The sequence below is a fragment of the Malaclemys terrapin genome, chromosome 23 (assembly GCF_027887155.1).
Source record: "Malaclemys terrapin pileata isolate rMalTer1 chromosome 23, rMalTer1.hap1, whole genome shotgun sequence".
NCBI lineage: Eukaryota > Metazoa > Chordata > Testudines > Emydidae > Malaclemys > Malaclemys terrapin.
The window spans coordinates 6561131-6630537 of NC_071527.1; the positions used below are offsets into that span (position 1 = coordinate 6561131).

Sequence of the window (69407 nt, forward strand, 5' to 3'; positions counted from 1 at the left end):
CCGTCAGTTCCTCCCGCTGCCCTCCCTCATTGGGCGGAGCCGCGAAGGGGGCGTATCCTAGAGCCGGGGCTTTTCGTGGACTGCTACCACTCCCTCTTAGGATCCGCCTGGTTTACCATTAGCCATGCAATCTGTCATCCGCCATTAGTCCCGCCCACACGGTGCCTCCTGGCCTCCTGATTGGGCGGGGCCGAGTCGGGAGGCGTGTCTCAGGGCCGGGGCCGTGTCGCACAGCTCCCCCAGTCCCTCCCTCGCCAGCCCTTTGGCGGTCACCGGCGGGGTTAGGCTGCCTCGTCAGCGAGTCGGACTCCCCCGCCCCTCCCCCCGCCCCGAGAGCGACTTGGGCTCGCCCCCCGCAGCGACCATGAGCGGTAAGGACGGCACCACCCCGGCCCCAGGGGACGCGAGTCCGGCCGACTCCGGCCGGTCGGCCCCGCCCCAGCCAGCCCCCACCCCCGGGCCGAGGGGGCCTGGGAGGGGGAGGGACTCGGGGGAGGGGGGAACCCTCGGGGGTGGGACCCGGGGGGAGGGGGCTCGAGACGGGGGAGGATCCCGGGGGAGGGGGCCTGGGAGGGCCAGGATCCCCGGAGGGAGGGGAACTCTCGTGGGGGCGGTCCCGGGAGGGATTGGTACCTGAGCCCGGGGGGAGGGGAGAAACCTCGCGCGGGAGGTCACGAGGGGAGGGGGCTGGAGATGGGGGAAGATCCCAGGGGAGGGGGGACCTTTGTCCCCTCGTGGGGTGGGTCACCGGGGGAGGGGGTAAACATCCGGGGGGGGCATCCTTCGTGGGGGTGGATCTCGCAGGGACTGGGAGCCCTCGTGGGGGAGGATCCTGGGGGAGGGCATCCCTCGTGGGGGGTGGATCTCGCAGGGACTGGGAGCCCTCGTGGGGGAGGATCCTGGGGGAGGGCATCCCTCGTGGGGGGTGGATCTCGCAGGGAGCCCTCAAGGGGGAAGGACCTCAGGGGAAGCGGAGTCCTTAAGGGGTGAATCCCTGGGGGAGGAGGTAAGGATCCACGGGGGAGGGGCTTTTGAGGGAGGACCTGGGCTGGGGGGGGGACTCTCGTGGGGGGGATCCCTTGGTGGGGGGAAGCTGTCATGGGGGCGGATCCCAGTGGGAAGGGGAAGCCCTCGTGGGGAGGGTTGCCAGGAGCCTTTGTGGAGGGGGGGTTGCCAGAGAGGAGAGATCTCCAGGAGGGCAGGAGTGAATCTTGGGGGTGGATCTTCTGAGGAACCCTGTTGGGGGAGGTTCCGGACAGAGGAGGAGTTTTTGTGTGGTGGCTCCCATAGGGAAAGGAACCAGGATCCCGGGGAAGAGCCCTCATGGGGAGGGAGCCTGGGTGGAGATGGCCAGGAATCCTGGTGGGAATAATCCTGGGGGAAGGCACCTGGAAGTGGGGAGGGAGGATCTCAGGGAAGGGAGTGGAACCTGCGTGAGGATGAATCTCACATGGAGCCTTTGTGGAACAGACCTGAAGGAGAGGAGGAGAGGCAAGATTCTAGGGGTGAGGGGGGGATCCCTTGTGTGATGGATCCTATGAAGAAAGGGGCTGGGATCCTGTTCCTGGGGGCATGGTGGGGAGGAGAGGGGAACTGGGGAATCCTCATGGGGTAGTCCTGGCAGGAGGGGTAGCCCTTGTGGAGGATCTAGGGGGAGGGGAGAATCATTGTGGGATGGATTCTGGGGGGGGAGGGGAAGGAACTTGGGGGAGGAGAGAGGCCTAGTGGGGCAGGATCCTAGGGCAGTGGTTCTGAATCTTTCCAGACTACTGTACCCCTTTCAGGAGTCTGATTTGTCTTGCATACCCACAAGTTCACCTCATTTAAAAACTACTTGCTTACAAAATCAGACATAAAAATACAGAAATGGCACAGCCCACTATTACTGAAAAATTGCTTATGTTTTAATTTTTACCATATTTATAAAATAAATCAATTGGAATATAAATATTATACTTACATTCCAGTGTATAGTATATAGAGCAGTAGAAACAAGTTATTGACTGTATGAAATTTTAGTTTGTACTAACTTTGCTAGTGCTTTTTACATAGCCTGTTGTAAAACTAGGCAAATATCTAGGTGAGTTGATGTATGTACCCCCTGGAAGACCTCTGAATACCCCCAGGGGTACATGTACCCCTGGTTGAGAATCACTGTCCTCAGGTGTAGGGGGAACCTTTGTAGGAGTGGAATCTGGGGGGAGGGAGGTTGGGAAGGTCTGTGGGAGGGGGAACACTCAGGGGAGGAAGGGAGCAGGTGCAGTGGGGACTTGAGAAAGGGAGGGCATGGGGATAGAGGGGAGAGCCCAGGGGGTGAAGAAGGGAGCAGAAGAAGGGACTTGCAAGAGTGGAATGGGGAGGAACCTGAGAGAGGCAAGGGAGTGTGTTCCTCCCACTTCCTCCTCATTGAGTTTCTGTGCTAACCCCACATTTGTCAGTTTCTTCCCCATTCTCTTTTCTCTCCAGCTTGCCAGTCCCCCTCCCCTCTTCTGCTTTCCCTTTCTAGCTCCTTCACCATCCTCTCAAGCCTTCCCTTTACCTCTCCCGCCACCCTTTACCTCTCTCTGTCCGGTTGAGTGCCTAGATACTAGGGGGGTGGTTAGTGCCCTTTAAATACTTAGAAAGACCCTCCTTCCCCTTTCTAGTCCCACCTCCCTTCTTTCTGTTTTTACCCGCCTGGGTGTTCTCTGTTCCCTTAACTTTCCTGTTTTTAAACTGTTCTCATCACCCTTCTCAGCCCTTCCCTGTACTCTGCTTCTCGTAAACCTTTTACAATTTGATTGTAACCGTATTTATCATTTTCCTCCTCATGCAGACCAAGAGAGTCCAGAAGAAATGGCTGTTGTGAAGTCTGAGAAGGAAGAAGAAAGTGCTTGTAGTAGAAGCAGTAGTATTGGAGGCAACTGTGAGGGTCAGGTGAGTGGAGTCCCTGTATGGTGTCGGTGGGGAGTGGGATCGAGATCTTGGGGGATCGCATGCATACTAGTGAATAGCTAAATGGGACAGCCTCTTACACCTTATTGCTGTTGAAAGGAGGCAGGTTGGTGGTACCCTGGCGGTCCTCATGCACACTGTGAGACTGCAAAAACCTATGACTTCTGTTTGGCGAGGCTCCCTGCGGTGGCACCTATAGTAAAGGGTAGGGGCTAGCTTTGGGATAGAGAGAGGAGAGTTTTAAGACTGGGGATATCAGTCACTTCTTTGACCTTGCATAACATATAGCGTGCGTGTAATTTCAAAACAAACACTTCACTGCACACATGTCTCCCCCTGGGGGGAGGAGGCGAGAACAGGCATGTGACATGTTAGTCATGTTGCTTAATGCCCACCTAGAAGGTGCTCGGATGCTATGCTGATGAGCACGGTACGAGAACCTATAGAGAATGGAATGTGGCTGTTCATATACAAAACCTCTGCCAATGTTAAAATGTCTGTACCTCCTCCAAGAAATAGTGGTGGTAGCTCCTTCCTTAAACCTCTTTTCTTTCTAGGGCAGGCGCGGTCTCAAGGCCCATAGATGTCTAGTAGCAATAGTACTGCCTCTTAGGATCTCTCCTCTGGAGATGTGCCAAATACCACGGCAGAGGGAAACTTCCTGGTCTTGGGCTGAACTATGAAGGCAATTTCTAATGTCTCTCCTTGTGTTCATTGAAATCCTTCCTCCTTTGATGTTCCTCCACTTGCTTGTGCCTGATGTTTGCCAGTTGTATTTTCCAGCTGTGTGTGTGTGTCACTACGGGGTGTTTCCCTGGTTTTTAGCTGAACGCTCCTCCTTGTTTTTGCTTATTTTGCACTGCCAACTGGGCTGGCTAATGGATACTTAACTCCTCCTCCTTGTGTGTCTTTAGGAATCCCAGCCTTCACCCCTGGCTCTGCTGGCAGCCACATGCAGCAGGATTGAGTCTCCCAATGAGAACTCCAACAGCTCCCAGAGCCAGCAGGGGGGCTCAGGTGAGCTGGACCTCACAGCTGCTGCCGCTCAGCTTGCCCAGACGACAAATGGTTGGCAAATCATTTCCACTGTCCCTGGGACATCCACCTCCTCCAAGGAGCAAGGGAGCAATGGCAGCGAGTCGTCACCAAAAAACCGACCGGTGACAGCTGGGCAGTATGTGGTTGCTGCTGCCCCCAATTTGCAGAATCAGCAGGTGCTGACCAGTTTGCCTGGTGTTATACCTAATATTCAGTACCAGGTGATCCCACAGTTTCAAACTGTTGATGGGCAGCAGCTGCAGTTTGCCACCACCCCAGCCCAAGTCAATGTCCAGCAGGATGCCTCTGGCCAACTTCAGATCATCCCTGGGACAAATCAACAGATCATTACAAACAGAGGCGGGACAGGCAATATCATAGCCGCCATGCCAAATCTGCTGCAGCAGGCTGTCCCAATCCAGGGGGTTGGCTTGGCCAATAACGCCCTCTCGGGACAAACTCAATATGTGGCAAATGTCCCAGTGGCTTTAAATGGTAATATCACCTTGCTGCCTGTCAGCAGTGTTGCCGCCAGTCTGGCGCCCACTTCTCAGACCGTCACTTTAAGTAGCTCTGGCTCTCAAGACAGCAGCTCTCAAATAGCGACTTCTGGTGCTGCAATCAGCTCTTCCAACATAGTGACGTCCCTGGCCAGCTCTGGTGCTTTTTTCACCAATGCCAACAGCTACTCTACCACGACCACCAGCAGTAACATGGGCGTCATGAATTTTTCCAGCAGTGGGACCATGGGGACAAACGTTCAGGTCCAGACACCCCAGAGGGTTAGCGGCATTCAGAATTCGGACTCTCTACAGAACCAGGTTTCTGGCGTGGCACTTCAGCAAGGTCAGCAGAAGGATGCCGATCAAAATCAACAGTCCCAGCAGCAGATCCTAGTACAGCCTCAGCTTGTCCAAGGGGGGCAAACCATTCAGGCCCTCCAAGCTGCTCCACTCTCTGGCCAGACCTTTACCACCCAAGCCATCTCCCAAGATGCTTTGCAGAACCTTCAGCTTCAAGCACTCCCCAACTCTGGGCCAATCATTATTCGAACACCTACTGTGGGGCCAAACGGGCAGGTCAGCTGGCAGACTATTCAGCTGCAGAATCTTCAGGTGCAGAATCCCCAAGCTCAGACAATCACCTTGGCCCCAATGCAGGGAGTATCTCTGGGGCAGACGGGGCACACCAACACGCTCACACCAATAGCCTCTGCCTCGCTCCCCAGTGGCACTGTCACTGTGAACGCCGCTCAGCTGTCTTCTATGCCAGGCCTTCAGACCATTAACCTCAGTGCCTTGGGAGCATCTGGAATCCAGGTACATCAGCTACAAGGGCTGCCGCTGGCTATAGCAAATGCCACTGGTAAGTTGGCCGTTTTATTGAAATGGCTTCTGAATTTTTCTTTCTGTTTCTGATCTCGCTTCCTATAAGGCAGTGTGTCCCAACCGTTCTGTGCTTATGACCCTCTTTGGACTTAAAAAAAAAAAAAAAAATTGTGACCCCTCCCCTCCCTGCTAGAAAAAATTCCGAGCCCCCCATCTTAAGCCCGGGGCAGTGGGGCTGAACCATGTGAATTAGCTTTGCAAGGCCCCTTGACAATTGCCCTGGTTCCTACCCCCTAATGCTGGTCCTGCTTCTGACCCCCCTCAAACCTGTCCTGTGACCCCCTGAGGGTCATGCTCCCCCGGGTTGAGAAACACTGCTATCAGGAGAGGAACCCAAAGACGTGGAGTGTCCAGACAACACAGCCAGCTGGGGGAGAGGTGTCAAACACCCAGTCTGCAAGCCAGATCTGACCATTTTTGTTTGTGGGCCATGTGACCGGTTCAGATTCAGCAGACTCTAAGCTTCCATTTTAAAAGGTTTCTACCCTTCATAGTTGTGAAGATGAAGTCCCGCAATAGGAACAAAGTATTACAGAGGCAATGTTGGCTCCCTGAATCTTCAGACAACCTGAAATGAACTCTGAAGAGGTGTGAACTAACTGCCCACCCTCCCTTAATCTGGAGTTTACACCAAAATCCAATTATGACAGTTAACACCTTCATTGCTGATCATTTTAACAAATGAAATGGAGGGAAGTGATTGTGGCAGGCATGTCTTGTGTTTCAGCTTTGGGGTTTCAGCAAGTCACCCACAGGGGTTAAGATAGAAAAGGATTCCCCCTGCTTCTCTCCCCAAATGCATTTCTGGAAGGTGTTATTTTAATCTCCTCCTTCTGAAGCTTCAGGTATGGCCACGGCAGGGTGGGTCAGGACTGGGTGGCACCAAGCATCCTGTGTTTGGCTGGCTGGGTCTTGCTCACATGCTCAGTGTCTAACTGATTACTACATGTGGGGTCGGGAAGGAGTTTTCCACAGGTCAAACTGGCAGCGACCTTGGAGGTTTTTCACCTTCCTCTGCAGCCTGTGAGTCACTTGCTGGGATTATCTGGGTATACCTCATTTAATCCTTTCCCTGACACGGCAGGAGCTGCAAGCACTGGTGCATCTCAGTCCCTCTGCCTGTAACACATGGTTGTCTAATCCGTTGGTCTCATATATTTTGGTCTCACTTCCGTTGTTGAGTTTAGTGTGCGGGTGGTGTTGGTGGCCTGTGATATTCAGGAGGTCAGGCTAGATGATCTGTGATCCCTTCTGGCCTTAAACTCTGAAGTGTGGGAGTGAAGCCCAGGGAAGGAGGGAATTGGGAGAGATCTCAGCCAGATAGGGAAGAGGGAGAGAGATAGAGAGGAGGATGAGGCAAGAAGAGAACCAAAAGGCAGAAATAGCCATGATTCTAAAAGGGAAGATGTTCTCCCACTAAGTAATGCTGAGTGCAACAATGAAGCCCTAAACAAATTATGGACAAGTAAAATTCAGTTGCTAAATCAAGCCTATATTCTACTCCTGATCTTTGCCCAAACCCCTTATTGACATGAGTAAGAGATCCATTGTATGTTGGAGGCAGTATATGGTCATTATGGAGGCCTAAGCAAATACAGAGCATAATTAAAAGTGGAATTCAGTATGAGTTTGACGCCCTTGACCCAGGGGATAAGCCAGACAGTGTTGCAAACTACAAGGCAAGAGTCAAATTAGGGGAACATTATAATATTTCTTCCTCATCTTAAATTAGGAATTTCCATACAGTGACTTGAAGTGTGTGGTCAGAAGAAAGTGTTGGTGGGTATAAGATGCTATGATCTCATTACTTGGAGATGTTCAAACGTTGAGACTGGCACAAAGAACCCTGATTGTTTCCATTGAATCACTGTTGTCTTCTCACAAATGGTCCCTCTCAACAATTGATAGTTGGTATAGCCTTATGGTGTCATAGTGCAATGTGCATTTATGGTCTTGCTAGTCTTGACGCTCGGATATTTTGTTCCTGCTTTTGAGACAGAGCATTTCTTAAGTTCACTCAGTGAAAGAAATTAATGCTGAAAAGTAATTTTTTTAAACTCTCGTCTCTGCTTGGTAATAGCTTCTTAGGATGTTGCATGTCACATCATTTTGTATCTTACTTAAAAATGCAGCCACTCAAGTGAGTCACGTAATTTAGAAGCAATTTAAATGTTGCGCAATTCAACTTCAGTTTCCTTCATGAAAGAGAATAAAGCCACTTCCTTGGAATTGTTTTGCAGTGTTTTGTGACCTGTTGAACTGCTGATAAATTGATTTGGGTTTTGTATTATCTGATTAACTGTAATTGTTGCTTTTCCACTGTATAAAGTCAAGGAAATAACATGAATGTGTATCTCTCTCATAAGCAGTTTGTGTGCGTGGTATAGGGCCTGTTTTTGTCATTTCATTTGTCTGATTTCTGTGTTCAGTGGATTCACTAGTATTGTCTAGTACTCTAACGTCGTGATCCTCCCAAGTACATCCTGTGCTGCCTGCTCTGAGCCTATTCAGCTTGCTCAGTTTTAAACACGCTATGGTACAGAACATGCTTTGAAGCATATAGGCAACTCTTAGTTCCTGTATTTGTGAGATGGTTTTGCCCTTGATGGGTGGATCAGGGAGGAACTGTCTTGGAGATGACCCATCAGATCAGGGGTGGGAAAACTTTTTGGCCCAAGGGAATAGAAATTTTATGGAGGGTCATGAATGCTCTCAAAATTGGGGTTGGTGGGCAGAAGGGGATGAGGGCTCTGGGGGGGCGGAGTCTTGGGGGGCCAGAAATGAGTTCAGAGTGTGGGAGGGGGCTCCGGGCTGGGGTGCGGGAGTGGGGGGGTGAGGGTTCTGGGGTGGGGCTGGGATAAGGAGTTTGAGGTGTAAGAGGGGGATCAAGGCTGGGACAGGGGGTTGGGGCATGGGGAGAGCCTCAGGGGCGCAGGCTCTGGGTGGCGCTTACCTCAGGCGGCTCCCGGAAGCAGTGGCATGTCCCCTGGCTCCTATACGGAAGCGCAGCCAGGCGGCTCTGCGCGCTGCCCCTGCAACTCCCGTTGGAATGCTGGAGGGGGGTCATTGGAGCGCGTAAGAGGGCCATGCCACTGCTCCTGGGAGCCTTGTAGAGCGGCCCCCGAGCCTGCTCCCCGGCTGGAGCCCCAGAGCCCGCTTCCCAGTGGGAGTTTGAGAGCTGGCTTAAAACAGCTGGCGGGCCGTAGTTTGCCCACCCCTGCCTTAAATGGCTTATTGCTGAGCAGCCATGTTCCCTTTTTCTGTTTTTAACCCTGACAGCCAGAAAGAGGGCTGCTTTTAGTGGAAAGCCCCTCATTTGTGATGACCCGTTTGCTGCCTTACATTTTAATTGTCTGACCTAATGAATTCTGCAGCAGAGATGGCCAGAGGCCTTTGTCCTCACCTTGGAGGATATGATGTTCAGGTGACATTTTGATTTCGTTTAGTTTGGTGTGTTTGATGGATATTGTGGTGCAGGCTTCAAGGGACATATGGGAACCTACTTTGGCCAAGCTCTCATGTGGTGAGATATAAATAGGCGGAGCTGGAAGTGATGCCTATTGTTAAAGTTGCCTGACGTTTTCTATTCTGAGCCCCTGTTGCTTATCACTCTGCCAAACTTTAACAGTTTGTGCTGGGACTTTCCATGTTTGCACTCTGCGTAAGAACTGATTTTTTTTTTTTAAATGTTTTGGCACAAACTGTTAATGCGCTTCAGAGAGTGAGGTGAAGGGAAAAGTGAAATTGAAATTTTGTCAGGAGATAGCCGTATATAATCAGTAGTGTGCCGGCCCTTATTGTCCGCATCAAAACCTAACCGGATCTTGCCAAATTATGCGACTCTGAACATCATAATTTGTATATGCTCAGCAGAGATTGCTCGAGGTTTGCTGCTAAAATCGCTGAGCATTTCACCTGCACTAAGAATACTCACTGACCCATCCTGTACGCTGTGCCTGCTCCTGGACCCCACAGAGATCAGATGGGGAGCAGCAAAAGCTGCCCCCCTGTCCTCAGGGAAGCAGTGGGAGCCAGGAGAGCAGAGCTGTCAGCTTGGTTCTTCCACTAACACTGAGCACTTCCTGGCTTTTGGCTGTATTATTGAGTAAGAATATTGTTTTCCTCCTTGAACAGAAGTAACTGAGCGGTTGCACAAGCTCACTTACAGAGAGCTGAGGGATAGAAACCTGGTCTCTAATATTAGAGATTCGAATCTTCTCCGCAGCCATTCTGAATGAGTTTGCTAAGTGTGTGTGTGTGTGTGTGTGTATATATTGGTGCTGTCTGTAACCACCAGATCTCATTCCCTCCAGAGCCAGGAAATAAAACTGTGGAATCCCGACTTCCAGTGTTTCAAATAGTTGTGTAAGCCATTGGCGAGGTGTGTGTTGTACGTACCTTTAATGGCTAGTCCATGCAGAAAAGATAACAGTCTACTACTGCTATTAGTTATACTCCTGTAGCTCAAGTGATAATGGTTTGTACTGTGGATCTAATGGTTCTGGTTTCCAACCCTGCTGATCATCTATGCAGGGAATCAGTGTGGCTCCACGTGATACAATTTTTGCCTTTCAGTTTTCTCTTAAAATCCAAGGGAATTAAAAAAAATTAAAAGAACCAAGGTTCAAAGTCAAGTGCTAAAGAGTTGGCAGGTACCAGAAATAAGGGTGCCAGTGCAATATTAATTCTGCTCCTGTGTGCTATGCAGTTTCACGTAGTACTTGTTCTATAGGAATTCTGCTTCTTTCATTGTTGTGGATGAATAGTAAATGGGGCAGAGGGTTATAAGAAGAGAAAGGATGTTCTCTTGTGGCAAAAGCACTGGATTGGGACCCAGGAGAGCTGGATTCTTAATTGGCTCTGTTATAGACACTCCCTGTATGATCTTGGGCAAGACTTTTGTGTATGCCAGAGTGGGTAGAATTAAATTTGCACAGACTACTTTAATTCTAGAATTCCCTAACTCTTGTGTGGCTAAATAAAGTACTCAGCTGAGGCTCTTTTTGTGATGCAAAACAGCTGAGTACAAAAGAGGAGGATGCCACTAGGCATGCCCATGCAGCCAGGGGGTGGAGAGTGGAGCTTACAGGGTTTTCCACCTTCCAAACAGAGCGGGCTAGTGGCTGGAACAAGGCTGCATTTTTAAATTCGCAAAGCATTGTTTACCTTTGTGATCTGGAAGGAAGCATTCTGTGTGAACCGCTGGAGAGCCCAAGCTCAGAATGGCTCCTTCTTGGGTCAGGGCCCTTGTTTCCTAATCGGGGAGTCCCGCAAAAGGGAGCAGGAAAACAGAATTATTGGAATGTGTTTGTTTACAAAATCTGCACCAAGGAAATACCCTGACATGCGTCTGACGAAGTGGGTATTCACCCACCAAAGCTTATGCTCCAATACATCTGTTAGTCTTAAAGGTGCCACAGGACTCTGTTGCTTTTTACAGATCCAGACTAACACGGCTACCCCTCTGATACTTGACACCCTGACTCTGTGTCACCAGTTTCTCCTCCTACACTCAGTTTGGCTGTCATTCGACCACGGGCAACTTGGGCCCCAATCCTGTAGAGCAGTGGTGCCCAACCTCTTTCGTCTGGCAGGTGCCAGACGAGCCACTGAGGAGCATGGCGGCGGATGAGCATCCGTCGAAATGCCGCCAACAAGCGGCAACATTAATAGGCGGTGGAGCCGAAATGCCACCGACAAGCAGCGTCATCCAGAAGCGGCACTGCCAAAATGCCGCTGAAAATCACTGGCAGTTCGGCGGTAACGCCTCTGTATGACGATGCTGGTTGGTGGCATTTCGGCAGATGTTCGTCCGCCGGCCAGTACGCGGGCGCACTTAGACGCCCCGGCAGGCGCCATGGCGCCCACGGTCACCGCATTGGGGACCCCTGCTGTATTGGGATCTGTGCAGGCAGACCCTTATACTCACACTGTCCTTATACTCACACTAGCTTTGAGCTTATGACATCCGTTATAGTGGGAGTTCCTGCTAAGGATGGTGTAAAATTTTCACCACTTTAGTTTTCTCTGCCATTCTCTGACTATTTGTACCTCAATCCCTCGTGATTAGTTTTGCAGAGTTTGTTTCCTCTGGCTTCAAATAGTGAGTGTTTTAGCTTCCTGTGAAGCAGTTAGCAGAGATGGTGCTTTTGCACCATATTTTGGTGAAGGCTAGAAATAGTGCATCATTCATGTTTCAGCCATGTTTAAGAATGTGAACCAGTTTCTTCTCCTCTTTCCTTCAGAAGGAACTTGGCTTCAGGGTTCAGTAAAGTATTTGAATAGCTGCATGTTAAGCTATTGAATGTAGGAGAGGAACACAGCAAAAATGTTATTTTTAAAGGCCCATGTCAAAGAAGTAACAGAGGGGTAGCCGTGTTAGTTTGAATCTGTAAAAAGCAACAGAAGGTCCTGTGGCACCTTTAAGACTAACAGAAGTATTGGAGCATAAGCTTTCGTGGGTGAATGCCCACTTCATCAGACGCAAGACATGTCAAAGAAATAACCCTTTGAAACCTGTTTCCTTGTTGTTACCAAATGCATCCCTAACTTGCCCAACTTTGTGTCATAATTCTGTTCTTGTGGGGTTTCCCATAGCTGGTGGGCTGCTGGCACAAATACATGATTTTTTTTTATTATTATTATTTTTTAAAGAGACCTTGCATCTGGGGGAGATGAGACCTCCACATGGTACATACTCCTGGGGATGGGAAGAGGGGTAAATTAGTTTCCACTTTAGGGTAAGGAGCCTTGACAAGATCCTTTTTAACTTACTGTAATAGTTTAATTGATCACATCAAATTACACAACTTGTGTAATTTTATTCCACATACCTCAGCTGCGGCAGGACTTAACGTTCAGTATCTCAGCTTCTTGTAGATGGTTCTTTTCTCTCCCCTCGCTCCCCACAAAAGATAGTTTCATTTTAATACTGGTGATCTGAGAAGTCAAGTCACCACCCTGTATGATTCAATAAGAGGAAATCAGTTTGTTTGGGAGTTTTTCCCCTGAAACTCTGTCGAAACAAAAACTTGGTACTGGGCTGCTGGCTTCAGCCAAGTTTGAACTCTGTTCAGCTTCAAACCCTTGATAATAGGAAGTGTATACTGGAAATACTCAGAACATCTTGCTCATATTACAGCATGGTATTTGCATTGGCTTTTATACTGTCTTTAAGTCAGAAGCACGTATAAAGTAAAGCCATTAATTAGTGAAAATGCTCATGTCTTTCATATAACAGTGTTCTGGAAATGTTCATTCCATCCATTGCATTGTTCAGGTTTTGCCAATTTTAAAGTCACTCTCCCTTCTGGAACCAGAGCGAAGTTTCTGAGAACTGTAACTGAACTGATTTAGCAGACAGATACCACAAGGCTGCTGCAAACTAGTCTGTTCAGAGACCTGTTCCTTAACTTGCACCTTGCTTCAGAACTTTGACTTGTGCAGCTTACGATTCAGGAAAGTATTGGCAGCTATACTGGTTTGACAGGTTTGGTATTATTCTGTGTAAGTGTCCTGCATTGTTTACGTCAGTTCTGACTGTACCTAGCATCTATTAACCAGGGGTTAGAATGGGGGACAGGAGATGTTTATTCCCTCTGGGGCACCTGGCATTGGCCACTGTCAGAAGACAGGATACTGGGCTAGGTGGACCTTTGGTCTGACCCAGTACGGCTGTTCTTACGTATTACTCAGTTGCCACTGTGAAACCGAACTTGTTCTCTTACAGCAGGAAAAAGTGGTTAAAGTTTTGTGTTAGACCAAATAACTTCATTTTTTTCGCCCAGAAGGAATTCAATTTAATTTAACTTGCAGCATAAAAACCTCTAACAATTAAAGGATATCTTAGAACTTGCTGAGTAGCTTCAAGTCATTAAACACCAAACGAAAATACAATTACTCAATATGCTTTAGTATAGCTTCGAAGCAGCACGCTCTTCTCCAAGGAGTACCATGTGTTCCCCACTCAGCTGTCCATAACTCAAAAGAATTAACATAGAGCCTCACCGGTTTACACAAATGACTATGATTGCAGATTAATGAATTTTGCAAATTAGCAAGTTAAGCAAACAAGATAAAAATCAAGGGTACTGCATTGCAAAGTGTCACTTTACTTCTTTATGTGGCTAGTGTAGTTTAATTTTATTTGATCCTCTATAGTATCTGTAGTGCAATATATTTTAGAGAAATTACAAATACTGGATAGTGTAGGATCTTGCTGTCGTTCTGGGCTATAAAATTTCCAGAGAAATGGGAAGGAATGGGGTCTTGGGAGAATTATTGGGTTTGTGAGCTAGAAAGCTTCTTTTAATGTTTTTCTGAAGCTACCAACTACCACAGACCAAAAATAAACTTTCGTACACAGAACTATTGCGTGTATAAGAAATATTTTGGGTGCGTTTGGATTGGTCACATTAGATCCTCTTTGCTTTATTTGTACTTGGCAGTGTCCCTTTAATTAAAAAAATCTTGTGGCTTTTTTGGTCTCTTTGTAATATCCCTTAAATTTCAGAGTTAAAATTTATGTTCTCATTTAGTGATTATTTATTTTGCTTTCCTCTTTATCCAGGATGGGTTTAACTGTTGTCGCAAACAGTGCAGGGTTTGCATAAGACACAGTTGTGTTCGGATCCTACATAAAGGTGAATATTGTGGGCATTTTTTTCAAGGTCAACAGTGGTGGATCTAAAAATATTCTGTCTAGAATCCAGAGGGCATTCCTCACCCAGTTTTAGAACATTTAAAAAAAAAAAAAATCCCAACCTATCATTTTGCTCAGACCAGTGGCTTGAAAAACAAGAAACCACTTTGTCTGTAAAACCGTCTGCCAAGATGCTCTCGTTTTTGGGTCTTCCGTCTTTAACATGAGACTGATGCAGAATTAGCATCATGCTTACAGCATTTTGAACTCCACTCCAAAGGCAATGGTAGGCCCCACGTCCATTTTCACACACCGTTACCTACAGGATGTAGTTTGTCTGTTTCTTCCTGACTGTTTTACTACATTTGTGTCATCCTCGCTCTTCTTCCTTGCTTGTATCTTTCATTTGTACTTCATCCCGTTGGATTAGTAATGGCCACCTACATTGTGCTGTGGCACATTTGGTTACACTTTAATGCCTGCTTTGCTACCACTTCACCATTTATTTTTAAGCACCGGTTTCCCGTTTGACATTTACAATGCCGGTGTTAAGGTGCTCCAGTGCCTCTTGACCAGGCCTGTCAGTGAACTGACACCTGCTTGGTATTTCAGCACCAGAAAGGGGTGGGTGTACCCTGGGTGTACTTTGTCTGCAGGTATGTCTGTGCAGAAGGGAGGAAGACTGCTTAGCGTGTTCAAACTGTGTCCATACAGCAGGATTATGTCCATGATGGGCAATCCTGTTTCACCCCGGCTTTTGCCATGTCAGCTGAAGGAGCAACAGATACATATGGCCAAAGCCGGGGTGAAACTGCTGCAAAATTAAAGGGACTGTATTAGAATTGGGTCAGCTTCATTTTGAAGATGCTGGAGCTGTACATCCATGGAAACTCATTCATCAGTCTTATCTGAAAAAATATTCCTTATTGTTTGGAACCCAGAGCATTGAAACATATACTTGCATAATTATTAATACACATCAGTAGTTCTCAACATATTTACTGTTGTAGGCCACATATGCAGCGCTCTGTGTTACGTAGGCCGCATTCCCACAATATATATACTACTTGTATGACCCTGAGGATGTCACATGGGCTGCAGCTGTATGCTGATCCTGCCATGGGGTTGATAGCCACTGATATTCATTCAATGCTTCTGTAACCTGGGAATGGTCTGTGATCTGGACAGTAACCATGACAGCTTTGGGCAGAATGATTTGACAAGCGATCTGTATTAATGAAGATAATAAAAGTAAATTGTCGGCTTTATTCCTTCTCCATAAAATACTGCTGTATTCTGGTGACTTCAGAACATTCTGATATGTGAAGAATGAAGAATGCATGTCTTCCCTTTTTTTTAGTGGTCTTTTTTTCCCCTCTTGCAAGAATTTGTTTATACCGTGGTTAGAATCAAATAATTGCTTGCCAGAATGAACCCTTCCCCCGCCCTCCCCCCCATTTATGAAATGCCAACAGAAGATGGAGTAGAATGTAGTTTTTTGCATGTTTGAAGATTGGAATGAGGCTAGGAGCCCAGTAATGACGGGAAGTTGGGGTTTTTTTCAGGCCCATTGTTGTGTTTGTACATCTCTTTTGTGCACATTTTTACTTATGTAACAGCAGTTCCTCAGAGGCAGCACATAAACGATAGAGCGCATACACAGTGCTAGACAGGCTGTTGTTAATTTATGAAGTTAAAAAAAAAAATCCTTGTTTCCCTCCGCTCTGTTGTCAGAGTGTAAACATGTTGCAAGAACTTGAGTCATGAAAATGTTCTGTCCTAAAATTGCTAAACTTTGTCGGGAGCCTGGAATGCTGCCGCTGACTAGGTACAGGAGCTCCAAGCCAAGACTTTCAAAAGTGCCTGGAAAGCTTGTGTGGGTTTTTTTGTTTGTTTGGGGCTCTTTTTTGGGGGGCGGGGGTGGAGCTTATCTTGAGACATCAGCCCTCTTTAAAGGGTTACAGAAAGTGCCATGCTGCCTATAGTGGCAAACCTAGTGTATGTGCTTCTGCTAATGTGTCTTATACCTGGTTCCCAAACTAAACAAGCAGCAAAAGCATTTTTACAGTGGTATAACGGCATAGGGCTTTTGCCAGTATAGAAATACCATTAACAAATGACACTCTCTAAGTGACATTACTGTACCAGCAAAAATTCCTAGTGGAAACCTGTCCTGAATCACTAGCCACTTAAAAAAAATCATACCTCAGTTCATGGCGGTAGCTGTTTTAAATAATCTAGCAAGTGTTTTCTGGGGCAAGAGATTGTATTTGTGTCTAAAAATTGTAACATTGTGTTTAACCACGGAAGCCAATGCCAGTACGGCCTGAAAAGGATGACCGCACTGTCCTAAGAACTTGAATTTAATTGTGTGAATGGGCTAGTCACATGGATTTTATTTGCAGTTTTTTCAGTTGCTTCTAACCTTGTCAGTCAGCCTAAGCAGTGTTTGTCGTTTCCTTTCCCTTCATCCTTCTCAATGGCATTTGTATCATGCCGTTTGTTTACATATGTTCGTAGAAGGAAGTATGCAGCATTGAAGAATTTGGAGTTGATTGTGTATGTTCAGATACCAAGTGACCAGATCAGATAATGAATTGTACTGCGCTTCAAAAATATCAGAGGGAAGCGTTGTGCAATGCATGGTTGCTTCTGAGAGCTCCCATGAGGGACGCTTGTTCTAGGACTGATATTTTGTTGGGTTAGTTGCTGCTAACTTGTGTAACTGTTAACAGAAGCGGTAGGGGCCACTTGAATGCAAGCAAATGGCTGAAGAAGGCAGAGGGTCTTGCATGGATTCATGACTTGTGGACCATCTGGATTTCCTCTTGTGGCAGTGGGACTACAGAATGATAATTTGCTTTCCCAACTTGTAAAAGTACGATTACCTTTACATAGCTGCATAGAGTTGTATCTTGCATCCACATTTGGGCTGAAGTGTTGATTTGACTGTCACTGTTCTTTCTAGCTTGTTATTCTGAGCTTTCACCGACATAAGGACTGATTCCAGCAGGCAGGGACTGGGCAACTCGTAATCTCTCCTCTAACCTGTATTCCCAAAGTAGTCACTGATGATGACCAATCTTCTGAGGGGTTGTGGTGGCTCCGTAGTGTGTGTGTGTGTGTGTGTGTGTGTCCCCTCCCCCCCATCCCGGTATCCATTAACTCTTTCCCTGTAAGGTAATCAGGCAAGAAAGTCTGATCCTCCCTCCCCCCCCCCCCCCCCGTTTGTTTTGACTGGTGCTCCTGGCCATATACTGGTTCTCACAGCCTAAGGGCCTCATCTAGGGGCTTCACTCTGATTACAGCTATGAGTGCAAGCGCTTAGTGCTGGCAGGCAAAACCACCAGTTTCACTAGTGGCACTTTGCCTACTTTCAAACAGTGGTCAGCTGCCTTGGTGCAAATAGTGGCTTTGCCTGCAGCCAGTAGGGGTTGTATTGATGCTGGTGGCTGTAAGCAGGGTAAATCCCTTGCTTGTACAAGGCCCAATTTTGGAGGTGGGGGAGGAAGAGAAAACTTGTCATGTTTAAAAGTGTGTATATATAGTAATATTATACATATTCTCTTGCCCACAGTCAAATATGTAGCTTTTCATGCACTTCACAGGCTCTGTAGCCCTTAACACATGTTAGATGGTCACTAACATCTGAAATTAGCCATTCATTCATATAGATATATATTGTTCGGAGCTTGGCTCTTGGGCCTCCTGCCATGTCTTTATTCTGACAGCTTTAGGACTATAGTGACACCTGCTGGTGAAAGCAGACTTATTAATCAATTACGAATAGTCGGTTAGGCAAATTTTTTGTGAACCTTTTACCCAATCGGTATTACTCAAAACCTGACGCTGTTCTTCAGCTGCAGGAATATCAGGGTTGGAAGGGACCTCAGGAGGTCATCTAGTCCAACCCCCTGCTCAAAGTAGGACCAATCCCCAGACAGATCCCTAAATGGCTCCCTCAAGGATTGAACTCACAACCCTGGGTTTAATAGAGTATGATCCTGCTCGATAAGTGCTGTGCCCGGCTGGAGAGTCTCAATATTTAAACTCTGTGTGACTGTAACATCTCGTATCTCAATGAAGATGTTTTCATGTTTGAAGTATCTTAGAGTGAAAATTTCACAGTGGTCTGGGTTTAAATCTAATAATCTTTCCTGTTCTGCAAAGATAGATGTGACCTTTTCACTTCACACCGAATCCCTCTAACGGTCTCATTCTTTCTTTTAAAGTCTTTGCACTGTGGGTAGGTGGTATCAGGGGGTAGCCATATTAGTCTGTATCCACAAAAACAACAAGGAGTCCGGTAGCTTAAAGACTAACAGATTTATTTGGGCATAAGCTTTCGTGGGTAAAAAAACCTCACTTCTTTGGATGCACGGAGTGAAAGTTACAGATGCAGGCAGCATATAATAACTTTCACTCTATGCATCCGAAGAAGTGAGGTTTTTTTACCCACGAACGCTTATGCCCAAATAAATCTGTTAGTCTTTAAGGTGCCACCGGACTCCTTGTTTTTGTGTATGTGGTGGTCTTTAACAAGGATGCTCTAAGTATGGAGAGTGAAGTTTCTTGTCGATCTGTATAGAGTTATGGGAAATAACAGCTGGGTTGAGGCTGCAGAGCCGCTTCCACGAAGAATGTGCGTGGGTGCTGCCTTTGCGGCCTCTGAAGGCTGGTAATCTGTAGCTCTGCTTCTCGCTATAATCACCTCGTAATCCCAGAGGAAGAATTGAATTTTCAAAGGAACTCAACTGAGTCTAAATGACATATGCAAGGTTTTGAAGCAGCTTTTGAAAATGGGGATCAGGCATTCCAGGATAGCTGGGCTGTTATCCCCTTTTCCATGGCACCTCCTCTCCCCCATTTATTACACTAGTACCTTGATGCTCTAGCTAAAACAGCACCTTAGCACGAGGGGGCCGCAAACATGAAGTGACAGCATCCCTGCCCAGCAAGCTTTCAGTCTAAGTGGAGGAATCCAGCAAAGGATGGGAGGGGAGACAGAGGCATCAGGAGGTGGAATTGCCTAATGTCACGCAGCAGTTGGGTACTAAGAACTGGGAACAGAACTCTGGTTTTCTGAGACCTCGACTAGTATGTTCTCCACTGGACCATGCTGCACCTCTCTTCCTTGGTTTTCTCTGTCTTGAAGAAGACTTGAAATCAGGAATTTTAAATGGTCCCACAGAATCTAATGGGTTTAAGCTAGTCCAGACTGGAAGGCTTATTTGTGAGCCCTGTACAGGTCTGTTGTCTATATACTTGAATTGCTTTGGATCTGCTAAGCTTTAGCTAGACTGGTCTGTATTGTGCAGAATTAATTTATGTGAATTGTCTGTGTCCAGTTGGTAGATCTGTCTGTCTATGAATTGTTTTTAATGCACAGTTCCTTAACCTCGTGGTATTGTTTATTGATTTACAGGGATATAGCTAATCTCTTAGGACTCTAATAAAGACAAATTAATACAGATTGTAACCAAGTGAAATAAATAATCAGAAAGCACTATGCTTGTGGTATCCCAGGTCCTTCTCTTCATAACCCTTCTCCATATCATTAAAATAATGCCATACTTTATCAGCAAGCTGAGTTATAGCTTATATGGCTATTAATGAGAGGGTTAGCCTCTCATTTTGCTCATTAGCACTGCACAATAGAGGATCGATTCACTTTTGTATGTGGACATTAACAGTCATTTAGCTTTGAATCAATGCAGACTGCGGCAACTCCACTGAATTTCTTGAAGATGCTTTTCCCACTGTCTTGCAGTGTCTGCTTCATTCAGATGCACCTTATTGGGGCTCATCTACACATGGAGCTATTGCTAATGAATTGCATGTGGGCACTTTTTCCAGACTGATTCCATCTGTGGACTCTTACTCCAGAATAAGAATGTCTACACATGGAGTTATTCAGGAATAGCGATTGCACTTTAAATTCACACCCCTCCCTTAATCAGAAACCACTTTCAAGCATAGATGGGCCTTTATCAAATTGATATTTGAATTCCAGATTTAGGGCCAGTTTTTGAGGTGCTGAACACCTGTGTTGTCTGTTAGAAGGAATATGAGAGCATTGTTGGAACTTTGGGCTGCCAATGTGGTGCATTGTGCCTGGAACAACTTATTTTTAAATGAGAATTTAATGAATAACAATTTTATTTAAAAGGGATTAAGGTTGGGTAAGTGCGACATATGGCTGAAAGAGCGATCTAGTAAAGCGTTAGACAGAAATCTAGACACTTTTGAAAATAAGATTCTGGGCATTGGTTGGAAAGACTTAGGGTACGTCCAGACTACCCGCCGTATCGGCGGGTAGCGATCGATTTATCGGGGATCGATATATTGCGTCTCGTTAAGACGCGATATATCAATCCCCGAATGCCCTCCCTGTCGACTCCGAACTCCACCGGAGCGAGTGGCGGTAGCGGAGTCGACGGGGGAGCCGCAGCCGTCGATCCCGTGCCGTGTGGACCCCAGGTAAATCGATCTAAGATACTTCGACTTCAGCTACGCTATTCACGTAGCTGAAGTTGCGTATCTTAGATCGATTTCCACCCCCTACTCCCCGTGTAGACCAGCCCTTAATCACCAACTATGAGATCTGAGAAATCCACAACCAGCGGTTTGTTTCCACCAGAATCAGAAGAAAGTGCTGGATGTATTTGAGGCATGTATTGCTGGATGCCAATACATGGACTCCAGCTTGAAGCTGTCAGCTGGTGTGAGGGTGCCCAAGAGAAACCTTAGGAAGAATTCTTAGCAGGGAGAATAGAAGAGTCGGTCTCAACACTGCAGAGCAAATAGCAGAGAGGAATGGACGAGGCAAGTTTCTGCTCTGTGCGCCAACATTGGTGTGGGAAGGATGTAAAAAAAAGTGTAATTCTTTGCCCCATGAAAACTCTAACAGGTTATGAGACACTTCCTAACCCTACCTTAGTGCCCAAATTCACATTGCCACAAGAAGCTTCCTTCTGCCTCTCACTGATAAGGAAACTCGCAACACGTTAATCTCCTTCAGACTTGCCTACAGAGAGACTGTAATGGAGTGGCACCAATTGCAAGCTGACTGGAGTCTTACTGTCTTCATTTATTTGCTCTGATACAAGCCATCTGTGATAGCTGTTGGTGCACTGCACCAGTGCAAACCCCAAGCCGCTATAAAACAGTTTGCACAGGCTTGGCCTATTCCAGTTTCCTGCAGTGTGAGCTGCACCTGTGCAAACAGTGGCTGATGATGGTTGTGTTTTTAAAGTCAGGTCACTCTTTGGGGGAGGGCCTGTATCTTATCAACCAAATGACCCCCCCCAGATTTGCACCTCAAACTACACCCAGGACCCTGAAGCGACATTCCAAATTTCAAGCTGATCACAGTATGGATTTTAGGAAAGGATCAAAAATTTGGCTTTAAACAGCAACTATATTGCAATCTTAACTATGCTACAGCTATTACAATGCCATAATCACTTCATGCATCAGTCCAATGAAAACATACGAGTTTTAAATCTGTTGTTGGACCTACTGGCATATGTTAATTGCAGCTGAAAACAGATTACACAGCCTGCTGTTTTTGCACCACTTACTGTTTTTTTCAGCATTAAAATAATCACGCAGTGGAGCTTGAAGGGAAATAAAACACTTGAGAAGTGTAGCTCGGGTTATTGAAGAAGCAATTAGATGACAGCATAAGCGTGGAGCAATAAAATGGAAATGAAAATTGATAGGCTTAAAAGCTTGCCATCCCTCCCACCCCCCTTTACAAATGTTTCATATGTTCGTCTGTATTTGGAAGCTTGTCGGTGACACGCTTTAGTTCCCATGGTTTTTGTAATTAGGTATCGCTCCTTGAGATGGAGAATGCCTCGCGTGAACCGTGCCAGACGATTTTTCAACTTTATATATCTCTTTCTGTGCTCACAGTCATTAGCCAGCTAGCGTGCTCCAACAATATCTTCACTGATAGACGCTACTAAAACTACAGTCTCTCCCAGGCTGCTTTATTTATTGCTGTTTCTCATTTTATCGTTGGGAGGCTTTGCATCTGTTTTGTGGATTAGCTCCTGGATTGTTGCTTTAATCATTTTAAACTAAACAGATACTTAAAGGAAAACGGTCCTCATTCTGTTCAGCCTAGCAGTCTAAAAGTACCAAAGAGAGAAACTTTTTTGCCTTGAATAAACCGTAAGACGTTATTAAAACCTCTAAAATTTACACACAGCTGGGCCTTGTGTTGCAAATGGAAACTGACTACGTTTTCTTCCATTCCTGCTTGCTGCCAGTGTCTGAAATAATGTCATTTTTGGGGTGTGGCTAGCGCTGGGCTCAGAAATGCCAGCTTGCAATAGAAAGACTACTCCATATGCATCCGAAGAAGTGGACTGTAGTCCACGAAAGCTTATGCTCTAATAAATTTGTTAGTCTCTAAGGTGCCACAAGTACTCCTGTTCTTTTTACTCCATTTCTATCTAGGCAAGGTGAAAACTGCCCTTAGGCTGCTGCTGCATCTTCGCCTGTAAGCACATCAGACACACAACCTACAACTGTTGCCCTGAGTTGGGAATAATGTTAGCTAAGTATGAGTGACCTTGACGAAAATACAGGCCGTGTTATGCCCTAACTTTCTCTCCTGCCCATGAGACACAAGTAACCAGCATGATAGGATGTTGGCTATAAGTGGCAGTATCATAACCAATGAGGTTAATCCGAGGTGTGATTATTGCTAGTTGAAAACTTCTCTGTTATACCCTGTATTACTCAGGAGTCTGGCCATTTCAGAGCTGTGGCAGAGGAAACTGTAACAATAAAGGAGTTCTTTAGTATATTCTGATGCCGACCCTGGTAACGTGTATTTAACATAGTTTGAACTTTTTACATTCGCAAACGTACTGCAAGCACTTCTGTTGTAAGTAGAACTTGTCAGAACTTCTGAGACTGACCTTTCCATTAATCCAAGGTCTGTTTTGTTGCCTTGAAATCTGCCTCGCGTTAGAATTGTGTAGATTGCCTCTGGGGTCTGTACGTGTAGAATACTAAAGTTCTAGTTGGACTTTATGCTCCCAGTTCTTGCCAGAAGTGGTACATGCTTGGCCTAGGGAAATGCTGTGTAATATAACTTGGCTGCAGACTCTTGCGTGTAGTCTCAGGTTTGGCTTTAAAATCGTAGAGACTTTTTGGAAGTTGGGGGCGAGAGAAGAGTGAAATCGTACGCAGTAATCCAGAGTGCATTTTATCGAAGTACGCATTTTCATGGCTTTCATTATGCAGGCCAGCTAATAAAGCCTCAGACTTGCAAACAAGTAAGAGAAGAGACTCGCGTTCTTTGGAAATCTGAACATCTCGGGGGAAATCATGGCCCCAGGGGAGTCGATTGCAGTTTCGCTACTGACTTCGGTGGGGGAGTTTTGCACGCTTGTTTTGTCTCTGTTTTCCAGAGTGGGTTAACCGAAATGGTTGAAATAGTTGGCAGATAACAATATTGACTTACTCGATTCTATCTTCCTGAAAAAGACACATGCTCTACAACTGCCTTAAACCTCGATAACTCGGGCAAATCTGTGGAGTAAAGAAAGCAAGTTTTGTTTTGATCGCCACTCCTGGGCCCGTTTTTGATAAGGATATCAGTGATTCGCTGGAGGAGGATAAAGGCAAAAAGTAACTTGTTCAGTGTTCCCTAAGGGGGGGTGGGGGAGGATTGGACCAGGTTGTTTCTTTTTGACCCTGACAGTGGTTTGTGTAAGGAAGCTTTGTACAGGAAACTGAGTGGGGGCCCCAAAATGAATTACTTCCCAAATCTAAATTGAGACAGCAAAAGGGTCTGTAGAGGGGCAGCTAACTCCTGGCTCCACAGCTGTCTAGAAAATACAGCGGGAGAAAGATGCTCCTTCGGATGTGTGGCGTGACGCTCCATCCCACGTATAAAATGCCTAGCCATTTGTAGTTTGTTTTTCCTTCTTTTTAATTTCCTCATTGCTTAGGATTTGCTGGTTAAGATGCTGATCCAAAAGTAATGCAGATATTTCCCTCTAGGTGATCATAGTGCTCAGCTGGGCCTGCACGGTGGAGGGGGTGACGGAATGGGAGACGAAAACGCTACTGTGGAAGAAGGAGAGACTAGTCCCGACCCACAGCCACAAGGCCGAAGGATGCGGAGGGAAGCCTGCACCTGCCCATACTGCAAAGACAGCGAAGGAAGGTAGGATTTGCTAACTGGGTACCTCAGACTGTAGTTGGGATCGTCACTATGATGTCAGGGCGTTTCAGAAACCCAGAGGGATGGAGGCTATAGGTCACTTAGCAGCCTTGGCCTTCGAGAGCTAAAGTCAATCCAGGTTGCACTCTTAATAAAATAGGTTGACAGGTCGGATGGTTGCAGTAGTGCTCTCTCCCAGGAGCCCTAGGCCAGATCTGGTGAAGGGTGGGTCACAGCAATTTTGGGGCAGGTGCTGGGTGCCTCATTTGAAACTGTCATTGTCAGAACTGAGCAATCTTAGTCTTTCCAGTCCCCATTCTTGTCGGACTGGAATAGCAGAGTGAGGGGCTGATGATTCCCAAATGGGTGGGCATCAGCTCAGTTGCATGAGAGGAGGAGGGAAACTTGCACTAAATCCACTAACGCTCTGCTAGTGTTCTAGTCCCTGGGTCCTCCTGAAATGAAACTTACACATGAAAGCTGTTGGGAGTCTTTTGTTTTGGTTTCCCCCTTAAAACTTTGCCAGGAGTAACTGAAAGATTTTTACTGTCTCTGGATTGAACATGCACTGTGTGTATGGTCATCAGGTTATAAATTGTTTGCTTCAGTGGCTTCCTCTTCCATCGCTAAAGTATTGTCGGGTGCAGAAAAAGGGCTAAACCTTATGGCTGAAATGAGCACGCTCCTGTTGTGAGAAACTGAGGGCTGAGCCTTGTATATTCCTGTGGCCTGGGTTCTCCTGCCAGAGAACAGTGCTGCAGAGTGGCAGGGTTTGTTTAGTGGAGTCTAGGCTCCTAGTGTCTACTCCGGGCTTCGCTCCTGCCTTGGAGAAATGCAGCTAGCTCCCGGCCTCGCTGGTGATGAGACCTTGGTCTGTGTTAAAGCGTTGAGAGCTGTATCGCGGAAGGCGCTATCGCAGGGCGGTAACAAAACACACTGCACTGAGCAGCATGAAGGAGTCAGCGTCAACCCCACAAGGCCAGAAATGTTAATCGGAGGCTGTAATTCCCTCCCTTTTGGCACCTTATCATGCCTGGGGCTTTAGGGGGTATCTCCAAATAGGGGCAGGGCCATGGGTGTACGTTAAGGACAGAATTTCAGTCATCAGCTATGTGACGGGTCTGCCTGACCAGCAGGGTCACTCAGAATGAACAGCTTCTTTAAAACCTGTGAACGCAGCCATTCCCATTCCCTCTGTCCCCCTCCCTCCCACCACCTCTTCCCACTTCAATCATTGGTTCCCTCCCCTTCCTTTTTCCGTGGACTTGCTGTTCATGGCATACCCCATATTGGTCATTGCTGGGCCCGTCCCACATGCCCCATTGCTGGGCCCGTCCCACGCACTCTTCCTCACTTTCACAGCGGCTTTGTTACACTGGAGAATTTTTAGTTAAAAATGTACTGAAAAAGGGACTCTGAGGAGAGACCCCATGGAACAAAAAGGTTTCTTACGCACACAGTGAAATTAGGGACAGATTTGCTGAGGAGCCACCTGTCGGATCATGTCTTCTGACTACTCCTGAAGAGGCTCCTGGTTGCAACCTCTTCTGTTTTTTCATTGAGGATTTAAGAGACTCCTCTGTGGCCCCTCTGAAGCCCTCACACCCACCGTCTTTTCCCCCCCTCTTTTCCTCTGACTTAGACTTCTTAAAACTAGCGGTTTACCTGCTCCTAACAGTTCCCAGTCTGACTTTAATTGGGGAGTGTTTTTGTGCACATGTGGTACAGGTTTGAGTCTCCCAATAACACTTCAATCTTTATGAGAACCTGTCATCCAAAGGTGTGGCTGCAGTTACCAACCTGAGAGTGCTCAGCACCTTTTATCTCTGGAGTACCTTGTAGTCACCAATCCCCAAGGACACAGACGTCCTCTTCGTTTGACAGAGGGTTAGATTGAAGCGTTGAGTGGGAGCTGACTTGCTTGTGGTCACTGAGCAGAGCCAAGACTAGAGAACCCTGATTCCTCTAGCCAGGAGACCGTCCTGCCCACTCTCCTGGGTGTCCAGTGTCATCCCAGCATCTGAGCAGTAAGTAGGCGTGTCTAGTCAGTGCTCTGCTCAGCGACTGGTAACCTGGGGTTCTTCTTCGAGTGCTTGCTCATATCCATTCCATTAGGTGTGTGCGCGCCACGTGCACGATCGTCGGAAGATTTTCTACCCTAGCAACACCGGCGGGTCGGCTGTGGAGCCCCCTAGAGTGGCGCCTTCATGGCGCTGAATATATACCCCAGCCGACCCGGCGCCCCCTCAGTTCCTTCTTACCGCCCCTGACGGTCGTTGGAACTGTGGAGCGCTGCTTAGCTGCTCTCCACTCTCCCTAGCTTAGTTATAGTTCTAGTTCTAGTGTTTATAGTTAAATAGTTAAATAGTTTAAAAGTTGTTTTAGTTGTTCTAAGTAGTTCAGGGGATTAAGGGGGTCGTCTCCCCCTTTCTCCCCCGGCCGCGGGGCCGGGCTCATGCCCAACGCTCCCGGCTTCAAGCAGTGCGCCTCCTGCGCTAAGCCTATGCCCACGAGCGACCCGCACGACTCCTGTCTGAAGTGCCTGGGAGAGTCCCATCAAACAGATAAGTGCAAGATCTGTAAGGCCTTCAGACCAAGGACCAAGAAGGAGCGGGACTTTCGGCTCCGGCAACTCCTGATGGAGGCGGCACTTAGTCCGGACGCTCCATCTACAAGTCAGGCCCCGGCACCTAGCACCTCGGTGCGCAGTGCCCCGGCGGCACCGGCTATGACGACCACGCGAGTGGCGTCAGACAAGCCTCCCCGGCACCGGACCTCGTCGGCACCGCAAGCAGTGCCTCGGCGCCGGTCATTATCCCCGGGGCATAAAAAAGCCCATAAGACGGGGACATCCGTGCCGAAGACGCCGGCTCCCCCAGTGCCGGGGGTAGAGCCGCGTCCGCCGGTGGAGCACCGGAAACAGGTGCCTCCAGCACCGTTGACTCTGGCGCTGAGGCCGTTGAGTCCGGTGCAGATAGCGTCTCCACCGAGACCGGCGGTGATACAGTGCCTCCCGTCGACTCCTGAGACCTTCGCGGCGGCGAGAGACTTAATAGCTCTCACGGAGCCGGCACCGCCTCAACCACCGGCACCGACTGCACCGTTGACTCGCCCGGTCCAGTCGAGGGGGAAACCTGCCTTGATGCGCCCTCCATCGCAAGGGCTGGAACCTCGGCACCGATCCAGGTCCCGAAGCAGGTCCCCACGCCGCTCGCAGTCCCGGCACCGAATATCGCCTCGGCACCGGTCGTACTCGCGGCCAAGATCTTCTTCGCGGCACCGCTCTACGTCTCGGCACCGCTATGATCGTCGGCACCGATCAACGTCGAGACGTAGTTCTCGGCACCGCTACGGTCGACGCTCGACGTCGAGAGGCCGCTCCCGGCACCGGGCATACTCCAGGTCCTCGTCGAGGTCCAGATCCGGCTCCCGGCACCGACGAGGTCATCGGCACCGATCGCGGTCCCGGCACCGTTCGCCGGCACCGCGCAGAGATAGATCATCTCCGGACCGGTACCGTGCGGCACCACAGCACACGGGGATCGTTTCATCTCTCTCGGCACCGCCATGGCCGTCAAGATCGGTGTCTCGCTCCTCGGAGGACCTGTCGAGATCGGCATACCCCCCTCAAGGGCAAGCCGAGGAACGGAACTTGGGCCATTGGCAGGAGTTGGCAGAGGACCACTCCCATGGACCATCTCACTGGTCATTTTGGACCCCGTGGGCGTACCACCAGGAGCAAGGGGCTCCAATACCATCGACCTCTCGCTCGGGTCACTCGGTTAGAAGGGCCCCAGAATCCACCATCTCTCGACCTCCGCCAGGGGGCATGGAGCCTTCCGTGTCCACGCCACCTGACACCATAGACCAGAGTACAGGTGATGCTCCGGCCCAAGAGCAGGGGGATCAGGACCCCCCCTTGGATCCAGTACCACCGGAGGCGTCTTCCTCCTCCTCTCTGGATGAGGCAGTGGCGGGCACTTCATGTACGGGTCCCCCTCCGATAGATCTTCGGGCTCACCAGGATCTCCTGCGTAGGATGGCCCGTAATATGGACCTGCAGGCGGAGGAGATAGTGGAAGTACAGGACCCTATCGTGAACATCCTCGGAGCGGATGCCCCATCGAGGGTGGCGCTACCCCTGATCCGCACGATACAAACCAATGCGGATACGATATGGCAAACTCCTGCCTCTATCCCACCCACAGCGAGAGGGGTGGAAAGGAAGTACTTTGTCCCGTCTAAGGACTACGGGTACTTGTATACCCACCCCCAACCGTGTTCATTGGTGGTGGCATCAGTGAACGCACGAGAGCGCCACGGCCAGCAGGCTGCAGCGCCTAAATCAAAAGAGGCTAAGCGGCTCGATTTGTTTGGCCGTAAGGTTTACTCAGCCAGAGGGCTGCAACTTAGAGCGGCGAACCAACAGGCGCTATTGAGCCGTTACAATTTTAACTCCTGGAACTCTATGGGGAAGTTTAAGGAGTTGATTCCCCAAGAGTCCAGGGAAGAGTTTGGAGCCATGGTAGAGGAGGGTAAGAAGGTGGCTCGGACCTCCTTGCAGGCCTCCTTGGACATAGCAGACTCAGCTGCGAAGACCCTGGCTTCGGGTATCGCTATGCGGAGGATCTCCTGGCTTCAGGTTTCGGGTTTGCCTCCGGAGCTGCAGCAAACCCTACAGGATCTGCCCTTTGAGGGACATGGATTGTTCTCGGACAAGACGGACTCTCGTCTGCAGAGCCTCAAGGACTCGAGAACAATCATGCGCTCCCTGGGGATGCATGTTGTGGGCCCTCAGCGCAGACCATTTAGGCCGCAGCCTCAGCGCTTCTACCCCCCCCCGCCTCGTCGGAGACAGGACTCGACCCGGAGGCGAGGGCGAGGTGGTAGAAGAAGGTGGGCCGGCCCTCAACCCGGCCAGAACCAGGGGCCACCTAGACCACCTTCAGGCCCCAGGCAGAACTTTTGAAGGTGCGGTCGAGGACGGCGCCCCAGTCATCCCCCAGGATCCAGCCCCCTCCTTTCGGGATCGTCTCTCCCACTTCCACCGTGCTTGGTCCCTTATAACTTCGGACCGTTGGGTCCTCCGCACAGTGGAGAGGGGATACACTATCCAGTTTTCTTCTATTCCCCCCTCCCACCCCCCTTCCCCGTCCCTCTTCAGGGACCCTTCTCACGAGCAACTTCTTATACAGGAGGTTTCCACGCTCCTTGCTATGGGGGCCATAGAGGAGGTTCCAGTAGAGTTAAGGGGCAGGGGATTTTATTCCCGTTACTTCCTGATCCCCAAGTCCAAAGGAGGCCTGCGGCCCATCTTGGACTTGCGCGGACTCAACAAATTCGTAGTAAAGTTGAAGTTCCGCATGGTCTCTTTGGGGGCCATTATCCCCTCCCTCGATCCTGGAGACTGGTTCGCCGCCCTCGACATGAAAGACGCATACTTTCACATCTCAATTTACCCACCTCACAGACGCTTCCTGCGATTCGTGGTAAACATGGTGCACTACCAATTTGCAGTCCTTCCCTTCGGCCTATCCTCGGCCCCAAGAGTGTTCACGAAATGTATGGCTGTTGTGGCAGCGTACCTTCGTCGGCAAGGGATACAGGTGTTCCCGTACCTAGACGACTGGCTGGTACGCGGTCGCACCAAAGAGCAAGTTCAAGCTCACGTCCACAGAATAGTGCACACATTCAACGAGTTGGGCATCCTACTCAACAAGGACAAATCCACTCTAGAACCTACCCAGAGAATAGATTTCATCGGCGCAGTTCTAGACTCCAGACGTGCACAAGCCATCCTGCCAGACAACCGCTTTGGCACCATCACGAGCCTCATTCAAGGGCTCCAGGCCTTCCCAACTACCACGGTGAGGTCGTGCCTTACCCTGCTGGGTCACATGGCTTCCTGCACGTACGTAACCAGGCATGCCAGACTTCGGCTTCGCCCACTCCAGACCTGGGTGTCATCAATATACCGTCCACATCGGGACAGCCTGAACATGGTGGTCACGGTCCCGAACTCGGTCCTGACCTCCCTCACCTGGTGGCTAGATCACAATGTGGTCTGCGAGGGGATGCCTTTTCACACCCCACAACCCTCTCTGCACCTGGTCACAGACGCTTCATCTCTGGGTTGGGGCGCCCATCTCAACGGACACCATACCCAGGGCCTGTGGACTGCACCCCAGTTAGCCCTGCACATCAATGTTCGGGAGCTGATGGCGGTGCGCCTGGCGTGCCAGGCATTTCTCAATCAACTACGTGGCCGTTGTGTGTTAGTTCTCATCGACAACACCACGGCCATGTTTTACATCAACAAGCAAGGAGGAGCACGTTCGTCAGTTCTATGCCAAGAGGCCATTCGCCTGTGGGACTTCTGCATCGCCCACTCAATCCATCTCACGGCATCGTTCCTCCCTGGAGTCCAGAACACTCTAGCGGACCGACTCAGCAGGTCCTTCCAGACACACGAGTGGTCTATCCGTCCGGACATCATACATTCCATCTTCCGGAGGTGGGGGTTTCCCCAGATAGACCTGTTTGCATCCCGAGACAACAGGAAGTGCCACGTGTTCTGCTCCCTACAAGGTCGAGCTCCGGGCTCCCTCTCGGATGCGTTTCTCCTTCCCTGGAAAGACCACCTGTTTTATGCCTTCCCTCCGTTTCCTCTGGTCCACAAGGTACTGCTCAAATTGCGCAGAGACCAGGCACAGGTAATTCTGATCGCTCCAGCGTGGCCGAGACAACATTGGTACACCACACTGTTGGAACTCTCGGTTCAGACTCCGATCCCGCTTCCGTTATGTCCGGATCTCATCTCTCAGGACCACGGCTGGTTGCGTCACCCCGACCTGCAATCACTCCACCTCACGGCGTGGCTGCTCCATGGTTCACCCAGGCAGAGCAGCAATGCTCGCTCTCTGTCCAACAGATTCTGCTGAGCAGTAGAAAGCCCTCAACACGCACCACGTACCTGGCCAAGTGGAAGCGGTTCTCCTGTTGGTGCGAACAACGAGCCACGTCCCCGTTGCAGGCACCCATTCCCCTCATTTTGGAATATCTCCTCTCCCTAAAACAGCAGGGGTTGGCGATATCTTCAATTAGAGTTCACCTGGCCGCTATATCGGCCTTTCACCCAGGGGAACTCGCGTCCTCGGTATTCTCTAACCCAATGGTCGTTAGATTCCTCAAGGGCTTAGACCGGATGTACCCACAACAACGTCAGCCGGTCCCGACGTGGGACCTCAACCTGGTTCTCTCCAAGCTCACAGGTCCTCCATTCGAGCCACTGGCCACCTGTTCACTTCTGTACCTATCCTGGAAGACAGCCTTCCTCGTAGCCATCACCTCAGCAAGGCGTGTTTCTGAACTCAGGGCGCTTACATCTGAGCCCTTTACACAGTTTTTCACAAGGATAAAGTGCAGCTTCGTCCACACCCTGCCTTTCTCCCTAAGGTGGTTTCTCCTTTTCATATCAACCAGGATATATTTCTCCCGGTCTTTCATCCTAAACCACATGCCACTCGCCAGGATCAACGTTTGCATTCCCTGGACGTACGTAGGGCCCTGGCCTTCTATATTGACCGCACAAAGCACTTTAGAAAGACGACGCAACTCTTCGTTGCAGTGGCCGACCGAATGAAAGGCTCACCGGTCTCCTCACAACGCCTATCCTCCTGGATTACGTCTTGCATCCGGACTTGCTATGACCTGGCAGGTGTCTCAGCACCGCACCTCACCGCTCACTCCACGAGGGCCCAAGCTTCCTCGACTGCTTTCCTGGCACATGTTCCGATCCAGGACATTTGTAGAGCGGCGGTTTGGTCATCAGTCCACACATTTGCAGCTCACTATGCACTAGTGCAGCAGTCCAGAGACGATGCTGCTTTCGGATCAGCGGTTTTGCACACAGCAATGTCTCACTCCGACCCCACCACCTAAGTTGGGCTTGGGAGTCACCTAATGGAATGGATATGAGCAAGCACTCGAAGAAGAAAAGACGGTTACTCACCGTTGTAACTGTTGTTCTTCGAGATGTGTTGCTCATATCCATTCCAAACCCGCCCCCCGTCCCCACTGTCGGAGTAGCCGGCAAGAAGGAACTGAGGGGGCGCCGGGTCGGCTGGGGTATATATTCAGCGCCATGAAGGCGCCACTCTAGGGGGCTCCACAGCCGACCCGCCGGTGTTGCTAGGGTAGAAAATCTTCCGACGATCGTGCACGCGGCGCGCACACACCTAATGGAATGGATATGAGCAACACATCTCGAAGAACAACAGTTACAACGGTGAGTAACCGTCTTTTTCCATTGTGCGAGCTCAGCAGCCCCGCCGGATGCCACGTTTAGGAAGCTGATGTTTCACCTCCCTGGTAGCGAGAGTGGAGAGGCTCTGTAAATTAACGCCTTGATTTCTTTGGATTCTTCCAGGGGTTCTGGAGATCCCGGTAAGAAGAAGCAGCACATCTGCCACATCCCGGGCTGCGGGAAGGTGTATGGCAAGACGTCCCACCTGCGGGCTCACCTCCGGTGGCATACTGGGGAGAGGCCTTTCGTCTGCAGCTGGATGTTCTGCGGGAAGCGCTTCACGCGCAGTGACGAGCTGCAGCGGCACAAGCGCACGCACACAGGTAAGCCCGGGAGCCTGCCCTGGCTCTGCGAAGGGAGCACCTGCCAGGTGCGCTTAGAGCAGGGGCGTGGGGGAGCCTTGTATGTATGCTGCAAGGGGTGCCAGGATCCTTGTGATTGCCAACACTCTCCACTATGGGCCTGGTGTTCGTCCAGTGTTCATCATCTATTGCTTTGGGATTCCGCAGTACAGGTATATTTACAGGTTCTGTCACCAGCTGGACAAAACCATGACTCTTCTGTTCGTTGGCAGCTGCGTCAAGCGAATCCTCTGCAGTACTTTCAGCTGAGATGTTTTCCTCAGCTTAGGATCCCCAAAACAAGGAACAGCTAGAACTGCTCAGAAAGCCACCCACAGGGGGAAGTAACATTCAGAGTAGGGGGAGATTAATGTGAGAGGGTCTGAGAGGCCATCATGGAGACAGAGCCAAAGAAATAACACGTGAGAGCCTGATCTCACTCTTGAGAGCGTCCACACTGAGCGGAGCCCTGTTGAAATCCGGGGGGCTCTGTGTAGTGCATGATTCACAGTTCAGGGTTAGGGCCCACAACGTTTTGGGGAAGAGGGTGTGTTTTACTCCACATAATAGATTCAGTTTGGCAAGTGGGTGGATGAATTCTTTCTCGCTACATCCCTCGTAGTTCTGAGACTTTGGTTCTAGTGCAGTAACTAAAGGTGGCTTCTGACGCCTGGTATGTTTTCATCACCAGTAAATCTGCTTTGGTCAGAAGTTGTATAAAGTGAAAGAGAAAGCCGGTCAGAGAAGAGTATGAAGACCGTTGGATGTTAGCATGGCAAAAGGCACTGACTGCAAGTCTTGTCAGAGTTATTTCTGAGGGGCAGAGCCCTGCTATCTTTCACTGAAAGGCAGTTGAAAAGTGCTGCACCCCTCTCTCCCTTAATACCTGTCGAGGTTGCTCTGTGAGCTTCATCCAGGCAATAGCTGAAAATTGCTTCTTATTCAGAGTTTGGTTTGTATGTTGAGCCCTTGTTTGTTTGTTACAATGTGGTGGAAAGGTTTGGCTTCCCATAAGGACGTTAAGGAAGCGCGTTGTTGAAATGGCTGAGCGGTTCTCCTCTCCCGTTGCTGTTCACAGGTGAGAAGAAATTTGCCTGCCCGGAGTGCCCAAAACGCTTCATGAGGAGCGATCACCTGTCCAAACACATCAAGACCCACCAAAACAAGAAGGGAGGCACAGCCAACAATGTGGCCATGAACGTCTCTGCGGTCTCCATGGACACCGGGACTTCGGAGGGAAACAGTGGGCCAACCCCATCGGCCCTCATCGCAACCAACATGGTGGCCATGGAAGCCATTTGTCCCGAGGGCATCGCACGCCTTGCCAGCAGCGGCATCAACGTCATGCAGGTGGCAGATCTTCAGTCCATCAACATCAGTGGCAATGGATTTTGAGACTGTGAGAACCACAAGACATGGACGATGTACAAATCTGGGGTTCAAGGTAGTGTGCTGAGAGGGTAGGGTCAGTTACACCTTCTAGCACGAGAGCCCAGTTCCTCTCTGCCAGGAATGCTACCTGAAAACAAGGCCCAGCGATCGGCTCAGACCTCTGAGGCCCAGTGACTACATGGGGATGCCAGAGCTTTTTTTGACTCGACTTTCCCTCCTCCCCCATAACTTCTCCCCTACATTTCCCTCAGTAGCTACCCCTGATGCCAACATGCCTTGGTAAATGTATATGATCATTGAAATACTTTTTAGCGCAAAAAAAAAGATTCTATATTATTATTATTATTATATATATAAAAATATAAAATGTGTTCATTTGAGCAAGGAAAAAAATTGCTGCGACCAAAGTGTTTTTGGTCTATTTTGGATGCCTTATCTTTGAACAGATGACCCCGTGGGTAGTTAATAAGACAATACCCAAGCTGTTGTTCAGATGCTATATTACATTTTACATTGTAACCTTAAAAAAAATTAGCCTTTTGTATGCTCTGCTTTTAGGTTTCTTTTTTTCCTTAATTTTTTTAATTATTTGGGTGAGGTTTTCTTCATATAAAACAGTCACCCTCTTCCTTCCCTTCACCCCTTCGTTGCTTTATTTTAAATTGTATTTGCTGCAGAGATTCTCCTATCCGACTTATTTTAACCTTGCTCTTTCATTCTGAGCGTAAGTGTACATGTAAAATTGATTGTAAAGGTTTTTGTGCGGGTTCACTCGAGCTATTTACCAGAAGAGGGTCCGGGACCCATAATGCATTCTGAGATTTTTGCGGGGGGGGGAGGGAAGGGGGAGTCTAGGGCAAATTTATTTTTCTGCAGTTGGTCTTAAAAACAAAACACCAACGTCAGCGCGACCAGGGCTGGTGAGATGAAGACACCTTGAGTGTCGAGTGGCAAAAAATAAGGCACTAGCTGAAAATGCAGTGGAGAAGAGACCACCGATAACGTTGTGTCTATTCAGAGTAACGTGCCTAGTCCGGTTAAAATGTAGCGTGAAGGGATTGCCTGTTGGCATCCCTAATCTGAGGGTTAATGCAGAGCAGCTGATGCTAGTGCAGAGGGTGTGTTGAAATTGACTGTTGGTCAGACTGGCAGGCTGCTGGTACGTTTGTAAGTGGCAGGGCGTTTGCTGCCAGACATGGACTTCAGGCATAGGGTGCTTAGTGGACATGTCACACGGCCCCGGGCTGGGGCTGTTTATTAATGGGAGGCGTGTCTCTTATTCAGATTAAATCATCACATCATCTTGCAGGATTTTTTTTTCTTCCAACACTACATTGCTTTTCTGGCTCCAAGGCTTCCCTTTTCTTTCAAAGATTTCCAAACCAGTAATTGGAAACAAAGGAATTTCCCGGCCGTCTTTTCCTCTTAGTCTTTTTCAAGCCCATGGTGGGCTAGTAGTACTGAACACTGCTAGACTCCTCTGTCCAGCTCACTCTTCGTCCCCCGCCCTTCTCTTCCTGCTGCAGCCTCAACAAAGTGGGTGTTCCCGATGTCCCCTCTGTTTCCCCTAGCCCTTCTGTGAAGCCCAGTGGAAAGTCCTTACAACAGCATAAAATTGTAGGAAGAGGACCTCGTGCCCTGTAGACTAGGGGGGGCGGGGGGGTGTTCAGGATTTAGAATCCCTCCAGTTGGGAATTCAGACACCTTCATGTGTGTCACCCACCTCCCTCGGCCCACAAATCATCCTTGATAATGAAGTGTCATTCATGCACTCGTGCATTTCAGCGCTTGGTGACTTCTTTAGTAAATCTTTGGTTCAGAGACACCTGATGGAAAGACAAGGGCTTGAAGAATCCTCTAGGAATAGGGTGAATTTTATTTAATGAGGATGATAAGCAGTGTTCGGGTGTGTTTTCATAGAAAAATAAATACAGGAAACTGCCATATACTCCAACACCCTGGTGTTCGATAGCTTATTAGTGCAGGCAGGTGGTGGTGGTTTTAATTTGTAAGATGGATCTTCTGTTGAATCCCTTTGCTAGGGAAGGTAGAAACATTGGGGTTTGCATTAACCAGAATCAAGGCTGAGCTGCAATAGAGCCCTTGTCTGGAAGAGTGGGAGGGAAAGGTCTGTGTCTAATATGTGGAAAGGTTTTTATATTTGGAACTCTGTTGGAAAGTGCAGCAGTTTTGGAAGTTAAAAATTAAAACCCCTTCTATGGGTTGCTGTTGATTATGTAACTATATCAAATATCTATCAAAGCATTTAAAACAGAAATCTGGTGGTGTGTGCGGAGGATAGCGTTAGGCCAGTGTTAATTGTTCCTCTCAAAAAGAGGAAGGAAAGAGGTAAGTAGCAGGTGGGAGGGCAGATATTACAGTGGAGTCAATGTGTCTCTTCACATTTTGGTCCCACAGTTCTTGCTAATTTTCAGCACACATGGAGGTGTTGGACTCCCGTTTCATGCTTTTTGCTGGGAGGCTTCTAGGGAGTTTTGTATGTATGTGCGTGGAATTGCAGGAAGACAACCTGTTTGGTAGGGAGAAACAACGTTGGAGTGAAATAAAACTTTATATGAACCTGAATCACACCTGTAAATGGTGCTTACTTTCTCTCTAACTAAAAGCAAGTGTGATTCTGCTGTATATTTTATATACACCTTGCATAGAAACACTTCTTTTAACCTGTTCTACCTAAGGAGAATACACTTTGAAATGAGGCAAATGCCGTGTGCTTCGGGGCTTTATAAGAAAGTTCAGGAAGAACGTCCATTATTAATTATTTCAAAAGCTCTCCTAGACCAGTTGCTGAGAGCACAGAGCCAGTTTTGATAAGAACTATTCATTGGCACCAGCATTGAGAGGTGGTTCTTGCTGGTTTCTTCCCTATTCCAGTGTTTCTTGGAAAGGGAGGGAGATGCTGCATCAAGGCTTTTGGGTCAGGAATAGCAAATGAGACCACGGTGTTCCAATCAAACAGAAGCTAACTGTGTGCCTCTCGGAAGATTATTGCTTGGACACTGCAGTTCTGGGATCTAAGCATCTGTCCTGTGTCAAACCGGCTGAGTTCTAGAGAACTGAATTCTGGGCTAGGTTGGGAAACAGATATTAGTCAGACTAGTATCATGGGGATAGCCATAAAAGATCATTCTAAAATGACCAGGGTCTTCTATGCTGTTAGCTTACAATACCACAGATGGGCAACTTCTCTGTGAATTCCCTTTTCTCCTCCACAAGGGCCAAATTCTTTCCCCTCTTCATGGGATGTGATGCAACCCAGAACACCAGGAGCGGGTATTTGTAATCAAGCTGCCATTAAGACACACAGGCTGACCATGGTTGCCAAGGTAGCTGGGCTCTGAAGAGCCGATCACTCAGAAGTAACTTTTTTTAGTGTAATGCAAACCTCAGCACTAATCCGCAATTGTCTTGTTTGCTTTAAAATCCTGTTTTTTTAACTCTATATGCAAATTCCCTGCAGCTGGGGGATATTACAGGTTCTCTTTTCAGATCTGAGTTAAATTTTTGGCAAGGTCTGTCTGTCAGCCAGCTCCCTTGTCTTCATTCTGGGTGTGGCTTGCTCATTTGGGTTTGGAGAGAGATTTCTTCCACAGTGGGATGTGAGAGTTTTGTACCTTTACCAGTTCAGGACTGCTTGGTGACCTTTCCTCACCAGACTCTGTGTCTTTGTTGTCAGAGCATCAACATGCCTTGTCAGTTTCAAACAGCAGTACCTTCCCTTTGCACCTGCAAAAGGCCTCCTTGTCTTCAAAGCAGGAATTGGTGCATGCCGGCAGGAGGCAAAATCCTGCCAAACTGTGAAGTGTGAACACATTTTTACCTTTTTAAAAAATAAATACAGGGAGGGAGGAATCTTAGCTATCACTGTAAATTCCTCAGGCTGATTTCTTTCATCTCTCTATCTCTATTTTTGGATTTGTATATTTTTATATAGGAAACTTTAAACATTTGTATTTTTTTAACAATCTGTGAAGCACTATAAATTCCAGTTGTGTCAAATGTCAAAATCTTCCACATCTTGTGAATACTGGAAGCTACGGATGGTTAGTAGAAAGCAGTGTTTAAAAAAAACAAACAAAAAAAAAACACGTTTCAGTAACTCTGCCTCGTTGGGCTATTTGGGTGCCCGTTGCTAGAACAGCTACCTGAGAACATTGCCAATTCCTCCTTGTCACTTGCATTCTTTAATGTATTGAGGTCCAAGGTAGATTTAGAGAAGTTCTGGAAACTACGCTGGTTACATCGCTTGGTGACTACATTGTCAAGTAGTTATCCAGTATGTCAATTGCAATGGAGTGCTGCGCGGAGCCCTTGTCTCCATTGAGAACATAATGTACTTTCATCTTCCGTCCACATAGCTGTCCACTAATCCAGGATAGTCCCTTAAGAAGCCTAGTATAACCTGAGAAGGGCTCGAAAGGATTGCTAATGGTAATGTCCTTGTCCTTGAGGGGCTGTGTAACCTAACTAGAAGGGAAAGTGGTGGTCAGCCTGGATGGTATTGCCTTGTTTCTAAGCACCATCTTTGAGGAATATTCTTTGGACTGAGGTTTCTCCTGGTTTCATTGTGACAGCGTTGAACAGGTCCCAACAATGGAAAGTTCACCACAGAGAAATGGTGCGCTTTTTTTTTCCCCCATTAGGGAACCAGAATTAGTCTGTAGTTTCCTGTGGAAACAAATCGCCCTGCACGTGTCTCCATTCCTCAGCGATTTAGGCCTGGTCTGCACTTAAAAATCAGACCCATTGCATGTAGCGACGTCACTCAGGGCTGTGAAATATGATGGGCCCTGAGTGCTGTAGATGGGTCATCCTAACTCCTGGTGTAGATGGGGCGAGGGCAATGGGATCTTCTGTTGACCCAGCTACCGCCTCCGAGAGGCGAATTAGCTCCATTGACAGGAGTTTTTCTGTCTACGTAGGAAGCATGGACGCTTCGGCACAGCCGCAGCGTTGTAGCTGTAGTGTAGACGTGGCTATACCGCGTGTCAAATCCAAGAGCAGCAGCACCATCGTAGGCGTTAGGGCAGCTGTTTATAGATTGGAGATGGAAAACAAGCAGAATAACGTGGGTATGGACCGTACCTTGAACCTATGTGAAGTGGCTGGTCCTAGCTGCAAGAGCGATGCAGTTCTTGCCCAAATCCAGGCAAACCGTAGGAGAGATGTTTACTAAAGGCTAATTCCCAATGTCCCCACCCCACCCCGGTTCTGTTAACATACACGATGGACCAGCGAATACAAAGAATGTAAAGTATCTGAGAACCTCGGTACAACCCCATAGCCTCTCTGGCCCAGATCCACAAAGGTTTTTGGCTCCTAACTTTCATCGATTTCAGTGGAAGTTAGAACCCTAAATATCTTGGTGGATCCTGGCCTTTGTGTCTTAGATGAGGGCAGCTCTTTGGGGGCAGTGGGAAGAAGAGGTGGCAGAGGGAGAATGTACTCACGGGCTGGTGCAGCACCTGAGGATCTGAAGATACTCTCCATTTGCAAAAGAAAATTTCACCCGTGGGCTTAGAAATGAGATTTCTCCATTACTGTTGACCAGCCACAGCTCCCATGGGAGCCTCGCTGCCATTGCCCAGTTCGCTTTGGCATGCGTTAGCCTCTCTGGTCTCATTAGACAGCCGCTCGTTAATACCCATCACCATCCTCTGCTAATTCGGGTTGCCCCGTTTACCCATCTGCTGGCGAGGGTCTGGTAGCCGGCTCACAGCAGGCTTTGTCTCATGCTGCAGAAAGTTGCCAAGTTCCATGTGCCATAACTGGGCTTTGTATCCTCTGGTAACAAGTTTGGGTTGTTTCGTGGTTGTTTGAGCAGCAATGCTGAGGGCTGATGTTGCAAACTCAGTGGGGGGAAATCTTGACCTCGTTTACAACCGAGGCAAAGCTCCCATTGACGTCGGCGTGTCTGTTGCTTCCAGTAAATGAATTGCACTGTTCACCCCAGCACATGACTGGCTGCTTCTGTGTCAGGCTCTCAGGTGCGCGGGGAGCGCCTGTATAACTTTTAGATCTGCAGTTCCCTGTGGAATTAACTGTGCCTTTTTATACAGGGGTTCCAAGTGGCCAAACCATTTGCAGGCAGGATTGCACTGGGCTGTTTTTACCAATTATTTTTTTACCCCTACCATGGCTCAAAATGGTCTCTTCCAGCTTTAATCTACCCAGCCCTGTTTTTCCTTAAACTTGGTTAGCATTTCACTTCCCCCACCCCGCTTGCTGGGGAAATAACATGTGTCCACTATTCTATGCATTACAATGGGGTTGTGTGCATGGGGCGAGGCTAGTTTAGCTGTTGCTTTTGTGAGTTAACCTGCGCCAATACCCCTCTGAGGGTTAGTGAAACCGTTTCACCAGCACTTCCTGTAGCTCCCTGGTCCCTCCTCTGACCGCCGCCCCCATCATTCCAAACAGGCGCCTTGATTCGATTCACCTTTTGGGTGCTGACAGCACATGCTTCGCGCAACCTGTAACACTGGCAATAATTCTCTCGCTGTGTAAAGACTGTTTTATCCTGTAATAATGTCTTTGTGCTTTTTTTTAATCCAATTGCCGATGTAATGATGTCTGAAACACATTTTAAAAGTGCTATTTTTTTTTTGTACAAAGATTAGATTAAAATGTAGTTTGGCTCCTTTGTAAACAGATTACAACTTTTTTTTTTTTTTAAGGTAAATAAACAAGCGTCTACGGATGGCATGGTGAAGTTTGTGCTTTAAAGAATAAAGAATATTTCAGTGCCCTTTGGCATTCACCTTGAGCTCAAGCGCCTTTGCCCAATACCTGTTGCCTTGCTTCTTGGTGAACTGCAGTTTGTAAATGTATTTTTGTTCCTAAAGCACTGTAGTAAATGAGAAAGCAAGTGTCGCTGGATGGCGGTAGGCTATCTTTCCATTGACTTCCTCGGGCTGTGGATGTTGGAATCTGCAGAGAGAATCTTCATCACAGATGAAGAGACAAACCCAACTCGTGTGTCCATCGGTCTTGAATTTTATTGTTCATAAGAACTGCCAGGCTGGGTCAGACCAGTGGGCCATCTAGCCCTGTATCTGGTCTTCTGATAGTGGCCCGAACCAGAGCTTCAGGGGGCGAGTCCAGAACAGGGCAATTTTTGGAGTGATCCACCCCCGTCTTCCACTGCTGTTTTCTGGCAGTCAAGAGGTTTAGCATCACCCTGAGCATGAAGTTCCAGTCCCTGACCATCTTGGCTAATAGGTCCAACAATGGCTATTTTCCATGAACTTATCTAGTTCTTTTCTAAACCATGTTATACTTTTGACCATCATAACATCCCATGGCAATGAGTTCCGCAGGTTAATTGTGTGTGGAGTGAAAAAGTACTTCCTCTTGTTTTGTATAAAACCTGCTGCCTATTAATTTCATTGGGTGATCCCTGATTTTTTGTATTGAGGGGAAGGGTAAATAACACTCCATTCATGATTTTATAGACCTCTATCACATCACGCCTTAGTCATCTCTTGTCTAAGGTGAACAGCCCTGATCTTTTGACTCTCCTCCTACAGAAGCCATTCCATACCCTTGATGGCCTTTGTTCCTTCTCTGAACCTTTTCCCAGTTCCACTGTATCCTTTGGTGAGATGGGTGACCAGAACCGGACACAGTATTCATGCCTACTGGAGATTTCCTAGCAGACCCACTTTGCAGTCTCTGGGATAAAGCCTCCTATCAAAGCACTTGACAAAGGAGAATTTATACAGATAGTGACTTGCCCATCAGGCCAGGGGCAGAGCTGGGAATAGACCCAGGTCTCCTGAGTCCTGGTCCAGGGCTCTACCCACTAGCCCGCCCCCTTTCCCTCCAATGTACCCTCTGTAATGTCTCTTGGTCATGGGATACAGTGTCCAAAAGCACCTAAGTCCCTTAGGGTATGTCCACCCAGGGATAAAAAAGCTGGGACTGGCCCAGGCTCACAGGGCTTGGACTCTCGGGTTGAAAAATTACAGTGTAAAATGTCCAGCCTCGAGCCCCAGCTTTCGGACCCTTTGAGGGGGGAGAGTCCCAGAGCTCAGGCCTGAATGCCTACACAGCAATTTTTAGCCTTGCGGCCACAGCCCCCATGACCCTGAGTCAGCTAACCCCAGGGCCGCCCCGGGGGGGTGGGGTAAGTGGGGCAATTTGCCCCAGGGCCCCACAGGAGCCCCCACAAAAATATAGTATTACAACATTTTTTGTGTAAGGGGCCCCTGAAATTGCTTTGCCCCAGGCCCCCTGAATCCTCTGGGCAGCCCTGGCTGACCCAGGCCAGCGTGGCCGTGCTGTGGGGCTTTTATCCCTAGGTATGTGTGCCCTTAGGTTCTTTTGAAAATGTCATGCCATGATCTCCAAGCTCATAGATCGTGATCTCATTTACAAGCATTCATTCATTAACTTCCTTCCGTGAGATCTACCGCTTACAATATGGAAGAGCAGGGGATTGCTACTATTTAAAGGGGCACCAACGACTTAAGTCGCACCTTTCTGAAAAACCGTGAACCAAGTAATGTGAAATGGGCGAAGTGAACAACGTGGGGAAAACAAAAACTGCCCCTTCCTTAGCTGCTACTCCGAGCTGCAACAAGTTTGTTTTTTTTCCCCTCAGAGAGGCATGGGGCTTAGGTTGATTATCCCTCCTGAAACCTCTGAATGAGAGCTGAGTCAAAAATATCCCTGTTTATCTAGCTGTGGAAATGGAGACAGAGGCGGTTGCCTTGCGTTTACCCAGCAAGGAAAGGGCAGAGTTGGGAACAGAACCCAGGAGTCCTGATCTCTGTATTCCCTGCTCCAGCCAGCCTCACTCCCTTCCCATGGGCAAGTGTAGAACTCTCTCATGGGGCTTGTGCTGACCGCTAGATAGCACTAACTTATGGCCTGGCCCACATGAATAGCTAACCCCTAGTTCTGCTACCCCACGGCGGTTCCCAACATTGAGGGCTCCTAGGTGTTTCCAGCCTCTAGCTCTGGTCAGCACAGGCCTGGCCCTGGGTTAAAGATGTTGGCCCCAGTGTAGATGAGGAGGGCTACAGAGAGGGAAGGCTGCCTAGTGGTTACTGTCAGGCTCTCCTGCCTCTGGTGTGGGGTGGGGGAAATGTTCTTGACCTGAGCAGGGGCCTGGCCCTCAGAGCAGTGCAGGGAATTGATTAGCTGACAGGTGCCCGGATGATCCCCACAAGTGATCCACACTCCATCCTGCAGAGGAAGGAAGGTAAAAACCCTTCTGAGGTACCGAGAGATCCAGATTCAATTCCCTGCTCTGCCACAGACTTCCAGTCTGACCTTGGGGCAGTCACTTAGCTTCTCTGTGCCTCAGTTCCCCTGCTGTACAGTGGGGATAACAGCACTGCCCTGCCTCACCGAGGCTAAACACATTAAAGACTTGGAGGTGCCCAGACACCATGGTGATGGATGCCATGTTGTACATACCAGCCCCACAGCACAGTCTCCTGCAGGGTTGCTAAATCTCACAAGTCACTGCTACCCTTGTGAATATCAGCCCTTCTGGGGTGTAAGGGGGGTGGGATGGGACACCCCCTTCTGATTGGCTGCCCTTCCCCACTTGCCTGCCTCTTAGGAAGAGCAGACAATCAGGAGCACTGCAGGACAGTGGCCGAGTGCACTGTCCCCTGCAAGGAGCAGACATTCTCACCGGGGTGCTGCCCTGACACACGGGGGAGGGGATTGAGAACTCAAAAGCCAGTGTAATGATTTGGGGGGTGAGGGAGAAGGAGGGAGGGTGGCTGTAGGCTCCTGGCCTGACTCCCTAGAGCGGGAAGGACTGACTGTCGCATCCAGCACAATTTGTCTCCAGACAGAAAACTCTGGCAAGACCTCAACCACAGAACAGCTCCTTGGCCCACCCTGGGCTACTTCCCTTGTCCCCCTCCTGCTTCAGAGCTGTGGGCCAGAGCCCAGCTCCCAGCTGCTGCTCCACAGGCTGCTGGCCTGGGACTCCCCTTGCTCCAGGGCCCACCAGGGTATGTCTACACTGCAGGTGCAAGCGAGCCGCCCAGCCCAGGTAGACAGCCAGGCACTAGCTCCGTTCCAGCTGGTGCACTGAAAGTAGCTGTGTGGACATTGTGGTAGTTCAGACTAGCCACCAGACTAGCTGCCATGTTCGCTCTGGTACTTTTAGTGTGCTGGCACGTCTGTCCATCTGGACTGTGTGACAAAGTGGGACTGTTCTTAATGTTTCCTCTGGTACTGAGTGGGAAGATTGCAGGGGAGTTTTGCTGGGACTGTCTGCATTGGGGATGAGGGACTTTCCTTGAGGGAAGATACCTGAGCACACAACATGAGAACCCAGAAAGGGGGTTGGAGGCCAGGTGACACCTCTGCCCGGGAAACTGGACAAAGGCTGGGGGTGGAGCCGGGGGAGAGGCCGAGTGAGGCTGCTGGAGGGAGTTTCAGTTTGGAGCTGGCTGGGGATGGGAAGTGAGTGCAGACGGGGTTGTCTGGCTCGCTGGGCCCCAGAATGGACCCGGCTGAGGGGTCCTGTTCTCTGTTCCTACAAGCTCTGTTTTAGACCATGTTCCTGTCATCTAATAAACCTCTGTTTTACAGGCTGGCTAAGAGTCATGTCTGACTGTGAAGTGGGGGTGCAGGACCCTCTGGCTTCCCCAGGACCCCGCCTGGGCGGACTCACTGTGGGAAGCGCACGGAGGGGCATATGCTGAATGCTCCAAGGTCAGACCCAGGAAGGTGAAGCCGTGTGAGCTTCTTGCCCTGAAGACAGTCTGCTCCAAGGGAGAGGAGGCCCCCCAGAGTCCTGACTGGCTTTGTGGGGAGCAGTTCCGAAGCATCGCCCGGGGACTCCGTGACAGACTGAGAGGCACGCTACCAGCTGCAGTGTAGAGATACCCCCAGAGAAGCCAGCCAGCCCTCTCCAGCTTCCCCTGGCAGCTAAGCTGTCCCCCTTTCTAAGAATCCCATGAAATTGCAGAACTACTAACTGTAGTCTGTAACCTATCATTTAAATCAGCTTCTGCACCAGATGACTGGAGGACAGCTAATGTAACGCCAATTTTTAAAAAGGGCTCCAGAGGTCATCCCGGCAATTACAGGCCAGTAATCCTGACTTCAGTACCGGGCAAATTGGTTGAAACTACAGTAAAGAACAAAATTGTCGGTCACATAGATCAGTGGTCTCCAAACTTTTTTGATCGCGCACCCCTATCAGTACAAAATTTTTGCCTCCCCAATCTACTGGAATTCTTTGAGGGGGTCAGCAAGCATGTGGACAAGGGAGATCCAATGGATATAGTGTGCTTAGATTTTTCAGAAAGCCTTTGACAAGTTCCCTCACCAAAGGCTCTTAAGCAAAGTAAGCTGTCATGGGATAAGAGGGAAGGTCTTCTCATGGATTGGTAGCTGGTTAAAAGATAGGAAACAAAGGGAAGGAATAAATGGTCAGTTTTCAGAATGGATAGTGGTAAATAGTGGGGTCCCCCAGGGGTCTGTACTTGGACCAGTCCCATTCAACATATTCATAAATGATCTGGAAAAAGGGGTAAACAGGTGGCAACATTTGCAGATGATACAAAACTACTCAAGATAGTTAAGTCCCAGGCAGACTGAGAAGAGCTACAAAAGGATCTCACAAAACTGTGTGACTGGGCAACCAAATGGCAGATGAAATTCAATGTCGATAAATGCAAAGTAACGCACATTGGAAAGCATAATCCCAACTATACATAGAAAATGATGGGGTCTAAATTAGCTCTTACCACTCAAGAAAGAGATCTTGGAGTCACTGTGGAGAGTTCTCTGAAAACATCCACTCAATGTGCAGGGCAGTCAAAAAAGCAAACAGAATGTTGGGAATCATTAAGAAAGGGATAGATAAGACAGAAAATATCATATTGCCTCTATACAAATCCATGGTACACCCACATCTTGAATACTGAGTGCAGATGTGGTCACCCAATCTCAAAAAAGATAGATTAGAATTGGAAAAGGTTCAAAAAAGGGCAACAAAAATGATTAGGGAAATGGAATGGCTTCCATATGAGGAGAGATTAATAAGACTGGGACTTTTCAGTTTGGAAAAGAGACGATATGATAGAGGTCTATAAAATCATGACTGGTGTGGAGAAAGTAAATAAAGGAAGTGTTATTTACTCCTCAACACAAGAACTAGGGGTCACCAAATGAGATTAATAGGCAGCAGGTTTAAAACAAACAAAAGGAAGTATTTTTTCACACAACGCACAGTCAACCTGTGGAACTCCTTGCCAGAAGATGTTCTGAAGGCCAAGACCATAAGAGGGTTCAAAAAAGAACTAGATAAGTTAATGGAGGGTAGGTCCGTCAATGGCTATTAGCCAGGATGGGCAGGAATGGTGTCCCTAGCCTCTGTTTGCCAGAAGCTAGGAATGGGGGACAGGGGATGGATCACTCGATGATTACCTGTTCTGTTCATTCCCTCTGAGGCACCAGGCCTTGGCCACTGTGGAAGACAGGATACTGGGCTAGTTCTTATGTTGGCTGTTCTTATGTTTTTATGACCCCTTTCCAGCTGGGTCTAATAATTGAACAGGGCCATATGATCAGATGGGAGGGTAGCTGATCTGTCACCAGACCTTGATACCCCTTACAGGGCCAGCCAGCCTGGGACAGGATCTCGCTCATGAGTTTTACACCTTTGGGGAGAGTGATATCGTCACCTCCTTGTCTGTAAGGGGGCATAGGAGCCCCTGCTACCCTGCAGCTCAGAGGCTGGTGGTGATGGCACCGGCAAAAAGCAGGGGATCGCTCTTTCGAGCAGCTTTGATGCAGCCCTTTTTCCCCGGGAAATGCTTTTGCCAACACTTGCTGAATTGCAGCTGCCTCTGGGGTAGGGCAAGGCAGCTGTTAACAGCCACACGGAAGTTCAGGCCCTGATCCACAGAGGTATTTAGCTCAATCCAGCTGCAGCTCAGTGGGGTGGGGGAATATTTAGGGAGGCAGGATAATTACGCCAGTTGGCATTAGTGCTGCATCTGAGGGCCTTCTGCTGGGGCGAGGGGCACGGGGCCCAGTGTATGTACCTGACCCCTGGACCCTGATTATGAATGGAGACTGGGCTTTATGAGGAAGGCTCTGGGCTGGGAACGGGCCTTGGAGCTGTTTGCTTCCAGATGAGGGCCCCGGGCACTGAAATTGCTGTCCAGCTCCCAGCAGGCTCTGAGCAGGCAAGAGTCGCTGATATCCCAGCAGGATACGCTATGCTCTGGGCTGAGCGCCAGCCCGCAGGCCAGGGGCCAAGGTGGGGAGCAGAGCCCATGGGGGCTGAGTCTCAGGGTGGGAGCAGGATCAGAGCGGGGCGCGGGGGAGCGCCATCCTCCTTCCATGCGCTCCTTTTGCATCCCGTTGACAGTGTCTCGGCCCCATCCCACGCATGGAGCCGGCCAAGTCCTTCCCACCTGTGCTGGGCCTTGGGGGAGGGCCAGCTGGGCTCACACGCACGCTCCAGGTGCTGGAAGAAGGACCACTGGCTGGATGGGGTGACCATGTGTCCCCGGGCCCTCCGCCTGCTTCGGGGGCTGTGCCTCTGGTTGCTGCTGGGTACGGGGCAGGGTGGGGGGCCCCCTGTGCTCTCCTAGTGCCCCATGGCAGCAGGGCTTGCACAGGCAGGGGGAGACGGGTGGAGGGCCAGGCTGCTGCCCCCAGGGGGTGTGGGAGGGAGAGAGCGAGTGTATGTCCTGCACCCACCCAGCTGAGCCTTCTGTGTCTCTCCAGGCACCGTGAGCGGGAACCGGAGCTGCGTCTTCTATGAGACCCCCCACAACCTGCAGGGCTCCATGCGGCACCAGGGGCGTCTCCTGGCGGGCGCTGAGCACGGCACCATCCTCTGCCACTCCAGCCACTGCTGCTTTGGGATCTGGAACCAAAGCCACGGCCAGCTCCAAGCGGTGATGCAAGGTGAGGGGCTGCTGAAGTGATGGGGTGGGGCATAGGGTGACCAGACAGCAAGTGTGAAAAATGGGGGAGATAGTTGCCTATATAAGATAAAGCCCCTAATATTGGGACGTCTGGTTACCCCAAGGAAGCAGGATGCCTGGGTTCTATTTCTGCTCTGGGAAGGGAGTGGGGTCTGGTGGCTAGAGCGTTGGGACTGGCTCTGTCTCCCAGGGCTGGGAGTCAGGACTCCTGGGTTCTATCCCCGGTTCTCCCAGGGAAGTGGGATCTAGTGGTTTGAGCAGGGGGGGCTGGGAGCCAGGGCTTCTGGGTTCTATCCCTGGCTTTGGCACCAACCTCTTGGGCGACTCACTTCCCATGTGTCTGTGAAAAGTGAATCTAAAAGCAGCGGGTGGGTTTATTGCTCCTGCAACTCCCCATGGAGGGAAAGGCCTGTGCGGCGGCTGCCCCCTGCTCAGACTGCCTCCCGTGTCCAGCTGGGCTGCGGCTGGCTCAGGCCAGCGAGGGGGGAGGGTCTTTCCCATCCCCAGGTGGCTGCAGGGTCAGAGCTTGGGCACCCCAGGACACTGCTGGGGGAGGGAGTTGTGCTGGGGTGGGGTAGAAGAGATTAGGCTGCGGGGGGGACTCAGTTCCCTGATGGCTCTGTCTGTCTGTCTCTCTACGGGAGGCCAGGTTGCTGGGGCAGCGACCGAGATGGCTGCGACTCCCCAGCCTGCAAAACCAGCCCCGTCCACACTGCCGGGGTCATCTTCCAGCGCTGCCTGTGCCGCTCCGACTTCTGCAATGCCAACGTCAGCCAGCTTGGGGCCCCTGCAGCGCCGCAAGGTGAGGTATCGCTGGGGGACAGGGGGCCAAGGGTGGGGTTAGCAGGGGGCTGCAGGTCAGAACTGAGGGGCACTGGCAGAGCTGGGGGATGGAGATGTCTGAGGGAGCGGGGGGGGGATTGTCGTGATTGAGGGGCTCCGGCAGAGCTGGGGGGGTCCAGGGTAGGGTTAGCAGGGAGCTGCAGGGCAGGACTGAGGGGCGCTGGCAGAGCTGGGGGAGGGAGATGTCTGAGGGAGTGGGGAGGAGGGTGTCGGGATTGAGGGGCTCCGGCAGAGCTGGGGGAGGGAGATGTCTGAGGGAGCGGGGAGGAGGGTGTCGGGATTGAGGGGCACTGGCAGACCTGGGGGATGGAGATGTCTGAGGTAGCGGAGAGGAGGGTGTCGGGACTGAGGGGCACTGGCAGAGCTGGGGGAGGGAGATGTCTGAGGTAGTGAGGGGCATGTTGGGACTGAGGGTCTCCAGCAGAGCTGGGGGGGCGGGCAGGGGGGTTAGCAGGAGGCTGCGGGTGAGGACTGAGGGGCACTGGCAGAGCTGGGGGAGCCCAGGGTGGGATTAGCAGGGGGCTGCGGGTCAGGATTTAGGGGCACTGGCAGAGCTGGGGGAGCCCAGGGTGGGATTAGCAGGAGGCTGCGGGTGAGGACTGAGGGGCACTGGCAGAGCTGGGGGAGCCCAGGGTGGGATTAGCAGGGGGCTGCAGGTCAGGATTGAGGGGCACTGGCAGAGCTGGGGGAGCCCAGGGTGGGATTAGCAGGGGGCTGCGGGTCAGGATTGAGGGGCACTGGCAGAGCTGGGGGAGGGAGATGTCTGAGGGAGCGGAGTGGGGTTGTTGGGATTGAGAGTCTCCGGCAGAGCTGGGGGGCAGGCAGGGGGGGTTAGCAGGAGGCTGCGGGTCAGGACTGAGGGGCACTGGCAGAGCTGGGGGGGCGGGGTGGGATTAGCAGGTGGCTATGGGTCAGGATTGAGGGGCACTGGTAGAGCGGGGGGAGGGAGATGTCTGAGGTAGTCGGCAGGGGGGCGCGTGTTGAAAAAAAATTGAGCCAGACACAAGATAAAGCATAAATAATTGCCCTGGCCCTTCCTGTCATGTCTGTCCCATGCATCCCCTTCCCCCCCCCTCCCGGTCTGGCTCTGCTCCGCTCCCCAAAGTGTCCCCATCCCAGTCTCCCCTGTGCATCCCCTCTGCAAACTTCCCCCCACCCCAGGCTGGGAGAAGGACCCTGCTTAGCATGGGGCAGTCAGTGTGTAACACCCCCCCCCCAGACCCATGAAGGCCGGGATCTCCTCTCCCTGCCCTCCAGCAGGTGCGCAGTCCTGGGGGAGACCCTGGCTATCTGGATGTTCTGGCCTGGACGCTGCCCCACAGACCTTGGGGAGGCGAGCCAGGCAGGGGAGTGCGAGCGCCAGAGCTCTGAGTCACCCTGATAAGCAGCTGGGAGGCAGGGGAACCCGGCGCTCACACGGGACCGGGCTGGGCTGGCGGGACCAGGTCTGACCCAGCGATGCTGCCCATGTTGCGTCCTGCCGAGCAGCTGCCACGTGGGGCTGCTGGACTTTCTGTGGGGAGTGGGGTCTAGTGGAGGGAGCCAGGATGCCTGGGTTCTGTACCCAGTTTGGGGGAGGAGTGTGGTTTAGTGGGTTAGAGCCGGGGGATGGGGAGCCAGGACTCCTGGGTTCTATGCCCAGCTCGGGTGGGAGTGGTGTATAGTAGTTAAAGCCGGGGAGTGGGGGTTCAAATCCTGATTCTTACTGTATCCCAGGGCCAGGGCTGCGGGATGGGGGGCTGACTCAGAGGGCTCAGCACAGGGAGGGGGGCTGTGCTCTGAGTGGCTGCTCCTACGGTGCCAAACCCTGACCCCCTGGTGTGGGCTCCTGGCCTAGGTTTGCCCTGATCAGGCACGAGGGCCCCGTGCTGGACCCCTGGCCGAGCCTCTGCCTGGCTCCCCAGTGAGAGCGCCTAGGGCAGGGAAGAGATCAGGGATCGAGCTCTGGCCCCTGAGGTCTTTGATGCTGTAGCCAGGGCCAGTCTGATTCCAGTATGTTAGATCTCGGGGGGCGGGGGGCTGTGAGCAGAACAGGGGTCGGGGACCTCTGGAGCCCCATCCCCCAGCACAGGGCAGCAGGGCGCAGCTGGGGCAAAGGGGCAGTGGAGGGTGGCACAGTGCAGCAAAGGAGAGGTAATTCCCTCGGCTCTCCCTGCACCCCTCCATCCCGCTGCTTCCCTCTCATCTCCGGTTCATTCATTCCTGCAGCAGGAAGAAGCACTTAGTCGCAGACCCCACTTTGCGGGCTGGAGAGAAAGGGACGGGACGAGCCCCCTGTGCCTTGCCCCGAGATGCAGCTCCCCTGCACTAACCACTAGACCCAACTCCCTTCCCCAAGCTAAGAATAGAACCCAGGAGTCCTGACTCCCAGCCCCCTGCTCTGACCACTAGACTCCACTCCCTGCAAGGGGACTATCTTGGCATCTGCCAGGAAGGATGCCGAGCTGGAATTGGCCAGGCCAGGATCTGACTGCCCTGCTCCTAGGGCTGGCTTGGGTCCCCCCCACCTAGCTTTGTAGTGCCGCGACCCAGCTCCCCACCCTACCGGCTTTGATGGGCTGCAGCATAGGGAGGATACAGGAATGTTGGCAGCTGACAGAAGTGTGTGTGTGGGGGGGAAGCCGTCTTTTCTCCTGGAGTTTAATTAAAACTCGAGCAGAGGAGCATTCCATGGGTGGGACGGGGAGTGAGGGCCAGATGTGAGGGGCTCCGGCAGCCCCCGTCCGGTTCCTCAGCCTCTCTGCTCCAGGAGGGGGCTGGCTAGTGGCTAGTTGGGAGAGGTGGCCACTGGGCCCCGAGGAGACGGGAGGGGTCATGGGAGTTGATTAAGAAAAGGGTCACTTAGGCTGAACATTGGGGGTGGTGGGCACCCCGACACGCCGCATCCAGGTGAGGAATTGCCCCCCAGGGGACAGGCTAGGGGGCCCCCGTTCCCTGACGGGGGAGGGGGGGACAGGTCCGGCTGGGAATGGTGCCCCCAGGGAGTGGCTGGGAGCGCTGTTGCTCAGGACATTTAGCGCGGGGGTGGGCCTGGTGCCGGGGGGCGCACCCAAGGGGGCAAGCCGGCGACGGCTGGATCCCAACGCCCCAGCGGGAGCAGTATCCTGGGCATCCTTTTCATCTATCCCCGGGCCGTGTCTGTGGCTGAGTCCTCAGTTCGGCCTCCCCCCCTGCCTTGTCCGCAGCCTCGGCTGGGTCTGCTCCGACGGGCACCACCTGGATCGCCGTGGCCTGCTCACTGCTGTTCTTCCTCAGCTGTCTGGCCTTCCTAGGTATGGCCTCCCCGCCCCCCGCCCGGCTCCTCCAGGCACTCGGCCCAGCGGGGAATATGGGGTTTGAGATGTCACCCCCTGCCCCCCATCACGGGTCTCCTGGTCGTCCCAGCCATGGAACCTGGGCCCCATTAGCACAAGCCCCAGTCGTGTGAGGGAAGGAGTGGCTCTGTAATGTCGCTGTGGTCCCTGGTCCCAGCCAGCAGGGGACGCCCTGGCCAGGGGCACGAAGCCAGTTAATTGCCCATGGACGCCGCTGCCCTCTGCTGGAGGCAGCATGAGGGCTGCTGCGCCAGTCTGGACCCAGGTTGCCCTCTAGTGGGCGCAGCTGGAATTCTGACCAAGGCCCAACGCCGATAGCCCCAGTGGGGAACCCCCTTCAGCTCAAGCGGCCTGTTAAAATCACAGGGCTTGGGGTGCTGGGGGGGTTCTTAGTATTTATTAGACTCCCTGTCCCTCTCCCCTCAGTCCCTGCCTCTGCCTCACATGCAGGTACACGCACAGCCTGACACACACACACTGGGTTGGTGTACGATTCACACACACACACACACACACAGACAGGGTCTGTCAACACACACAGTCTGTCTCTCTCTACACACACACACACACACACGTGGTTTGTCCGTATTCACAGGCTGTCTCTCTACACACACACACACACACACACACACACACACACACAGAGGGTCTGTCGACACACACAGTCTATCTCTCTCTACACACACAGTCTGTTTGTCTCTCTATATACACACTGTGACGAACTGGGCCTGTTCTCACTGTGGTCTGTGAATGCTGACAGGGAAGTGTGGCTGAATAGTCTGCATTGGGAGATGGGAGACAGCCCGAGGGCGCATACCTACGTGTGTAACACGAGAACCCAGGGAGGGGTTGAAGGCCAGGTGACTCCTTAGCCCGGGAAACTGAACAAAGGCTGTGGGAGGGGTTGCTGAAGGGAGAGTGTGGGAAGCAGGCTGGAGAGATGGCTGGGGGGCAGAGATGGCTCTGACCTCCCAAGGGGGGCTGGGACCCCAAGATGGACCAAACTGAGGGGGTCCCAGTTGTCTGTGCCTGCAAGACCTGTCTTGGACTGTATTCCTGTCATCCAAATAAACCTTCTGCTTTACTGGCTGGCTGAGAGTCATGGTGAATCGCAGGAAGCCGGGGGTGCAGGGCCCTGAGTCCCCCAATACTCCGTGACACACACATACAAACTGAGTTGGTGTATGACACACAAACATACACACCCACACTGTCTATCTATGCACAAACCATCTGTCTCTCTCTCTCGCTCCACACACACACACTCACTCTGCGTTTGTGTCTGACTCACACATACATACACACCCACACTATCTGTGTATACACTGGCTGGCTGTACACACACAGTGTGTCTCTCTCACTCTACACACACACATACTGGGTTAGTGTATGACTCACCCTGTCTGTCTGACTGTCTATATACACACCATGCCGTGGGTTGATTGGTGACAAACCCACACACGTTCTCTCTCACGCCACCCCCCGCCCCCCACCCCGGTGGTTTATGTTGAGCAGCCCGTGGGCCCTGCAGCTCTGTGTGGTAGTCCCAGGGCACTGCACCGTGGTTGGGCGTTTGGCCCAGTCCCCTGTGTTACTGCAGGGGGAATCTCTCTCGCTTTCTCTCCGCAGTGCTGAGAAGGGTGAAGGTCTGTGCAGGGCTGCTGTGCCAGGAGGAGAGCGGCGAGCTGACCAAAGGCACCATAGACCCCCATTCCAGCCGTGAGAGGGAACTCCCCAGCCTGGAGCTGCCAGCGCTCCAGTTCCTCCAGGTCTCACTTGGTGGCTGCGTTGGGGCTGACAGCACGGACTGGCCTTTGCCTCGGTCTCGCCTCTGTCCGTGTGGGTTGCAGCCTGGTTCTGCAGGGGGGACAGCAAGCATCACCTGGCATGTCCCCGTTGAGCTGCGGGAGGAGGCGGATCAGTCTTGGCCCATGCAAGCAGGTGTTTGTGCTGGCAGTGCCAGGCGGGGGCTCCAGAGCTGCGAGCTTCCCTGGGGCAGTGCCAGGCAGGATTTCCACTGCTGCAAGCTTCAGGGTGGACTGATTTAAAGCACGGATTTTAATCTTGATTTAAATCACCAAGCAGGAAACCTTGACTTAAGTCACTGATTTTAATTGCGTTTTGCATTTGTATTTTTTAGTTCTTTTCCCAACGGTTCGTTCTGGTTGGTGGGTAACCATTCAAACATGTCGATTCGCTACTAAATATAGCCTGTTCTCTAAATTTGGTCCTTCTCTTTGCTAACCGGAGGACACGTTATATCTATACACATTTATTTAAGCAGTTATGTAGCTTAGCATTTATTTAGTGAGAATCTTAATTTTGACAGTTTGGATTATGTTCGGAAACGGCCAAGGACACGTTTCTTATTTGCTAACAGATGATTGGTCACTTGTGATTTGTCGCAAGCTGCATCTGGATGGAAATTGGCATTCCAGTAAAAATGCACAAAACCGGCATTTGAAAACGTTTTGATTAGTGAAATAAAACTCCTTAAATGCCCTGGATACGTAAGGGGCCCAAACCCTAAGTTTATCCAAACGCAGTTTGCATTCAAAACTAACTGGCTTATTCAACAGTGGGAGAATGATCTGTCGTTAGTGAATTGAGGGATTGTTTCTGGTCATTCTGGAGCCTTTCAAAGGTATTTAGGCACCTAAAGATGCTAATAGGTGCCTACAGGTATTTTCAAAGGTTACCTAACTCCCATGGGAGTTAAAATAAAATAAATTGTATCCACACTGCTAAGCATCCCTGCACCAGTGCCCGGCCATGGACTCCACAGCGCTGCGAGCTTCCCCGCAGCAGTGCCCAGCTGGGACACTAGCGCTGTGAGCTTCCCCGCAGCAGTGCCCTACCTAGGATACGGCTAGGTTCTGTGGTCCCCTCTACATCCCAGGTTGCCCTTGCCCACCCCCGGTGCCAGGGCAGCCCGGAGGCAGGTCAGAGTGTCACCCTAGCTGTCTTTGTCCCCCGCAGGTGCTCCAGGATGGGCGCTTCTCCGTGGTGTGGCAGGGCACCCTGCACCAGACGCCCGTCGCAATCAAGGCCTTCCCCGACGCCTGCTCCCAGCACTTTGCAGCCGAGTGGTCCGTGCACAGCCTGCCCCTGATGAACCACGACAACGTGGCCCGGCTCCTGGCGGCTGGGCGAGGAGGGGTGCGCGGGGAACAAGGGAGCCTGTTGGTGCTGCAGCTCTACCCAGCGGTAAGTGCTCACCCCGCAGCCAGCCCTGGGCATGGGGGGGAGGATGCCACTGCCCTCTGCTGGGCATGTGCAGAACTGCGTGGGGATTGAGTACCTGTGCACGGGCAAGGAGGAGATTTTGCTCCGGGATTCTGCCTGTTCCCAGATATGGAGAGAAAGAATTTAGTGTATTCAGAAAACTCTTCCTGATGGGGGATGGGTCCAGCTGGGGAATCATCCCATCGCTCCCCATCAGGGGGATGGATCCAGCCAGGGAAAGGACCGGGGCCCTCCTCCCCACTTGGAGTTTCACGGCCAGACTGGATGGGGTCCTGGTGAGTAGACTGCACGGGGTCAGGGCTGCATCTGACGGGCCCCTGTGATTCTGGCCTGGGGTCTGACTGAGCTGGGCTCTGTCTGCCCGCAGGGTTCCCTGAGACACTTCCTAAGCCAGCACGTCAGCACCTGGGACACCACCATCAGACTGGCCCTGTCGCTGGCCCGGGGGCTGGCCTTCCTGCACGAGGAGCTCTGGCACAACGGTAAGAGCCTCCCTGGCTCCCGGAGCCCTGCAGGGGGAGCAGCAGGCCCCTGGGGCAACGCCTTGCCCTGCCCGAGCCCCATGGCTGCGGACACAGCTGCGAGCCCCCTTTTCCCCACTCCTGGTGCCCAACCGGCCGCAATGTGACGAGTTCGCCCCACCCACCGCCTCGGCGCGGCGAGTTCGCCCATCCTCAAGGGGGAGCACAGGAGCTGGGAGGTGGGGATAGGACACATGGCCCGTCAGTCCTCCCCTCCACTAGCCAATCACAGCCAAGGGTCCCCCATCCCCCACCAGCCTGTCCAGTGCACTAGGCCCATGAGCCGAGCTGGTGCAGTCTCTGCAATGTCCCGTTCTCCGTGCCTATCCCAGGGGTAGGGTGGGGGGGCCAGGATTCGGCCCTTCTTGCCCTCTGGTGGCACTGAGGAGCACAGTGGCTCCCCCCCCCCCACACGCACACAGCTGGACCCTTCCTAACCCGTGTCTCCTCGGTGCCAGGCCTGCACAAGCCCAGCGTGGCACACCGGGACCTGAGCAGCCAGAACGTGCTGGTGCGGGAGGACCAGAGCTGCGCCATCAGCGACTTCGGCCTGGCCACGGCGCTGCCCGCATGCCTGGAGCAATGGGGCGGCGGCCGCATGGAAGCTGCTGTCAGGAAGGTAGGAACTGTGTGTGTGTATGTGTCTGCGTGTGTGTGTGTGTGTGTGTGTGTGTGTGTGTCTGCGTGTGTGTGTGTGTCTGTGTGTGTGTGTCTGTGTGTGTGTGTGTGTATGTGTCTGCGTGTGTGTGTGTGTGTGTTAGCCAAATGGGCTCGTTTCCCCCTGGAGCTGCAACATGTGTGTCTGTGTGTGTCTGTGTATGTGTCTGCGTGTGTGTGTGTGTGTCTGTGTGTGTGTGTGTGTATGTGTCTGCGTGTGTGTGTGTGTGTGTGTGTGCAGCACTTGTACTCTGGGCGGTGAGTCCAGCTGGAGAGCTGGGAGTGTGTGTGTCCGTGATACCCCCCCACACACATCTAGGGCAGAGAGGGGAAGTTTTAATGGGGGTGGCGAAGGTGGAGGCTGGGGGAGTCTGAGCTCCCCGGTATATGAGCGCACGGGGGGATGTGTGTGATCACATGTGAGCGTGTCAGAACGTGATTGAGCATTGAGGTGGGGGGGCGAGGTAGGGGAGCCCGTGGAAAGGAGGCTGTTTGGGGGGAGGCTGGGAGCCCCATTTGGTACGAATCAGCCCTGTTCACGGGTACACGCATGGGAACTTCAACCCTGGCACATGCAGACGGTTGCACTAGCATGGGGAAGCTCACCCTCGCGTGGCACGTGGTCGGCGGCTGGCGCTGACCTGCCTGCCTGATCCCAGGCAGGGACCCAGCGGTACATGGCCCCCGAGATCCTGGATGACAGCCTGGACCTGCAGGTCTGGGGCCGCGCGCTGAAGCAGGCCGACATCTACTCCCTGGCCCTGGTGCTCTGGGAGATCCTGTCGAGATGCTCGGGGCTCTCCCCAGGTGAGCGGCTGTAGGGCTCGGCGCTGGGCGTGACCCCCTGGACCCCAGCTAGGCCATGCCAGGCAGGATCCAGGCTTGGAGCCCATCCCCCAGGCCTCTGTCCTGCCTGTACTGGTCCCTTTCTGCACCCCATGGCTCCTCATGCCCCCCAGCTTAACCATTGCTCAGCCCACTTCCCCCAGCCATGGCCGTGCTGCTGTATGCAGCCCCCATCCCTAGAAAGCCTCAACACCCCCCGCGCCAAGAATTTCTCTCCCCCCTGCTGTACCCCCCCTTCCCCGCACTATCAAATCAAGAGCCTCCCCACTCCCTGGTGGCAGCACAGACAAATAAAGTGCTGGAAAGGCTGCCACCTGGTGGAAGTTTGGAGAAATAACATGCAAATTCTCACCCCCCCCACACACACACTCACATCCTCACCTGTCACTGGACCTTCTGGGCTGCACAGTGGTCCCTGCCCTGGGGAGGTGTCTGGGAGCTCAGCCCCTGGGGAGGATGCCTGCCCCCGGCTGGCGTGGGAAGGGGAAAAGGGGTATTGCTTACGGGCTGATTCCTAGGAGCAGTGAGCCAAGCTGCCCAGGAGGGAGGGGGCCCTGGGGCCAGAGTTGCAGCTCCATACACTCCAAATCCAGGGGGGGGTTGATTCTCGTTTACCCCCTTCCTGGGCTGGGAGGGGCAGGGACAAGTTTGTGCTCCTCGTATTCTGGGCCCAGTCCCACACCTCTGGTGTCGGAGCAGCCTCAGGGCTGTTCTAACTTACCCTCTGCTCCAATGGGCCCCGGGAGGCAGGGAATACCCATAATGCAGTGTGCTTTGACCATGCCCTGCTCTGCCCCCTGCACTGGGGCTAGGAGCAGAGCCCTTACGTGGCCACGCCAGCCCCACACCAACTGGGGAGCCTGCTGCCTGGGGGGAGACTCCCCAGGGGGCCACATATCCCCACTGTGCTGTCAGTGCAGCCTGAGTGTGCCGAGAATCAGGTCTCTTGGAGCCAAGGGGAATCCCCATTAGCCAGCAGCAGTAGTTGGACTTTTATCTGCTCTGCTGGCCACTTGAAGGCGACACGAGCCCACACACTGAGCCAGTCGCTGGTACCCAGGTCATCTTAGGGGCTGGGCTGGATGGAAGCCACGGCTGTTTGACCCCCACTTGTCCCACTCTCTCCTCCCCTAGACTGCGGGGTCCCTCCCTTCCAGCTGGCCTACGAGGCGGAGCTGGGCAGCAGTCCCACGTATGGGGAGCTGAGGAGACTGGCCGTGGAGGAGAGGAGGAGGCCAGCCATCCCCGACTCCTGGAGGGGGACAGGCCAGGTAAAGGGGTTTGGGGGGACACTAGGGGGAAGGGATAAAGGAGCAGTGGAGGGGAGGAAAGACGCAGCTAGCTCTGCTGTTGGTTTAAAGGGCCAGCGGTAAATACATCTATGTAGTGAGACCCTTTGGCGACCCCCCAGATTTTATTATATTCCCTGGGGGCTTTACAGCCCTGGCCTGAGCCCCACAGGTGAGCAGGGTGGGGGTGAGGGTCTTGTCTCTGCTGCAGCAGGTTCTCCTCAGGGCGACCCCTCAGCCAGCCTGGGGTCCGGAGCCACCTGCACCCTGAGAGACCCCTCTCCCCTAGGTCTCCATCTGCCTGCGGGAGCTGCTGGAGGACTGCTGGGACCCCGATCCCGAGGCCCGGCTGACGGCCGAGTGCGCCCGCCAGCGGCTCCAGTCCCTGGGAGCCGAGTTGCCGGCGGGGGTGTGCTGAGCTGGCAAGGGGTGCTGCCCCCATTCTCACCTGCCACCAGCCCACGGTGCCTGGGAATGCTCCTTGGGCCTCGGGTTGGCACTGACGGAGGAAGAGGAACTCTGGGGGCAGGGATGGTGCCACGCCTGTGTCACCCCAGCTTTTGCCGGCGCTGTATATAACCACCCCCACCTGGGCCGGATTCGAACCTGCCGCTGCCCCCTGCTGGATGGGATCAGAGCTGCCTGAGCGCAAGTGTGAACCGATTGGCCCCTTATGGAGCTGACACAGGTCTTGTCCATACCCCCGGCAGGCAGGAGGGGTGTACACCGCACGGCATCCAGCGGGTGAGTGGGGTGCAGGCGGCTTGGCCAGAAGCCATGTCTGCATGGTTGTGGCCATGGGTTTGTTCCCCAGATCAAGGGATCGAGCCCCATTTCTGTTTGGTTGGCTGCTTGTGATCAATAAATTGTGTGCCCTGTATTCTGGGATCAGTCCCAACCCCTTCGTGTCGGAGCAGCCTCAGGGCTGCTCTAACTTGCCCTCTGCTCCCAGGGGCTCCGGGAGGAGGGAATACCCATAATGCAGTGTGCTTTGGCCATGCCCCCCATCTGCCCCCAGGCTAGGAGCACAGCCCTCATGTGGTCACGCCAGTCCCACACAGATATGCCAGCCCCACACGGATGGGTGGGTGTGCAGCCCTTAAGTTACCCCCCATCCCCTTCATGGACATGCATCTCCTTAACCCTCCCCCCCACATAGATGGCATGCACCTCTATTCCCCCCCTCATAGGCATACAGACCAGACACACACCCTCCCCCAAGACACATACACAGGGCATATGTCCTCAGCCACTCACCCACTGATGGGCATACACAGGTATACACCTTCCATGCACACACATGCACACTGTCCTGGGCCTGGGCTATGTTGTTTACACTCCCTGCAGGGCCGCCCAGAGGATTCAGGGGCCCTGGGGCAAAGCGGGGGAGTGGACATAAAAAAAGGCACCACCCGCTGCGGCGCTTGTACTCACCGGGCGGCGCTCCGAGTCTGCGGCAGCGGCGGGTCCTTCACTCGCTCCGCGTCTTCGGCAGTACTGAAGGACCTGCCACCAAAATGCCGCCGAAGACCCGGAGCGCCGCTGGGTGAGTAAAAATTAAAAAGGCGCCTCTAGCCAGGGAAGGGATTCTCGGCCAGGGCTCGCAGGGCCCCTGTGGGGCCCAGGGCAAATTGCCCCACTTGCCCCCCTGGCTCCCTGCCCCAAAGAGCTCACAATAACAGTCAATATTTGTGAGTGGAAACTGAGGCACTGAGCAGCAAAGTGACTTGCCAAAGGTCACCCAGCAGAGCCAGGAATAGAAGCTGGGTCTCCCGAGTCCTAGTCCGGTGGACTATCCACTAGCCCACACTGTCCCTCGAAGCTTTTAATGGGGGGTGCAGATCTTGGCCATGGGGAGCTGGGTAGGGGGACAAATAGTGGCATTGGGGGGTCAGGTTCAGACTCTTCTATTCCCCACAGACTTTAGAGTGGGTCGAGACCGGGCTACAGCCTGGGAACGCCAGCTGGCTTGCGATGGTACCACCTGTCAGGTGACTCCTCGAGGAGACCGTGGGGCACTAAAGGGTTGGCCCTTTCTCCTTACCTCTGGGAGTGGGTTATGGGAGGATCTTGCTCAGCAGAAGCCTGGTGTTTATGATAATACTCTGCACTCACAAATCCCCCATCTCCCTCATTTCACAGCAGGGGAAACTGAGGCATGGAGGGGGCAGGGGAAGGGACCCACCCAGGACTAAAACCCAGCTCCCAGGCCTCTGCGCTGCCTCTGTCTGCAGGCCGATGGTGCAATGCCAGGGTTTGCTGATCCTCGGGGCTCTGTGCCAGCCGCCTCTCCACAGGGAGTTGCCCGGGGACGCAGACACCTGCCAGGTGTCACTCAGCTGGAGTGACAGTCCCATCTTAGCCCCTGCACCAGCTGCAGTGACTCTGGGAGCTGGGCTGCAGGCCCGCTGAGCTCCTCCTCCTGGCTACGAGAAAGGATGTAGGATGGCCATGGCTCCCCCTCCTCCACTGCTCCCTTGCAGGGTAGAGGGGGCCAGCCCATTCCTCTCCCAGGGGGTGCCCATGATGTGACAGGAGAGGGCAGGTCCAGAGGAAGGAGAGAGGGGGAGCTTGGCTCTTGGGGAAGGGGTGATCAGGGGAGTATACAATAGATGAGAGAAAGGTTGGGACAAAGGAGGAAACAATGGTCTTGTGGCTAGTGCCCAGGACACCTGGGTCCCATTCCCAGATCTGCCCCTGACCACCTGTGAGAATCTCCCATCGCCTCCCTGTTCCCCAGTTTCCCTGTCTGGGATAACGATATTGACACAAGGTTGGTGAAAGAGCCTTAATTTGTTCTGCTTCGCGGAGCGGGGGGAATCGGGAATCCCGTCGGGCGCTTGGCCTGCAGAAAGAACACGTGAGGAGCAACGCAGCCCCGCCCAGGCCGTCTCTGAGCCCCAGACAGGGCAGACGAGCTGCTTGCTGGGGTAATTTGACATTGAATGTTTGTACGAGGGGGCTGGCTGGAAATAAAGCCTGAGTAATACATCAGTACAGACTGGTCTGAGTGATCTGGTATGGGAGGAGGTGGGGTAGATGGGCCATTGGCGAGTGAACTCACCGAATGTGGAAGGATGAGGGGTACAGAGCTAGTTTGATTTGTTGCAGCAGGATATGCATAGATCAGTGGTCCCCAAACTTTTGAGGGTCACGCCCCCCTTACCCTTGTCCACTACCACCCCCGCCTCCCCAGAGCCAGGTCCAGGAGCAGGGCCGCAGCTGCAGGGGACGACGACGTGGACAGGAGCTGAGGCTGGGGCCGCAGCTGGGGGTGGGTCTGGGGCCAGGAGCAGGGCTGGGGACAGAGCCACAGGGCTGGGGCCGGGAATGGAGCTGCTAGGAGGCCAGGGCCAGAAGCCAGGGGCCGGGCATGGGGCCAGGAGCTGGGGGGGGGGGCATGCCCCACAGTTTGGGGACCTCTTGCATAGATTATAAGGCCCAAAGGGATGCCTATGATTGTCTCATCTGACCTAGGGTTACCATATTTTGAGCCTCCAAAAGGAGGACACTCCACGGAGCCCCGCCCCCCCCGCCCCAACTCCGCCCCTTCCCCAAAGTCCCCGCCCCCCGCCCCAACTCCGCCCCTTCCCCAAAGTCCCCGCCCCAACTCCGCCCCCTCCCCTGCTTCCCGCGAACGTTTGATTCGCGGGAAGCCTGAAGCAGGTAAGGGGGGTGTGGGGGGAGGAGGCGCGGCCCAGTCTGGCCCCCCCGGCGTCTCCAGCCTGGGTCGGCTCGGGCCCTGGGGTGCTGGCCCCGGGCCCGGCCCCCAGCCGAGCACTTCCGGCCCGCCCAGCACTGCCGGTCCCCAGCCCCTGGCCCCGGCTCGGCACCACCGGCCCGGCCCCCGGCACCGCACCGCAGGCCCGGCCCCCGGCCCGGCACCGCACCGCCGTCCCGGTCCCGGCCCGGCCCCCGGCCCCCAGCTCGGCATCGCCGGCCCGGCCCCCGGCTCGGCACCGCACCGCCGGCCCAGCCCCCGGCCCCCGGCTCGGCACTGCCGGCCCGGCCCCGCCGGCCCCCAGCTCGGCACCCGGCCCAGCAGCACCGGCCCCGCATGTCCCGATTTTCCCGGACATGTCCGGCTTTTGGGGATTTCCCCCCGGACGGGGATTTAGAGCCCAAAAAGCTGGACATGTCCGGGAAAATCCGGACGTATGGTAACCCTAATCTGACCTGCATAACAAGGCCAGAGAATGGCCCTGAATTACATCCTGTTTGAAGTAACAGAGAGTCCTGTGGCACCTTTAAGACTAACAGATGTATTGGAGCATAAGCTTTCATGGGTATTCACCCATGAAAGCTTATTCTCCTCCCTTGGTGAGGTTCTCCTCCCTTAGTGTTTACACCTTAACTGCTAGCAGAGGACCTCACCCTCCCTGACTGAATTAACCTCGTTATCTCCAGACTGATTCTTGCCTGCATATTTATACCTGCCCCTGGAAATTTCCATTACATGCATCTGACGAAGTGGGTATTCACCCACGAAAGCTTATGCTCCAATACATCTGTTAGTCTTAAAGGGGCCACAGGACTCTTGCTTTTTACAGATCCAGACTAACATGGCTACCCCTCTGATACTTGACATCCTGTTTGAAGATGTTAGAAAACCCTCCACTCTTGATTTAAAACTTGCCTGTGGTGGAGAATCCCGCACAACCCTTGGACCTTGTTAGACCTTTGTCTGCTCACCTGACCAGCCTGTGAGCACGTGCAGGTACTGACAGACTGCGATCAAGTCACCCCTTAGCTTTCTCTTTGCTGAGCTAAATAGACCGAGCTCCTGGAGTCTCTCACTGTAAGGCAACCCAACCCTGTCGGCGTTCTTGTGTCTCTTCTCTGCACCCTCTCCAAGACCAAGGTGCTGCTACAGCAAGAGGCATGGGGCTGGACAGATCCAGTGGGGCCGGAGAAAAACACCCGGGCACCTATCCCTGTGCAACCCCCAGGTTCTTATCCTGCTCTCCTCCCAGGAGCATCTGAGCACCTTCCAGTCCAACTCCCACCTGTCACACATGGCTCATTCCCCCCACCCCCCGGGGGAGAACTGGGTGGGCAGCAGAGGGTTTTGTTTTGGTAGGGTCTTGGTTTAAATGTACACTGGGTTTATAGCCAATGGGCCCCCGGGTCTGAGCCTGCAGGGAGCTGAGGATTCTGGGCGAGAAGAGCCAATGGTCTGATGGAGGACTCTGCGCTGGATGGGTCCCTGGGAGCAGGGGTTAAACAGGGCGGAGAGGATCCGACACTTGCTAATCACCCCGCCTCATGCTTTTCTCCCAGAGATCTCCAAGCGTTTTACAAAGGAGGTCAGGCGCATTAGCCCCATTTCACATACAGGGAAACTGAGGCACGGAGTGGCGACGTGAGTTGCTCAGCAGAGCCAGGACTAGCACTCAGGTCTCCCAAGGCCCAGTCTGGTGCTTTATCCGTGAGCCCCTCGTGCCTTCCAGAGCAGGGAATAGACCCCAGAGTCCTGGTGCCCAGTTTCCTCCTCTAATGATTGGTCTGTGATCTGGTGCAGTAGGGCCTCAGATTCTTGCCCCTAGCAGCAACCCAGAATAACAACACTTAACAACATGTCCCTTCAGCACAAAGGACTTCAGAGATTTGCATCTAAAATGGGGGGTGGGGCGGGCATAGTTATTGCTGGGCGAGGCTGCCCCAGACTCAACCTGCAGAGGGATTCTTAAACCCTGGGGCTGAAGCAGCTTCCTAGCTCTCATCCCAAGAGGAATCCAGCCAGTGATTTCTCCAGGGCATGGGATTCTGAACATGGAGGACTCTGGGGCAGGACTTTTATCTGTCACTAATATTTGCACATCTCAGGCATCACCAGGTCAGGGGTGTTGTTCCCATTTTCGCAGGGAAGTAAACTCAGTCACAGGGTAAGCGAGGTATATGCCCAAGTGTTACCAGTCGTGCCGGAGCTACAAACAGAGCCTGTCATGTATGCAGCATTCCCTTCCGCGGCAGCCGAATCCAGGCCAGGATTTAGGATGGCCCCATATCATGGCACTAAGCAGTGGGAACAAGATACATTCTATTCATTACAGCTATGTCCTGCCTTCCATCCCTACCTGCTCGAGCCCACTCCCCTCCCAGAAGGGGGACCAGAACCCAGGAGGCCTGGCTCCTAGCCCCACCTGCTCTACCCATTATACCCCACTCCCCTCCCGGAGCCAGGGCTAGAACCCAGGAGTCCTGGCTCCAATCTTCTGCTGTACCGACTAGAAAACAACCCAATAAAACTTTGCCAGTTTTCCCAAGAGATTCCCCAGCCCCAAGTCCCTTTCCCCACATGTAGTTCCATTGCCTAATACACTGGGCAGCGCTCCCTAGGGACACTATCCTTTGAGTGCAGCCAGGATCTCACTGACCTTGGCGCCGCTGTCAGGTGAGCTTTGCTTTCATGCAGTGTCATCAGAGCTGTGTGTAAACACGCAGTGCTCTAACTTGGCCGGGCTCCAGGACAGGGCCTGTGCCCTTCAGACACCCACACCCTGCTCGCCAGCTTGGCACTGACTAATCTCTCGGGAACAGGCCCTGATCCCCACATCTTAAAGCATGTGTGTTTGGGGGCAAGGGGCTGGCTCTGAGGGGCACACCCTAAGGTTGCATCTGAAGAAGTGAGGTTTTTACTCACGAAAGCTTATGCCCAAATAAATCTGTTAGTCTTTAAGGTGCCACCAGACTCCTTGTTGTTTTTGAAGATACAGACTAACACGGCTACCCCCTGATACTAGGAAAGGTCACTGTCTTGCTGTTTCTCTATCCAGTGCTTATATATCCATCACCATAATACCTGGCTGCTGTACACTTATTAGCAGATTTTATCCTCACATACCCATGAGGTATGAGCCCCATTTACAGGTGGGGAAACTGAGGCACAGGATAGACTATATGACTTGCCCCAGGTCACCCAGGACAAATGTGGATGATGCATTATCCCAGGTCTCCAGGCTGGTGCCCTGCCCACTGGACCATCCTTCCTAGGGCTTTCTCTGCCTCTCAAAAGAGCATTCAGTGCCGTGGATTTCAATGGTGTGAGACTGAACAGCCAGAATGTTTCTTTGCCACCTCTCATCTGAGGATCTCAAAGCACTTCCCAAGCATTAGTGAATTAAGCCTCACAAGCTGCCTCACAAGCCATCTCCTGCCCCACAATGTGGGTTGGGGTTGTTATCCCTGTTTTCCAGGTGGGGAAACTGAGGCACAGATAGCTGACGAGACACAGCCAATCAGTTCTGGATGTTGCTCCCTGAGTCTGACCAGTGAACCACACTCCTGTACAAAGCCCAGAATCGAACAGAGGAGTCTAGTACCCCCCAGTCTCCTTCTCCAAACACCAGACCACGCTCCTCCTAGAGCCAGGAAGAAAACCCAGCAGTCCTGATGCCCAATCCCCCTCCCTAACCACTATGCCACACTTCCCTCCTGCAGCTGGGGCTAGGCCTGAGCAGTCCAGATTCCCAGCCCCCCCTGCTCCAACCCACTAGACCCCACTCCCCTCCTAGAGCAGGGGAGAGAACTCAGGAGTCCGGAGTCCCAGCCCCCCTGCTTTAACCCACTAGACCCCACTCCCCTCCTAGAGCAGGGGAGAGAACCCAGGAGTCCGGAGTCCCAGCCCCCCCCCCCTACTTTAACCCACTAGACCCCACTCCCCTCCCAGAGCAGGGGAGGGAACCCAGGAGTCCCCTCCCCAGGTGTAGCGGGAGAGGCCAGGTACGAACCTGCCCCACCCCCACGCCCGGAGGCGGGTGTGGCCCTTGTAAGCGGGGCCAGCGGCTACTTCCCGCAAGCGCGGTCCGGGGGTGACGGACAGCGGGGCCAGCCAGTGCGGGCCGCCCTGGGCCGGCGCCAGCCAATGGGGGCCGGGCGGGCCGGGGACACCAGCGCTTCCAGGAAGCCGGCGGGGCACAGCTGGGGAGCTCGGGAGTGGAGCCGCCTGGTGCCAAGGTGACGGCGGGGGGGGAGGTCCTGTCCGTGTATCCCCGCACACCCGTCTGTCCCCCCGTACGTCCCTCTGTCTGTCCCTCCTCCCCCCTCGTGTATCCTCCCGCACACCCGTCTGTCTGGTCCTCCCTCCTCGTCCCCCCAGGTATCCCCCTGCACATCTGTCTGTCTGTCCCCCCATACGTCCCTTTGTCTGTCCATACTGCCCTCCTACCCCCCCGTGTATCCCTCTGTCAGTCTGTCCCTCCCTGCCCCCCATACGTCCCTCCATCTGTCCACCCCTCCCATGTATCGCCCTGCACACCCGTCAGTCTGTCCCTCCATCTGTCCATCCTCCTCCCGTGCATCGCCCCCCTGCACACCCGTCAGTCTGTCCCTCCATCTGTCCATCCTCCTCCCGTGCATCGCCCCCCTGCACACCCGTCAGTCTGTCCCTCCTTCCCCCCCTTGCATCTCCCTTGCACATCCCTCTGTCTGTCCGTCCCTCCCCCCGCCACCTCTGTCTGTCCCCCCCCACCTTGCACGTCCCTTTGTCTGTCCCTCCCCCTATGCATCCCCCCCACAACTGTCAGTCTGTCTGTCCCTCTGCACACCTCTTTGTCTGTCCCTCCCTCCCTCATGCATACCTCTCTGTGTATCCCCCCACACATCCCTGTCTGCCTGTCCATCCCTGCCCCATGTGTGCCCCTCCGTGTGTCCTTCCCGGCACAGCTGCCAGTCTCTCAGTCCCTCTGTGCATCCCCCTGTACACCCCTGTCTGTCCCTCCCCCATGCGTGCCCCTCTGTATAGCCCCCCTGTACACCTGTCCCTCTGTGCATCCTCCTGCCCACCCCTCCTTCTATCCGTCCCTCTGTTTATGTGTATCCTCCCCACACACAGCTGTCAGTCCGTCCCTCTCTGCATCCCCCTGCACACCCATCTGTCTGTCTATCCATCTCTGGTGCATGCTCCTCTGTCTGCCCCCCATGCACACCCTTCTTCCGTCTCTGTAATTTGCTCATCCCAAATCTGATTCTCATCTGTTGTAGGCAGGACCACCGAGAGCGGGTTCGGACCCCGGTGAAAATTTTTTTTTCAGGCCCACCAGCAAGGGCGGACCGGCTAAACAGGGCCGACAAGGGGGCGGGGAAGCCGGGCCCCCTTCCGGACCGCCAGGCCCTGGTAATTTGTACCGGCTTACCCCCCTCTCGTCGGCCCTGGTTGTAGGTAGCTATACTAGTTCTGCTCTCACTACAGACCTCTTGGGGGCTGCTTTCCCACTCCCTCCTGAACTTTTGGAGGGGTGTGTGTGTGAGGCTTGGTTTGGGGCATTGTAACTCTGTGGGTCCTCAGTGAGTTGCAGTCTGCATGGGAGACCAATCTTCTGCCTCCCCCATTAGTTCTTTTGCTGAGCTGCCAACCTTCCTGAGAGCGAGCTGGTCACCTCTGTGCGGCAACGCAGCGATGTCCAGTGCTTAACTTGTGCCAGGGCTGAGCCCTGGCATCTCTTGGCTTGGCAGTTCAGAGCCCTGGCGCCTCTGAGTTTGCTGCATCAATTATGAATGTAAAAAAAAATTGCTTTGAGCCCCAGCACTTAATTCCTTGAGCTCCGGCATCTCTTTCAGCACAAATTAAGCCCTGGCTGGCTGTCCTGGGCTGCAGGACATGGGGTGTCTCTGAGCTGCTCCCACCCTGCTCCTGGACTTTAAAAACTGATGCGATCTCCAGGGTGGGGCAATCTAGCTGAGTCACTTTGTGCTGCCTGGCCTTGGACCCAGCTCTGCTTAGGAGGGTGGATTGGAGCGGGTTGGGGCGGTTTCGCTTTGCTCTGAATCGATTTGACTAGCCGAGTTGTTGGTGTTCTTTCTGTGCAGATCTGTGTGTGTGTTTGTGTGCTGCGGGGGCGGGAGGGACGGTGTTGGAATGAGAGTTGGGACTGGATTAGGCTCATTTCTTGTAGCAAAGCGTTGTTCCCTGACTGTACCTTCTATCCTAACCCCCCACCTCCTCCGACAATGCACCAGCTGCAGATACAGAGCTGGGGGCTGATGTATAATTGCCCCTCTCCTGTGGGAGGGCTAAGGGTGGTTGGAGTGCCTGCTTTCCCATGCTCCTCCAAGGAATGGTGGTGGTGCCAAAGGATGTCTGGAGTTAGTCTGACCCTGAGGAATAGGGGAGCCTGCATAGGGACCCCTTCCCCCATCTCAATCCAGCAGTAAATTCTTGTTTCGCTGGTGACTGTTACCGAGCAGCATCTGGGGAGAGAGGAAAAGAACACTAGAGGTTTGGGTTTCAGATACTGCAGGTGGGGGTCCTTGCCCAGAGTTGGTTTAACACTGATGGAGCCGTGGTCTTGATTGTAAGGTCTTTGGGGCAGGGGGCTGTCTGGGGGTGGACAGGACCTAGCGCACTGGAGTGGGGAGGGGAGCTGATGGCTTGAAGCAGAGATTAAGTGGAGTTTGAAGAGGGCTGTGGAGGAGCTTGGGGGGCATGTGGGGCGCAGCGTTGGGGGATGGCAGAGGAAGCCAGGGAGGTGATGGGGCTGGAGCAGTGGAAGCGGGAAGGTGTGGGGGTGCCTGTCAAGCAG

At 52.3% G+C, this 69407-nt stretch overlaps 3 protein-coding genes and 1 non-coding gene across 8 annotated transcripts in view; all 4 read left to right on the forward strand.

The window, feature by feature from the left end:
- The first annotated feature begins 257 nt into the window (after nt 1–257).
- On the forward strand, nt 258–41015 carry SP1 (Sp1 transcription factor). 4 transcript variants are annotated; one of them, XM_054012376.1, is made up of 6 exons: nt 258–371; nt 2816–2916; nt 3849–5337; nt 24028–24193; nt 32619–32818; nt 33915–41015. In XM_054012376.1, exons 1-6 carry the CDS (start codon nt 365–367, stop codon nt 34229–34231), a joined length of 2280 nt encoding a protein of 759 aa, XP_053868351.1. In that variant the 5' UTR covers nt 258–364; the 3' UTR covers nt 34232–41015. The 4 variants fall into 4 exon arrangements, with proteins under 4 accessions (XP_053868351.1, XP_053868352.1, XP_053868350.1 ...); XM_054012377.1 differs by lacking the exon at nt 258–371 and adding an exon at nt 918–1006; XM_054012375.1 differs by lacking the exon at nt 258–371 and adding an exon at nt 1206–1505.
- Nucleotides 22667–22805, forward strand: LOC128828539 (U4 spliceosomal RNA). Its single transcript, XR_008443197.1, has one exon. It is a non-coding gene; the product is annotated as a U4 spliceosomal RNA (small nuclear RNA).
- Nucleotides 41016–47698: 6683 nt separating the features above from the next.
- Nucleotides 47699–61881, forward strand: AMHR2 (anti-Mullerian hormone receptor type 2). 2 transcript variants are annotated; one of them, XM_054012192.1, is made up of 11 exons: nt 47699–47794; nt 47969–48151; nt 48821–48973; nt 52200–52286; nt 53958–54097; nt 55308–55535; nt 55942–56056; nt 56554–56714; nt 57412–57559; nt 58733–58869; nt 59177–61881. In XM_054012192.1, the coding sequence occupies exons 1-11, from the start codon at nt 47740–47742 to the stop codon at nt 59303–59305; spliced, it is 1536 nt and encodes a 511-aa protein (XP_053868167.1). In that variant the 5' UTR covers nt 47699–47739; the 3' UTR covers nt 59306–61881. The 2 variants fall into 2 exon arrangements, with proteins under 2 accessions (XP_053868167.1, XP_053868168.1); XM_054012193.1 differs by lacking the exon at nt 52200–52286.
- A 4894-nt stretch (nt 61882–66775) lies between these two features.
- Nucleotides 66776–69407, forward strand: part of PRR13 (proline rich 13) — an 8462-nt gene continuing 5830 nt past the window's right edge. Inside the window, exon 1 of the mRNA XM_054012900.1 lies at nt 66776–66843. The gene's annotated coding sequence lies outside the window, so the exon portion shown is untranslated. The remainder of the gene's footprint in view (nt 66844–69407) is intronic.

What these genes read in the sequence shown, in the direction of transcription:
- SP1 (XM_054012378.1), top strand. Translation starts at nt 1,347, where the DNA reads ATGGCCAGGAATCCTGGTGGGAATAATCCTGGGGGAAGGCACCTGGAA. An exon ending in GAGGCAACTGTGAGGGTCAG is followed by an intron (nt 2,917 to 3,848) that starts GTGAGTGGAGTC and finishes GTGTGTCTTTAG; the next exon opens with GAATCCCAGCCTTCACCCCT. An exon ending in TGCAAAGACAGCGAAGGAAG is followed by an intron (nt 24,194 to 32,618) that starts GTAGGATTTGCT and finishes GGATTCTTCCAG; the next exon opens with GGGTTCTGGAGATCCCGGTA.
- AMHR2 (XM_054012192.1), top strand. Translation starts at nt 47,740, where the DNA reads ATGTGTCCCCGGGCCCTCCGCCTGCTTCGGGGGCTGTGCCTCTGGTTG. An exon ending in GCTCCAAGCGGTGATGCAAG is followed by an intron (nt 48,152 to 48,820) that starts GTGAGGGGCTGC and finishes ACGGGAGGCCAG; the next exon opens with GTTGCTGGGGCAGCGACCGA. An exon ending in CCTGGAGGGGGACAGGCCAG is followed by an intron (nt 58,870 to 59,176) that starts GTAAAGGGGTTT and finishes CCTCTCCCCTAG; the next exon opens with GTCTCCATCTGCCTGCGGGA.